The sequence below is a fragment of the Chelonia mydas genome, chromosome 4 (assembly GCF_015237465.2).
Source record: "Chelonia mydas isolate rCheMyd1 chromosome 4, rCheMyd1.pri.v2, whole genome shotgun sequence".
NCBI lineage: Eukaryota > Metazoa > Chordata > Testudines > Cheloniidae > Chelonia > Chelonia mydas.
The window spans coordinates 105,183,102-105,255,190 of NC_057852.1; the positions used below are offsets into that span (position 1 = coordinate 105,183,102).

Consider the following 72,089-nt stretch of genomic DNA (forward strand, 5'->3'; position numbering starts at 1 on the left):
TTTGTTGCCCAGTCACCCAGTTTTGAGAGATCCTTTTGTAGCTCTTCGCAGTCTGCCAGGGATTTAACTATCTTGAGTAGTTTTGTATCATCTGCAAATTTTGCCACCTCTCACTTTATCCCTTTTTCCAGATCATTTATGAATATGTTAAATAGGACTGGGCCCAGTACAGACCCCTGGAGGACACCACTATTTACCTCTCTCCATTCTGAAAACTGACCATTTATTCCTACCCTTTGTTTCCTATCTTTTAACCAGTTACCAGTCCATGAGAGAACCTTCCCTCTTATCCCATGAATGCTTATTTTGCTTAAGAGCCTTTGGTGAGGGACCTAGTCAAAGGCTTTCTGAAAATCTAAATACACTACATCCACTGGATCTCCCTTGTCCACATGCTGGTTGACCCCCTTAAAGAATTCTAGTAGATTAGTGAGGCATGATTTCCTTTTACAAAAACTACGTTGACTATTCTCCAATAAATTATGTTCATCTATGTGTCTGACAGTTTTGTTCTTTACTATAGTTTCAATCAGTTTGCCCAGTACTGAAGTCAGGCTTACCAGCCTGTAATTGCGGGGGTCTCCTCTGGAGCTCTTTTTAAAAATTGGCTTCACAATAGCTATCCTCCAGTCATTTGGTACAGAAGCTGATTTAAATGATAGGTTACAGATGACAGTTAGTAGTCCTGCAATTTCACATTTGAGTACCTTCAGAACTCTTGGGTGAACTGGGGTATCCTACATTGCAGGAGACACCATAGTCATGAGGGACAGCTTTGGGACCTGATCTGGGTCCTGCTCAGTCTCTTCCATCCCACTCTGTATAAATAAAAGTGCCATTGAACTTGGGTCTTTTACATCCTGGGTGAGTGCCCAAACCACCAACCTACAGAGTCATTAACATTCTTTTTCTTTGGATTACTTACTATTTACTATCACTCATAGTAATTCAGGCTACAGTGGTGTTCGAGAATCTCCCAGATATGAGAGAAACATACAGGAGGTGATTGCAGGACCATTTGGACTCTTTTTTCCTTTATGCTGAATATAACCAACACCAAAGCTTAGTGGTGTCAAAGAAGAATGCTGTACTTAACATGACAGTTGTGTATACAGTTCAAGTGTGACTTTAAGCAAGCCCTCAGCAGGGCTGGGAACGCAGGAGCAGTACAGATGATGTTACGTCCTTTCAAAGCATAGAATCATAGGACTGGAAGGGACCTCAAAAGGTCATCTAGTTCAGTCCCCTGCACTCATGTCAGGAGTGAGTATTATCTAGACCATCCCTGACAGGTGTTTGTCTAACCTGCTCTTAAAAATCTCCAATGATGGAGATTCCACAATCTCCCTAGACAATTCACTCCAGTACTTAACCACCCTGACAGAGAGTTTTTCCTAATGTCCAACCTAAACTGCCCTTGCTGCAATTTAAGCCCAATTTAAGCCCAAATTGCTTCTTGCCCTCTCCTCAAAGGTCAAGGAGAACAATTTTTCTCCCTCCTCCTTGTAACAACCTTTTATGTACTTGAAAACTGTTATGTCCCCTCTCAGTCTTCTCTTATCCAGACTAAACAAACCTAATTTTTTCAATCTTCCCTGATAGGTCATGTTTTCTAGATCTTTAATCATTTGTGTTGCTCTTCTCTGAACTTTCTTCTATTTCTTGACACAATACTTCAGTTGAGGCCTTATCAGTACGGAGTAGAGCAGAAGAATTACTTCTTGTGTCTTGCTTACAACACTCCAGCTAATACATCCCAGAATTATGTTAGCTTTTTTTAAAAATTTTTTTGAACAGTCTTACACTCTTGACTCATATTTAGCTTGTGATCCACTGTCACCCGCAGATCCCTTTCTGCTGTACTCATTCCTAAGCAGTCATTTCCTATCTTGTAGGTGTGCAACTGATTGTTCCTTCCTAAGTGGAGTACTTTGCATTTGTCCAGATTGAATTTCCTCCTATTTACTTCAGACCGTTTTTCCAGTTTGTCCAGATCATTTTCAGTTTTAATCCTATCCTCCAAAGCACTTGCAACCCCTCCTAACTTGGTATCATCCGCAAACTTTATAAGTGTACTCTCTATGCCATTATCTAAATCATTGATGAAGATATTGACCAGAACCAGACCCAGAACTGATCCCTATGGGACCCCACTTGATATTCTCTTCCAGCTTGATTTATACCACATCTACTGCTTCCCCCCATCCACAAGGCTTGTTACCCTGTAAGAATGTACTCTCCTTCAGAAGGGGCCAGATCTGCTAGATGGTAGGGATGGGGGGGTGCAAAAAGGCCATAGCTCCACCCTCAGTCCTCTCCCCTCCACCCCCACCCCGTACCTTTTCGAGAGGCTATTGACACTGGAAGTGCTAGCTTGAAGCTGGTTTTGCTTTCCTGGGGCACAAGACCCATAAGTGGATCCATCCACTGCACAGGGCTGGAAGTGAGACTGGCCCTTATGTCTTCTCACAACCCACAAGGAACCAAGCAAAATCTGACTTTTACTTGTCAAGAAAAGGTTGCAAAAATAAGCTGTTTGTTGTCACTAGTCAGTAGCTCATCAGCTGCAGAATTCTCAACCCTGTATTTTCTTCTGACTTAATGGAAGTGAAATAGCTTCTCCATTCTCTTTTGTAAAACAAACTCATATTTTTCTTGCACTGAAATATGCAAATCATCCAACAATTTGACTCGATTAGCAAAAGGAGTAAGAAGTTGCTGTAGATTCATTTCTGAATGGAAATAATAAATAGTTGTCTGCAGAGGGCAAAGGGTGTCTGTGTTCTGCAGAATCTAATTTGCTAAGCTTTGCAAGTTAAACCAAGGAGACTGAATATATGTGAGGTTTTTACCAGCTTTCTGTTCTCTGCTTTTCCATAAATGGATGCGGAAAAAGCTATTCAATTAAGATAAGGTACTGTATGTTGTTCAGAAATATATTATGTCCTTTTAAAGGTACATTTCTGTATTCTCATCTCCTTTTTGAAGTTTTCTTTGCCTTTCTTTGAAGGGATGGTGGGGGGTGAGAGGGGGAGAGAAGGCAAGACACTCTGGTTACCAGCTCTCATTCAGCTCAAAAAGATAATTTGTTATGCTAAAAGTGTTTTAAAAACATAATATATTAAAATATTTTGTGTATTTCTACTGACCCCTGGCTTCAACAATAGGACAAATATATCATTTTTCTACTGACAGTGTTAATCCTCTCTCTTTGCTTTGATAGCTAAATATACCACAACCATTTTGACTGAAGACAGAAAACAGAATACCTATTACAATATAGTAGCACTACTATATTAAATAATGCATGGTTCATGAATAAAGACAGACCTATCATTTGAATCACTCCTATTTCTGATATCCTAACCCCCTGTGTGCAAATAATTCATTAATATATAGAAGAAAATATATTTATGAAAATTCTGTATTTTGCCCACCTGCAACTCCCCTGCAAGTAAGGTATCACTGTGCGCCCCCACCCCCCATTATCATAGTATCTGACCACCACATACACATTAGTTAATTTGTCCTCATAACACCCTTTTGAGGGACAGAAGAATTATCTTCATTTTATAGGTGAGGAGCAGAAGTACAGATAGAAGTCACTAGCTCAAGGTGAGACATGAAGTCTGTGGTAGAGATGGGAATTAAACCCAGTTCTTGTGTGTCACAGTCTAGAGCAAGACTCCAACCACAAGAACTGCAAAAGCACAAGAAGTTTGAGCTCTTTGCAATCTACAGTAATTCAGTGGCAATCTACTGATAAACTATAGCTATGATATGCACCAAACTGCACCACCCCTGGTGCTTTCAGCGTTAAGGTCTGTGCAGTGAATAGTGGAGTGATTGCACCCTTGCCATCATAACCTTCTAGTCCCAGGGGAAAAAAAGATATTATTTCTCTGTTCAGGCAAAATCCAAGAAGGGGTTTAACAGGTAACATTACAGAGTGGGAGTGAAATGAATTGTGTTTGTGGGTTGAAGTGCCTTACTATGACAATATTTCAGGCATGGCCCAAGCCTGAAAAGCAGTCAGATATAACACAAGGTCCACCTTTTTTTGAAAGCTTTCCCTCAAGGATAAGTCAGATAAATGGGAAAAGAATACCGGGAGATTGTCCATCTCCAGTGCATCCCATCTGAGTCACTGCACTAGTTCCATGGAATTCATGGTTTTTAAACACAATCCCTGTAAGTAAGAGAACTAACATCAGTCAGTGCCACTAAATAGCAGAGTCTCACTATCCTATATGGACAACTTATGCTTTCATTTAATTGCCTACTTGCCACCTGGATATCACAGTGATAGCCAAATTAGAAAAAATCAGTGTGATTAGCTAAATTCCTTTGCTCTGAACTTTTATTCTCTCAATGTAATGGCCATTAAGGTCACATAAGGGAGTAAAATACATTCCATAAAAGAAGCTTCAAGGGGAGCTTGATTCTGCAAGGTGCTGTGCCCTTGACTTCGGGAGTTGTACACCACCTTGTAGAATCAAACTCCAAGAAAACTTTAAAGTTGTGCTGCACAAGTAAGCACTCAGACTCAGGAAATGCCAATGTTATTGAAAGGGGACTGTTGCCCCCTTACTAACATTCAGTGGGTTCTTTTGGTTGGCTAGCTCCCAGTACTAAAAAGGGAAGGATCTATGAGAAACCAGGACCCTGAGACTGATAGTCCCCAGGAACAATGGGGAGAGGTCAATCCTCCAGGTCAGCCTGAATGACAGGGTACACAGGCTAATCAGAGAGTCAAGAGGCCGGGGAGGTCCCGTCCTCCGAGTGAGCTGGATTTGCCTGGGTCAGGCAGAGTGGGGGCTGGGCTAAGGAGAAAGCAGGGGCCCAAGCTAAACTGGGAAGCAGAGCTGTGCCAGATCCAGAGGGACCAGAAAAGCAGCCCAGAGAAGCAGGTCAGTGCTGGGAGCAGAGTCACAGAAGCAGCCTGCAGAGCAGACCTGTCCTGGGAGCAGAGCTGTAGCAACCAGAGCCAGAGGGGCCAAAGAAGCAGCCCAGGGAGCTGGAGGCAGAGCAGCAGCAGCAGTGCTGAGACAGAGTGGTGGAGCTGGGGCTGGAGCAGTCCGGAGCTGGGTGTGGTGAGCAGCTGGGGAGAGCGAGGGGGACCCTGGGCAGAGGGCCCAGCACAGGGAGACACCTCAGCCAAGAGGCTCTGCAGGCCAGGCTTGGATCATAACCCCGGGCGACACTGGGAAGAAGGGTCTTACCACTTAGAGCCTGAGAGCGTGTGGCCACCACCAGAGCAAGTGTCCAACCCACAGCATCCCTGCAGCACAACCAGGGCCTGAGAAGAAGGCCTGGGACTTACAAGGAACAGATTGTGAACTGTCCTGACATTCCAGAGACACAGTTTGTGATGTTCCCTGCCACAGAGCGGGTTGATGTGTTTCCTTTAACCTTTCCCATTATTCCTTATTCTTTTTTTAAATTAATTGTTGATTAAATAACTTGCATTTGCTTTAACTTGTATGTAATGGTCAGTGGGTCAGAGAAGTGCCCAGTGCAGAGAGAGTACCCCGGAGTGGGGACACCCTAGCCCCTGTCCTAGGTGACTACAGCAGGGCTGGGGGTTGAGCCCCCCAGGAATCCTGGGCCCAGCCTTGTTGGGGTTACGAGGACTCTGCCAGACAGGAGAGTGGAAGGGGAGTCCTCAAGGGCAGGGAGGCCACTGGGTAAAGGAAGTGGGAGTGAGGACTCAGATCCTTTTGCTAGCCCACTTCACCGGGGTAGTGCAGAAGCCAGGAAAGTTCCCCACAGTAGCGGGACTATTCCCCCGCTTACATAATGGTTGCATGCACAAACTTAACTCTGTCCCTTGTGCAGGGGAGAACCAGCCATGGGAGAGGGAATAATCTAAAAGACTTTAGTACTGTTTTTCTCTGGGTCAGGTCTCATTTCTTTTCAGCTTTCCTTTTCCTTGCCTTCCCTACCCATGAGCTGTAGTAAGGCCCAGATCTTCAATATGGAGTCTAAATAGCTGGGCTAAGCCTGGACAGTGCCCTGAGAAGAAATGATAGGGAAAAAATCCTCCCCACTAGTCTATATGGCAGCTGTGTAACCAACCTAAGGCTGCAATAGCCACTGTGGTCATAACACACTCCCTGTGTAGGGAGTGCATCAATGCATTAACTCCTGTTCTGTCCTGTTTACATTAGTAACTTACACAGGGCCCATCACCATGATACCTGAATTGCTGGGCAGTAGTGGATCCTCAAGCCCACATTTTCCATCCCCCACTTCTTTTAACACAGGAAAAGGGCTCCAGCAGGGGTTATGCAGCTCCTGTACAATCCCCAAAATGCTGCTCCCAATTGCACATTGGTAGCACACCAGTTCTGCAGCTATGAAGCCCTCTGCACCCATGGAGGGTTCATCCATGAACAACTGGTACCAAAATGGGAGGCAACATCTACCCTGCTTACAATCAAAGGAGCAACACTCTTATACCAGGAGCTTTGCAAGAGTGTTAGCAGATTACAATCCCTCCTTGTGGATAGCATTTGATTATAAGCACTATTACTGGTAAAATGTATTTTGGACAGTAAACATTAAGCCAGAAGTGGATGAAAGATCACCTTACGCAGTGAACAACCAACACTAATTAAAAATCACCAGGTCCAGGGGCCACAGCCTCTAATTATTCAGTTTGTTTATGTGTAGTCTCTAAAGATTCAATGTCATGCAAAAAAAAACCACACACACTATTTGAGTAAATTGGCTCAACGGTTCATGTGGGCACCCTACAGATATATAGTTTACAACAGGTAATTTAAGCAATCTGCGTGGAAAAACTAATGAACAGAAACACATGGAACCTGTATAATTTTTAATCAGGTAGAGTAAGTCATTTTCCATGTTGCACAAACAGAAAAAGGTAATTTAAGAAACAATTAGATGGCACCCTGGGGTGAATAAAGCATGAAGCTAGAATGAATAATGGCCAATATAACCTTTTTTAGTTCCCATAATTGTGGGTACATTATACAAAGTTAAGTAAAAGGACACATATAAATTAGGCCTTTCAGTATGATTAGCTGCTACAAGCAAATGTGATCATGACAGAGCAGACATTTGGCTCAGGAAATAAAGGGGCTGCAGATGACTTAATGCATCCAATATTAAACAATATTTTCTCCAGGCTGCAGGTAGACTTTGTAAGTTGCATAACTTTTTAATTTCTACTTTGAGAAAATGTTCCTGCTCTCTGTGTTGTTCATCAGCCTTTGACACACAATAGCTGTCACTTAGGAAATAATCCTAGGCAATTTTCTACCAGATAATTCAACCTACCATGTTATCTTCTCCAGGGGAGTGAAATGGCAACATCACAGAAGCTTAAATGGTGGTTTTACCCAGTGGAAGATTATTTCAATTGTGAAGCATCCCTCTGTAAAAGGTTAGAAATCCTACAGATACTTTGCATTCTGTCAACACCACAATATGGTGATAAAAGTAAAGTTTAAAAAGCCTTTCGAATTATCAGATGGCACAAAAGATACTAGCATAAAGCTACCAAAGTCTGCTAACTTCTCCTCCTCTCAAAAGGAAGCTCAGAGGCTCAGTATTTGCTACTCTGTCTTGCATAGACTTATGACTATATGATTTTGCCATAAAGTTGAGTAGATTATATTTCATTCTTATCAAGTATTCAGAAAAATCTGTACTTCAGAGCCTATTAAAAGCTCACACACAAAAAAAAAAACCTTTTAGACATTTTTATTAAATTTTATTAAATCACTATTTTCAGACAATTGGTCTTATTTTCAATGAGATAATGTAACGCTTAATTAGGGTTTGTGCTTAATGAACAAGATCCACATCCCTAGGTGCATGCAGTGACCAGTCAGTTACACATATGGTTCAATCAATGACTTCTGTCAAAATAGCAAAGTTTATCAAAGTGAACAAGAGGGGAAAAAATACAGGAAAGTTGAAATGGTCAGGCAAATAAAACCATTAGAATCATCCATGGATTCAAATTCCCACGTTTAAATAAAAAAGTTTTTTGTGCTAAAACCTGGTGGAGTTGGATTGTCATCTTTTGAAACAATTAACTTGGCTGGCCCCTCTTAAAATAAACAAATATTTACAGTTCAGGAAGAGAATGCTTATTAAGATCCCCCTTATATGGATAGCACTACCTAAAAGAGAAAAGTTATTTACCGTAAATTCATCTTTAAGTAACCCAGTTCACCATTTTAATTTGCTTCTGTACTGTTTTGTACCAGTTTAATTCTGGTTACATTCTGATACACAATGACTAAGCAACACCATGTTGTTGTTTTTTTTCATAATATTGGAGGGGGCATTTTGTAAACAACACTGTTTATTCTTATTACAGTATTTCAAGTTTGATCTGGGTACTAGGGTTACCACCTTTGAAATGCAAAAAAAAACCAGCACGCCCTCCCAGCAGGCAACCCCATAACCCCAACCACAAGGCAACTGCACAATATTCCCCTGCCCCTCCCCCCAAAAAAAACCAGCCCGCGCACATATACAAGTGCATATACTGCCATCCAGCTCTGAAGGCAGAGTAGAAAGAAGCGACTGCCAGATGAGTGCCCAGCTCTGAAGGCAGCACTGCACCGGCAGCAGCCCAGAAGTAAGGGTGGCAATGTGAAAAGTGATAATTATCTATATCATTTTTCACAGCAGACTTAGCACCCCATTTCCACCCTTACTTCTGTGCTGCCACCCCGGGGCTGACAGCCAGAGCCCTGATGCCTCCTGGTGCAGGATTGAGGGAGGGAAGGAGAGCCTGAGCCCGGGTGGCAGGGGTCCAGCTGTCCCTTGTATCCCCACCTCTTGGGTGTGCATGGCACTTTTTCATGAGCCCCAATCACCCAGGGCTGACAAACAAAGCTTTTTTTAAAAAAAAAAAAAAAAAAGGGACACAGCTCGCCCCTTCCTTGACACTTTCCCACACCTCCATTGGGAGGCCCACTCCCTAGTTTGAGAACTGCTGATCTAGAGAGAGGACGCATATAGATAAGATTGACAATATTGCAAGTTTCCTCATTCTCGCCTGAATCAAACCCTCTCTCACACACAGACAGTTGCTTTATTTTTAACTGTTTTAATCTGTTATCACTTAAACTGTGGAAGTGGGAACACTGCAGCATTTTTAGCTGGACACAGAAACTTTTAACATTAGACACCCGAACATATTGTGATAATAATGCAAATCTTTAGACCCACATAAAAAACCACAGCAAATTAAATGATATTTCTGGCAACTGGCAAATCCATTAAAAAATGGCCAAGCTGGTCAAATATCAGCCAGTAGGTAACCCCACTGTATCCAAGTGTCTCACAACTTAATTAACTTCACCTTATAACACCTCTGAGAGACAATTATCCCTGTTTTAAAGTGGGAAACTGAGGTAGAAAGTAAATGATTTACCCAACATCACAAAGGAAATCAGAAGCAGAACCTGTTAGTAGATACAGATCTCCTGAGTCCAAGTTCAGCACCTTAACCACAGGGTGGACAGGTGGACAGTTTTCGACCAAAAAGTCCAGTAGAAAAGGGGACCTAATGATGTCCAGTCAGATCTACTGACCAGACACCCAAAGTCCGGTTACTGTGGGCAGGAGAAGTGGGGAGGTACCAAGTCATCACCTGTGCCAGCCCTATTCAGCCAGGGCCATCTCCTACCTGCATCGGGCAGCTGCAGCTCCAAGCCCTGGAGCTGCAGACAAGTCCCTCCCGACCCACGAGGAGAGGAGGAAAAGCAGTGAGCAACGGATGGAGGAGGAAAGAGGAGTTAATGGGAGGCCTCAGGGCGAAGGAACAGGGCCTTGGGAAAAGAGGCAGGCAGAGACAGGTCCTTGGGGAGAAGGAAGGGGAGATTCTGGCATGCCTGCTGGAGTGTTCGGTTTTTAAATGTTACAAAGTTGGCAGCCCTACTTAACCACAGGATAGTATTTTTTCCATAAAGTTGTCCATTTAAGTGAAAGCAATAATCCAAAAATAGGAGGGAAAAACCTGGCAAGCTGTTATCATGAGGAAAATGTTTTACAGAGTTCCCTTATTTCCCAATATGTCTAACCTCACCATGGGATTATTATCATGGCTGCCTTGGGGACTACATTTCCCAGCTGTCTCTGGTCTCTGATTCTGAAAAGACTTGCTGGAACCCCAGCAGTTTGCTTCATCCCTCACCATTGAGGGGAGAGATGAGTTCCTGCCCAGCATTCCAATGGAACTCTGGCATCATAGGCCAAATACAGCAGCAGTTACCACGAGCCCACTTCCTTCCTCTCGGTGACTCTAGCCTCTATCCCGCAGTTTTTAAAGGGGCAAATCAACAATAAGCAGGCTAGTCCTGGCCCAGAATAGTCAAAAGTTTTCAGATAGCCAATTGGGAGGAGGTCCCTATAATATAGTATATTGGCTATTTAGCCCACAACTTGAGGGGACTCACTCCTGAACTAAGCAGCCACCCTACTGCAAGAGGGCATAGAATGACTTGCCTACCACCACTGGAGCTGCATCTGTTTTGCTGCCAAGTAGATTTTCCCTCTTATTAAATAGCCTTTATTGAGGGCTATAGTTGAAGTTAGCATGGAATTTTTCACTCCTGGTCAGGTTTTTACAACCAAAATCCAAGCAATTTTAAAACTTACAGAGCCAAACTGATTTACACTGTATAAAAAAATCACTCCTACATCAACAGGAAGGAAGTAGGTCAGGGCAGAATTTGGTCTACTATGTTCCTTGGATTGGTCAAGCTTCCATAACCCTACCAGTGTAAAGTGGTTACACCTCACATCTGGCTGAATGACAGGAGCCATTAAATTAGCTTGAATAAAGATGAGCTAGAGCAGAGATGAGACTAATACAGATGTTTTTTCTGGCCCTTGCCTGGAGGCTGAAGTAGCTCATTTTTCACTGACAGGCTCATAAAATGGCTACATTCCAGAATGTTTAAACTGTTGATTATAAATCTGAATAGATTTGTTTTTACTCACACCAAGAATCATGCAGGACACAGAGGGGATACCATGATTTAAGAGGCCTGTATGGCTTAGAGAGACAAGGTGAGTGAGGTAATATCTTTATTGGAGCAATTTCTGTTCGTGAATAAGAAAGGCTTTTGAACTACCCAGAGCTCTTCTTCAGGTCTGAATGTATGGATTGAATTTACACAGTAGCTTATCAATGCCTAGTTCAGAAATTCATCTGAAAAAAATAAACACTGTCACAATTACCTGAAAACATCCATTTTTATTTACTCCTAGCTATTGGTACTCAAAACCGTAATCCATATTACAGCTCCATAGACCAGCTGGAAGAGTCAGAAACAGATTACAAACAAAGTTAAGGAAATCTTTCCAATCTGATGGCCCCTAACTTGTGTCAGGAGACTAGGCCATAGGTGACCATGCCTAGTAGTCTGAGCAGGAGTCAGGCCTAGTGGTCAGAGTCCAAATGCCAGAACCAAAGGTCAAGACAGAGTCAGAGCCAGGAATCAGAGTCAAGTGTCAGAACTGGATGACCTGCAGTCAGGGAAGGCAGGAACAAGGCCAGGAGAGGATGGGACAGGACTGGGACAAGGGCTGAATCTAGGCCGGAACAAGGTAATCACATGAAGGTGGAGAGTCCACTGACATGCATTGAGTCACTGCTGAACCTCTCGACCTGTGGGGCTTAAGAGGAGGGTCACCTGACTGCCTGAGCAAATCAGGTGGTTCTGCTGTGGCCCAGCTGAGCTCATTGGCCACCTGATGACTCGGCAGGCACAGCTGCAGGCCCTTATTTCTGACAACTTGTGCTTTTTTAACCACTTTATGATGAGTGCGGTGTAAACATTACTATAGCCGCTCCCCTGAGGTGTGGCTCAAGCCTCCTCCCTGGTGCTTGCTGCTTAGAGTGGCTTCTCCCCTCTCCTCACCTGGGTTGGATCCTGGGTTCTTTTTTGCAATGCCTGGTCCTTTCACCCACGGTGACTCCTCACTGTGCTCAAGACCCAAAGGGTGTTGTCCCATGGGAAAACTGAATAATGCTATCACTGCTGACAAGGAATATAAAACCTAATACACAAGAAACAATAAAGTACATCAACACAACCCCAGCAAAGAAATAACGCACCCAAAAATAACAATGTAACACAGGAGTTCTTTACTGGGAGCAGGAAATAGGATCTGGGGAACGAAAGAGATAAGGTTAACTGTTCAGTGCTAAAACATCAACAAATCAACCAATTCCCCACCCTCTCAATGCTCCCTAACCCCCCAGCTCCCTCCCTGATTGCCTTCTATGATGAGATAACTGGCTCTGTGGATATGGGGAAAGCGGTGGACGTGATATATCTTGACTTTAGCAAAGCTTTTGATACGGTTTCCCACAGTATTCTTGCCAGCAAGTGAAAAAAATATGGATTTGATGAATGGACTATAAGGTGGATAGAAAGCTGGCTATATCGCCAGGTAGTGATCAACAGCTCGATGTTTAGTTGGCAGCTGGCATCAAGCAGCGTGCCCCAGGGGTCAGTCCTGGGGCCGGTTTTATTCACCATCTTCATTAATGATCTGAACGATGGGATGGATTGCACCCTCAGAAAGTTTGCAGATGACACTAAACTGGGTGGAGAGGTAGATACGCCGGAGGGTAGGAATAGGGTCCAGAGTGACCTAGATAAATTGGAGGATTGGGCCAAAATAAATCTGATGAGGTTCAACAAGGACAAGTGCAGAGTCCTGCACTTAGGACAGAAGAATTCCATGCAGTGCTACAGACTGGGGACCGATTGGCTAAGCCACAGTTCTGCAGAAAAGGACCTGGGGTTTACAGTGGACAAGACGCTGGATATGAGTCAACAGTGTGCTCTTGTTGCCAAGAAGGCTAACGGCGTTAGCAGGAGCATTGCCAGCAGATCAAGGGAAGTGATTATTCTCCTCTATTCGGCACTGGTGCGGCCACATCTGGAGTACTGCATCCAGTTTTGCCCCCCCCCGCCACTACAGAAAAGATGTGGACAAATTGGAGAGCGTCATGCAGAGGGCAACAAAAATGATTAGGGGGCTGGGGCACGTGACTTATGAGGAGAGGCTGAGGGAACTGGACTTATTTAGTCTGCAGAAGAGAAGAGTGAGGGGGGATTTTTTTAGCAGCCTTCAACTACCTGAAGTGGGGGTTCCAAAAAGGCTGGAGCTAGGCTGTTCTCAGTGGTGGCAGATGACAGAACAAAGAGCAATGGTCTCAAGTTGCAGTGGTAAAGGTCTAGGATGGATATTAGGAAAAACTATTTCACTAGGAAGGTGGTGAAGCACTGGAAGGGAGGTGGTGGAATCTCCATCTGTGATAAATGAAGTCCAGTGTGATATATAAAGGTTGGGGGGTAGCTCCCTTTTATGGACACCCAGCCAGCCAGTAAGCTATAAAGTCCCTCTTGGTGGCTGTTCTCTGCTTGCTTTACCTGTAAAGGGTTAAAAAGTCTCCCTGGCTAGGTAAAAGAAAGGGAATGGGCACCTGACAAAAAGAGCCAATGGGAGAGCTAGAACTTTTTAAAACTGGGCGGGGGGGGAACTTCCCTTTGTCTGTTGTTGTTCTCCAGAGAGAGGGGACAGAGGAGGACAGGGCATATGTACCCAAATCATAATGGGAAGTACGTAACTATCCCCATTTTACAGATTGCTCAGCTCAGGCCCAGAAGTTAAGTGACTTGCCCAGAGTCAGGACTACAACCTAGTCCTTTAAGCACTAAATGATGCTGCCCCCAGAGGAGCGCTCAGTGTGACAGTTTATAAATAGCTCCTATGCATGGATCTGAAGAGATCAATTAATTTTTGTTTGATGTGTATGTGTTTCCACTTTGAAACTATGTCTTCCAAGTTATATCATCTCTTCACCTTCCAGACTTAAGTGGGGTAAGGGAGTGGCCCCCGGTATCCAACAAACTGTTGCCACAGAAAATAATATCAATGTAAATATTTTTGAAGCTTTCAGATTCTAAGGGACCATTGTGGTCATCTAGTCTAAATGTCTGTACAACACAGGAAAACCTACTGCCTGTGAAAGGACTTGAACCCTCTTCTATGGCCTGGTCTACACTATGAGTTTATTTTGGATATAGCAGCGTTAAATCGAATTAACCCTGCACCCGTCCACACAACGAAGCCATTTTTTTCGACATAAAGGGCTCTTAAAACCGATTTCTGTACTCCTCCCCAACGAGGGGAATAGTGCTGAAATCAACATCGCTGTTTCGAATTAGGGTTAGTGTGGACAAAATTTGAAGGTATTGGCCTCCGGGAGCTATCCCACAGTGCACCATTGTGACCGCTCTGGACAGCACTCTCAACTTGGATGCACTGGCCAGGTGTACAGGAAAAGCCCCGGGAACTTTTGAATCTCATTTCCTGTTTGGCCAGGCGAGCTCATCAGCACAGGTGACCATGCAGTCCCAGAATCGAAAAAGAGCTCTAGCATGGACCTTACAGGAGGTACTGGATCTGATTGCTGTATGGGGAGAGGAATCCATGCTATCAAAACTACGTTCCAAAAGACGAAATGCCAAAACATTTCAAAAAAATCTCCGAGGCCATGAGGGACAGAGGCTACAGCAGGGACGCAACACAGTGCCGTATGAAACTTAAGGAGCTCAGACAAGCGTACCAGAAAACCAAAGAATCAAACGGACACTCTGGGACAGAACCCCAGACATGCCGCTTCTACGCTGAGCTGCATGCAATTCTAGGGGGGGCCACCACCACTACCCCACCCCTGTCTGTGGACTCCGATGAAGGGGTACTCTCCGCCATGCCTGAGGATTTTGCGGATGGGGAAGATGAGGATGAGGAGGACGCGCTTGAGAAGAGCACACAGCACACCATTCTCCCCGACAGCCAGGATCTTTTTATCACCCTGACTGAAATACCCTCCCAACCCAACAAAGCCGGAGAAGGGGCCTCTGGTGAGTGTACCTTTTTAAACATAATACATGTTATAAAAGCAAGCGTTTTTTAATGATTAAGTAGCCCTGTGGACTTGGGATGATTCGTGGCCAGTACAGCTGCTGGAAAAGTCTGTTAACGTGTCTGGGGATGGAGCGGAAATCCTCCAGGGACATCTCCATGAAGCTCTCCTGAAGGTACTCTAAAAGCCTTTGCAGAATGTTTCTGGGGAGAGCAGCCTTATTCCGTCCTCCATGGTAGGACACTTTACCACGCCATGCTAGTAGCAAGTAATCTGGTATCGTTGCATGACAAAGCCTGGCAGCGTATGGTCCTGGTGTTTGCTGGCATTCACGCAACGTCCGTTCTTTATCTCTCTGTGTTATCCTCAAGAGAGTGATATCATTCATGGTAACCTGGTTGAAATAATTAATTAAGGGGACATTCAGAGGTGGCTGTTCCTACTGGGCTGTTTGCCTGTGGCTGAAAAGAAATCCTCCCTGCAGTTAGCCACGCAGTGGCGGGGGGCATTGGCGCTAAGCTGTTCGCGTTTGGCTAACATGGATCTTCCCTGATACCAGCCACGCGGTGCGGGGAGGGGTAGAGCGATCATCCCAGAGAATTGCATGTGGGGGGGTTAGTTTGGTTTCTGCTGCTGCACGTTAACAGGAAAACCACAGCAGTAAATGGCCAACTCAACGTGCTTTGCTTGGTATGGGAGAGGAGGGCGCTGCTGTTATGAAGGTTGCATAAGCCGAAAGACTATGGCTTACCATGGCCGCCTGCAAGCCGAATTCTGTTGCCTGGCACTGCGTGTGTAACACCAAAGCCACAGGCACTCAATATAAGATGCAAAATGCAACCTTGTACCAAAATCACATGTATTATGTAATGTGAATAGTGTTGTTCACTGTGAAAGAGTATAGCCATTGTTCTGTAAAATGTATCTTTTAAAATACTTCACTCCCTTTTTTTCCTCCAGCAGCTGCAAATGTTTCAAGCCTCCCTCCTCTGTCCCAAAGGCTATCTCAGATAAGGCGGCAAAAAAAACGCACGCGCAATGAAATGTTCTCTGAGCTCATGCAGTCGTCCGGCACTGACGGAGCTCAGCAGAATGTGTGGAGGGACACAATAGCAGAGTACAGGAAAGCGGCCGACGAACATGAGGAGAGGCGGCAGCAGGAAGATCAGAGGAGGCATGAGGCAACCTGGGGCTACTGCGGGATCAAACGGACATGCTCCGGCATCTGATGGAGGTTCAGGAACGGCAGCAGGATCACAGACTGCTGCTGCAGCCCCTGCTTAACCGCCCTCCGTCCTCCCCAAGTTCCATAGCCGCCCCACCCAGACGCCCAAGAACACGGGTGGGGGGAGGCTCCGGGCACCCAACCACTCCACCCCATGGACAGCCCAAGTAACAGAAGGCTGTCATTCAACAAGTTTTAAAGTGGCCTTTTCCTTCCCTCCTCCCTTTCTCCCACACCCCACCCGGGCTACCTTGTGAGTTATCTCCCTATGTTTATAATCAATTAATAAAGAATACATGTTTTTTAAATGATAGTGACTTTATTTCCTTTGCAAGCAAGCTGTGATCGAAGGCAGGAGGGTGGGTGGCTTACAGGGAATTTAGAGGCAACCAAGGAGGCGGGTTTTCATCAAGGAGAAACAAACCGCAGTGTCACACAGTACCCTGGCCAGTCATGAAACTGGTTTTCAAAGCTTCTCTGATGTGCAGCGCTTCCTGCTGTGCTCTTCTAACCGCCCTAGTGTCTGGCTGCATGTATTCAGAGGCCAGCGATTTGCATCAACCTCCCACCCCGCCATAAACGTCTCCCCCTTACTCTCACAGAGATTGTGGAGCACACAGCAAGCAGCAATAACAATGAGAATATTGGTTTCACTGAGGTCTGAGCAAGTCAGTAAACTGCGCCGGCGACCCTTTAAACATCCAAATGCACGCTCTACCACCATTCTGCACTTGCTCAACCTATAGTTGAACAGCTCCTGACTACTGTCCAGGGTGCCTGTGTACGGCTTCATGAGCCAGGGCATTAAGGGATAGGCTGGGTCCCCAAGGATAACTATAGGCATTTCAACATCCCCAACACTTATTTTCTGGTCTGGGAAGTAAATCCCTTCCTGCAGCCATTTAAACAGACCAGAGTTCCTGAAGATGCGAGCATCATTAACCTTTCCCGGCCATCCCACGTTGATGTTGGTGAAATGTCCCTTGTGATCCACCTGTGCTTGCAGCACCATTGAAAAGTATCCCTTGCGGTTTATGTACTGGCTACCCTGGTGGTCCGGACCCAAGATAGGGATATGGGTTCCATCTATCGTCCCACCAGAGTTAGGGAATCCCATTGCAGCAAAGCCATCTAGTATGACCTGCACATTTCCCAGAGTCACTACCCTTGATAGCAGCAGCTCAATGATTGCGTTGGCTACTTGCATCACAGCAACCCCCACAGTAGATTTGCCCACTCCAAATTGATTACCGACTGACCGGTAGCTGTCTGGCATTGCAAGCTTCCACAGGGCTATTGACACTCGCTTGTGAACTGTAAGGGCTGCTCTCATCCTGGTATTCTTGCACATCAGGGCAGGGGAAAGCAAGTCACAAAGTTCCATGAAAATGCCCTTACACATGCAAAAGTTTCGGAGCCACTGGGAATCATCCCAAACCTGCAACACTATGCGGTCCCACCACTCTGTGCTTGTTTCCCGGGCCCAGAATCGGCATTTCACAGCATGAGCCTGCGCCAGTAACACCATGATCTCCAAATTGCTGGGGACCGTGGTTTTAGAGAAATCTGTGTTCATGTCCTCATCACCGCGCTTCCGTCACCACCTCGCCTGGTTTTTCAGGTGCTGGTTCTGCATAAACTGCACGATAATGCGTGAGATGTTTACAATGGTCATAACTGCTGCAGTGAGCTGAACAGGCTCCATGCTTGCTGTGCTGTGGCATCTGCTCGGGCAATCCAGGGAAAAGGGCGCAAAATGATTGTCTGTTGTTGCTTTCATGGAGGGAGGGAGGGTTGACTGACGATATTTACCCATAACCACCCATGACAAATTTTTGGCCCCATCAGACATTGGGAGCTCAGCCCAGAATTCCAATGGGCAGCGGGGACTGCGGGAACTGTGGGATAGCTACCCACAATGCACCGCTCAGAATGTTGATACTTTCCACGGTACTGTGGATGCACACCGCCGAATTAATGTGCTTAGTGTGGACACATGCACTCGACTTTATACAGTCTGTTCCCAAAAATCGACTTCTGTAAAATCGGAGTACTTTCATAGTGTAGACATGGCCTATCAGACTAAGAGGCTGTGGTTCTACCAACTCACATACCTGTGATTTCACTGGGGAACTACACTGGGTATAGGACGAAAAACTGTGTATACTGCTCTTTTAAGAGGGGAAAGTGCCTGAGCATTTGATCTCATATCAGGATGATGATGGTCATATTGTGGAGTGCTGTAGACACGTAGATCAGATTCGGTGTATATCTTTAATTTCAATTATTATTTTCCTTTAATAACAGGAAACCACTTTCAAAGTAAAAAATCTTTTCACTAACTCAGTTTCTTTTCTTTTTATATTTGATCATTTTTGGATATTGTACTGACACACACACACCTTCCTCTGTACAATTTAAGGAGCTAGGTGTGAAAACAGTAGTTCCCATGAGACAATGTACCATAGTATATAGAAAGAATTCTAGGATTACTCCCCTCTTTCTCACATCTTATTGATAGGGAACCATGCAATAAAAATCCAACATGCATCTTTCAACAGCACTGTCTAATAGCGGATAGTTTATTTGGAGTGAAAACTGTGTCTTTAGTGGTACAAATATTTCTTATTTAGAAGATTCTTTTTTTCTGGGAAAATAAACAAAAGATCCTGAAAATCTTGCACTGAACAGAATATAACAATACATTGATATATTTGGGAGCAATAGAAAAATTTTAAGCAATGTCCTCTGTAAAATTAAACTCAAACTGCAGCACAAATCAGTGCAACCCTTCTCTCAAGGTACAGCCCTCTGGGCCAATAGCTATCTAATCTATCTATATTGTTATTTCTAAGGTGCCTATCACATTGGTATCAAAGCACTAAATTTTACTAAGAATCTAAATTCCTAATGCAATGCCTTTCAAACACCCCGCAAAAACTGATCTGAATATTCACCTACTGTGACCAACACGAGACTGTTTACTCAAAAGGGTACAAGTTAAAGAATGTAAATAAAGGTCGTATTCAGTATGTGGATATACAGTAGAGCTCATACAGTCAAGGAGAGAGAGGAGTTACTTCTTTTTCATTACAGCCAGTAGAAAGATAATCAAAATAAATAAAAGTATAAGTATTTTTTCTTATAATGGCATCAAGATCTTATTCTGCTTGTGGGTCCTCAGGGTGGAATACATCCAGGTTTCTGCCCACCTGTTGTCAATTTATCATAAGCAAAATCTTTGTTCCGTCAGGGATCTAAAAGTGAAAATCTGCCCTCTAAATTTCACTCTTACAGAGTACACAAAACACATATTTTGTGCCCAGTCCTTATCATTGAACTTTTAAACGCTGAAGAAGTATCTTTTAAAAAAAAATCAGGACTGGAGAATAGTCTAGGAAATATGCTTTCAAAAAGGAACTGTTTTTCAGGATAACGCTTTTAACCAAGAGCTTCCCCAAAGTGATGAGAACTGTAACCTCCCAACTGCTACAATGCAAAATGTCTTTGATGGTATCACAGAGCCCATCTCTAAATTATGCCTGGCTACAAAATAATCTAGGGTTGCCAATCTCTATCTGATCCAAAATTCCCATGAGCCAAAAATTTTGGATTTGGGGAGTTTGCAGTCAGCCATGCACCAAAGCTGCTGTATGATGGGCCAGAGAACAAACTGGTCTCCAGCCAGTCCCAGGGAAAAATAGCAAAACAAGCATGGTGGGCACTATAGGAAGTGTACAAATATATGGGAAGTCAATAAGGATTAACAAGAGTTTTGCTCACTCTTTCTCAAGAATCCACAGATAATTTCTACAACACTGAGACATGATAAAACAATTTAGAATGGTCAGTACTTGAAAAGAAAAATAAATGTTTATGTCAAACTAAGCACTATCATTACTCACCGTTAGGGGCTAACCTCAGCCTTCTAACAAACACACACCAAAATTATAGCTATTCCACAGCTCAAGCATAGCAATGTGTATGCGTTTTCAAGGCAGGAGTAATAGTTCACAAGTGGTTTTATAAAACAGACACAATATATTAATTAATACAGAGAAGTCAGCTACATATATGCACCAAGCATTATAGCTTTAATAGTAGTTTGATAGTATTTTTCAATTACTCAGAGCTGTGTTCTGTTTAAGGAAATTAGAATGACTCCAGTGATATGCTTCAGTGACAAGATGTATGGTCAGCAAAAAAACCTTTTAAAAAGAAATAAAAATGTGTATAATCAGCATAGAAACGAAAATCCATCCATTATCCACTGATTCTATCACCAAAAGGGACTATAAATAGCATCTAATAGAAGTCCAAGAACAGTGCCCTCTGGCACAGCATTTCTGAATCAGTGAAAACAGTGGAGTTAGGACCAGAAACCAGCTGAACTCTATATGTGAGATTAGAATCAAACTAACTTAATACTTAAACAGAATGTCTGGCACCAGATCTTAAGTGAAATAACAGGATAGAATGATAAATGATATCATAGAAATGACTAATACGTTTAAAACAAATAGAAAAGTAAGACAGTCATTGCATTAGCTGCTTTTAGTAGTATATCACTGGCAGACCTTCTAAAGGTTCAGACCATACTGTAGCAGTGATTTGGTTTGAATCGTGACTAATATTTCCTAGCCACACAATGTGCTGTAAGAACTATATGCTATGAAGGAACCACATTTCCCAAAACTTTTGGCAAATAACAGCAGCTTGCTTATTATGTGAGCCTGAAATTTAATTGGTTACATTTCAGGTAAAATTAAAGTTTTTTTAGAAGACTAAATGTTTTTACTGTTTCTTATTTTTCAGAAATAAAGTGATTAACAAAATTCAGTCAGACAATAATTTACATATCCTGTTATAAAATATTCATTTTGAAATATTAGTATAGTAGTAGTAGCAGAGCCACACATACATGCCTCAGCTGAAATTAAGGCTCTGCTGTACTAAACACTGTAAAAATCATATAGCATCTGACCCTAAGAGCTAACAAAATAAGGGAGACTTGTAAGAGACTCCATGAAGTCCACTCAGGACTTTACTATTGCTGTTGATTTTACATGGAAGGTATTCTGATAATAAGGTGATGGGTAGCAGTCTAAATAAGTAAGCTAGACAAAGGCTAGAAGGGGAAACAGATGTACAAAGGTAAAGTGACTTGCCCAACGTCACACAGCAAGTTAATGATCAATTCAGTAAGAGAACCAGGATCTCCCAATTTCCAGTGCAATTCCCTAGTCTCTAGACTAGTCTGCTCAGGATCACTGATAGCTACTAGAATGGGAATGACTATGCAAATGAGATTAAGAAGGTTATTATGAAAATGACTAAGTCAAAGCCTGTGTTAGGCCTCTAGATGTTTCCAGAAGCTCGTGCAGACTTAGAGTAAACTGAGCGCTCAGACAATTAATAAACACTGTTGTGCCATCTCTCATGATAAACCTGATTCCTGTGTAAGAGCACGAAAGCTTATGCTCAAATAAATGTGTTAGTCTCTAAGGTGCCACAAGTACTCAAGTACTCCTGTTCTTTTTGCAGATACAGACTAACACGGCTGCTACTCTGAAACCTGATTCCTGTATGATTATTAAACCATTCCTTCCCTACTTTGGTTGATGGCTACTTAGAGCTTGAGCCTGCAATGGTTACTCAAATATACATAAACCCATGGAAGTTTGGACTTATTAAGGGTTGCAGGACTATCTCTTATGGAAATGTCCTATAGAAATTAAGAGAGATGAAGCCAAAAAGACTCTACAGAAAAAATTATGGAATGAGATATAATATATAATTATATAATGATATATAATATAATAGCTTTTTTGATCCATTCTGTAGAAATCTGTAGTGGGGATATAATTATCTGTTCAAATCTATAGGATGTTTCCAAAAAACCTGTAGGAAGGTTATCACTTTCCATTAAATACTATAGGATGTTCTGTAAGGGATCCCCCAGAGCACCCACACAAGAACCTGGCAAAGTGTTGGCACTAGGATTCTCTGAGCGAAGAGGAGAGATGGTTAGCGCATTCCACAGCAGGTACTAGCCTCTTCTCCCCCAACCTGTCTGCTAACATCTGGAAGCAGGCACTAGAGGAGTTTTTACCTCAGCAGTAACTAGGACTCTATAAACTCCACACTAGAATTGAAGGGGTTAAGGAGCAACTTTGCGCCCAGGCAACCCCACCCAGCCGCACCTGCACAGCATGCTCCAGATGGAGGTGGAGCTTCAGAGGGATCCAGACAGCTCAGAAGGGGCCTGACAAGGCGGGAAGAAGGATCTGCCCTGAAAGCTGCTGAAGAAGGTGTTTCAGAAACTTTCGCCTGGAGAGGAAGAGCCTGCCTGCTGAGCCCAGAGGGGCTGAAGGACCAATTGGTACCTTTTCTCTTTACTACTTCATAACAGACTGGAAAACTTTGACAAGACAGTGAGTGGTAGGAAGCGGCCCCAGGAGGCAGCCTTAAGGAACTTCTGGGTGCTGGACATTTGGTAGCCCTTACAGCACCCTGGGCCAGAGCCCATTGGAGTAGGAGGGCCCAGGCTCCTGTACCAATCCCTGTCATTAGGGAGGACGCAAAAACCTTCACCTTCTAGACTCTTCCCGGGAGGGAAGGAAGGGAAGGATAAATATCTTTTGAAGCCCCCTGCTAGGATCAGCTGAACCCCATATCTTTTTAGAAACCCCATCACACCAGTGAGAGATAAACTGAGTGGTATCCTGACGAGAGAGTCAAGTCAAACCCCAATAAAAGACAGACTGGAACCAGGCGTGAAGGTGGCCCAGGGGAAAGCATAGAGACACTACCAACAAGGGACTAACCACCTACCCACTGGGTAATACCACCAGCAAACATGGCCATTCACATGGACATCATGTAGTGCTCTCTCTCCTCCTGCACTTCTGAAAGCAATGTGCCCTTCATAGTCAGCATGCCTCATAGCACCTCTGCTTGGCTGTTACAGCTCTAAAATGCTTCTAGAGGAGCAAGAGGAAAATTTGACCTGTGGGGCTTCAGTCCATGCAACTGCTAGTCTCTTTCAAATTACCCAAATACTAACAAACGCAGTTTCTTCTCTCTTTCCTTCAAGCTAAGGCTTTGATTCCTGTGCACTGCTTGAGACCAGTTTCTCATAGGAAACATAGTTTGGCACAGCAGTGCAGTAAAAAAGGCATCATGATAGATTCTCCATGATGTAAATTAGAGTGTTGCAGTCCAATCACATCCCCATCAAGGTCCTCAAATGAAACCTCCTACTGAGATAGGGGCTATTGGATTTCCATCTGTGTATATCTTGATGTCGGTGGCTATTGTTTAAGTAACATTGGTTTGTGTTACTATTTTTTTATTCAATACATGTTGTTGCCTGGTTAAAAGGAAAGAAAATTGCAGTATTAAAAGAGTAGTATTTTCACAGAGTCATGTGATGTAAACTGCTAATTCAAAACCCAAAATATTGTTAAAGTGTCTTTATTTAATAGCAGGCGATTGCAAGCTGTAATTTTCAAGCTGTAGTTGCAGATGGCAATGTTTTTCTCTTTTCAGCAGTATAGTACAGTATTTACTGCAGAGATCTGCAGACAATGAAATACCAACTGCGAAAGAAATGCTCATGAGTAATACAAACTATTAGGTTCCCACAGGCGTCCAGCTTGCGAGCTACCTGCCGTAATTCACAGAATGTAAATACTCAGTGAGATATTAAAAACAGGTATCCAGTCACAGAGAATGGCTCTCTTAGACATTTTTAGCACTTTTGATTACCAAGTATGCTCCCAGTCCAAAACAACAGCATTTGTTTTCTTTCTTTATTTTTAAACCTTTTGGATTCATTTCCCAATTCACATCTGGAAGCCCTGGTCTGCATTTTAAAATTGACAGGAACACTAACTGGAAAAATTGTGTATGATCGGTCACATCTAGCATGCTACTTTTCATACATGACTAAATGCCAAGCCTGTAGATTATCTTCAGTTTGTTAAACCAAATTTCTCTCTGGCTTTTATTTCATCTTGTTAAACAACTCATTAATGTTTATTTTGCAGAAAAAAACCAATTAGTTAACATTGTCTATTTAACAGCATTATATAAAACATTTAAATACTGTATTCTGTAGTGCCATCTAGGGGATTTAAAACAGAGAGTAAAGTGCTGATCGGATAAAGAAACAATAAACATTAAGAAATCAGTTATGAGTCCCAGGGCAATTTCCTATACATGTCCTATAGTGTTTGGGATAATATTTTGTATTACAGTAGGGATATTTGAACAAGGTCACAGATGGTGGTGTATCTGTAGAATGCATAAATAGGAAAAGATGTATTGTGCTATGCTCGTGCTTTATGGGGCAATACTTCACAAATGCAACCTTGAAAAAACAGTTTTCCCAGTAAAATCAATGTCAGGCACTAAAACTGGATTTAGAAAAAAAATTCCAACCTCAGTTCAGTTACCATGAAATGTACAGGATGTGTGTACACTAAAGGCATGATTAGACAGGTTCTTTGATAAAATTACAGCAAACTGGAAATAATCCCAAAGAGATACTGACACTTATTTCAAATCTCAGCACTATTCAAATTTTTTAGTTAAAGCTTCCTGAACTAGATGCCATTACACAGTAATTTCCAATGCATCGTTGAGTAAATCAGCAGAATGAATGTATTTCATATTGTGTTGAGAGTTGACATGATTTATAATCTTTTTAATCATATTTGTATTCTGTGTTCTTATACAAACCAATTATAACATTTTCTTTCCTGGAGGCTCTCTGTGCCAGATACACAAGTTCACACATTAGCTGTTTCATTCTTCAAAAGGAGTGCAGAGAATCTAGAGCCAAAGCACTGCCATGTGCAGGTGTATGCACACACCCAGCACACACAACAATACACCTTCAAAACTCTGGAATCTTTCCATATAGTGCATAGTAAAAACTAGTTCATAAACATCACATATAAAGAGAGAGAAAGGGCAAGTCTGTGCCAGATCCCCAGCTGGTGTCAATCACTGGAGCTATGATAATTTACACCAGCTGAGGACCTGGCACATACTGACATCATCATTCAGTATGAATGATGATGGTGACGGCAGATTACTCTCTGTGAGTTACAAAGAGGCACGAGGCCCAGTTTCTCAGGGGGATGTCAAAATGGCACTTGGGTAGATCAAACAGTTACTTGGGTTCTTTTAAAAAAATTTTGCTTTTCAGAAATGCCTAAGTGATTTAAGAATACAAATCCAATTGATTTCGGTGATCTCACCCTAGATTTGCATAGGAGGTCTCTGCTTTTCATGCTTTTGTTCAAACTTTGGAAACCTTGTCAGACACTAGCCCGGTTTGTAACCTTTCTCAATCTCCATGACAGCTCTTTTATGGTGAGATAACCAAAATGATATAGTACTCCATGGGTCTGATCCTGAGTCCCTTTTTCAGGCATAACTTTCATTGACACCATCGCAGGATCAGGTCCCATCTGAAGTTACATCTTTGTCTCATATAATATAATTACAAAGTCCTCTCTATCATACAACTAAATATTACCCTTATACTGTATAAATCCTGCCAACTGCACTGTGATGTGGCTGCCAGTCCTAAGCCCAGATAAATTGAGAGCAAGGCTAACTACCTAGCCTTGTTAAACAACCCACTGGTTAAAGCAGGGGTGGCCAACCTGTGGCTCCGGAGCCACATGCGGCTCTTCAGAAGTTAGTATGCGGCTCCTTGTATAGGCACCGACTCCGGGGCTGGAGCTACAGGCGCCAACTTTCCAATGTGTCGGGGGGTGCTCACTGCTCAGCCCCTGGCTCTGACACAGGCCCTGCCCCCACTCCACCTCTTCCCGCCCCCTCCCCTGAGCCTGCCGTGCCCTCACTCCTCCCCACTCCCTCCCAGAGCCTCCTGCATGCCTCAAAACTGCTTATTGGGAGGTGCGGGGACGGAGGGGGAGGTACTGATCGGTGGGGCTGCCAGTGGGTGGGAGGCCCTGGGAGCTGGTGGGGGAGCTGATGGGGGGGCTGCTGACGCATTACTGTGGCTCTTTGGCAATGTATATTGGTAAATTCTGGCTCCTTCTCAGGTTCAGGTCGGCCACCCCGGGTTAAAGAAACAGAAGCAGGCTCCTGTTCAGAGAGAACTGCTGAGCTCTCTCACTGCATGAAGGCTCTCGGTGAAAGCCAATCTCTGGAAGGCAGGACCCCAAAAAGTGTGATGCTGGCAATAAGAAAACACTTCAAAGGTGGTTATTGGAACATGAGAACAATTTCAAATAGATCAGGAGGGAAATGGAAAATTATAGACTCAAAATCTTGGGCATCAGGGAGAGCAGACTGTCAGGTGCACATAAGAAGCACTTCAAGAAGGAGAAGAAACATCTCCTTTGTTCAGATCACAGTGACAAAATATACTCCGAGGGAGTAGCACTCATTATGACAGATTCTGAGGAAAAATCATTCATCAACTGGAAATTAATCAGTCAACGCATCATACACCCCAGATTCCAAACCAGATTCTTAAAGAAGTCAATGATACAGTGTATGCTCTGACAGAGGAATATAGTGATGAGGATAAAGATGAGTTCTACAATTACCTCCAAAGTGTGGTTGACAGCATACCAGAACATGACTTACTCCTTGTGATGGGCAAAATTAACACTAAAGTAGGGTATGACAACCAAGGAATGGAAAGAGCAATGGAGAAACATAGGTTCGGAATCATCCATCAAAATGGTGAAAGACTCATTGAATTGTATTTGGTGTCCAATCGAGTTCTTGCAAACACAGTGTTCCCTCACAAAGGCACAAAGACAAAGAAACATGGGATTTGCCAGATGGCAAAATGAAAAAACAGATTGATTAGATCTGGATTAGCTCAAGATTCAGGTCATCTTTCCCAGATGTAAAGGCATAGCATATCAAGCAACAGACGTTAGCTGTGACCACAATCTTTGCATTGCCAAACCGAAATTAAAACTGAGAAAGACCAATTTTAATCAGAAAATGGTAAAGAAAATCAGCAATACAAAACTGAAATCCAAAGAGTACTGTGAGAAATCCCACCTTGAATTAAAGAACAATTTTGAAGGACTGCCAGAGGCAGGGGAAGGTGAGACACAGACTAGACCTGAGGAAAAATGGGCAATGCTCAGAGACAATGTAATTCAGGCTGCAGCAGTCAGAGTTGGATATCAGCATAGACAGAGCAATAAATGGAAAAGCCAAGAGACAAGGCATCTCACTGAGGAAAGAAAAGTGCTGAAAGGAAAACTCCTGAAAGCTAAGACCAAGGATTGGAAAAAAGCAAAGGATGAGTACAAGAAATCAGACAAAGCAGTGGAAAGCAATGCAAGGAAAGATAAATGGAGATCTGCTGAAGGCCTAGCAGCTGATGCTGCTTGTGTGATAGGAAATCACAGGGCCATTTACCAAGCGACTGTGCAGAAATTTCAAAACACGAAATGGGCCGATAAAAAGCAAAGATGGGAAAATGCTTACAACAGGAAAACAGATGAGCAGAGCATTTCAAAGACATCCTCAACAGCTCCAGTCCCACTTCAGAACCAGATTTTGATTAAACAGGCAAACCTGATCAGTTTTATATAACATAGGTCCAATAGAGATGTCAGAAATAGCAGCTGCAATCAAGAAGCTGAAAAATAACAAAGCTGCCGGGGATGATCAACATACAGCTGAAATGCTAAAAGCACTCGATACCATCACCCTAAGGAAACTGACAGTGCTGTTCAATGAAGTTTGGTAAAAAGAGACATCCCTCCCCACTAATGGAGGGTCCCCATAAGAGAGGCAAGGTGGGAAATGCCGAGTTTGTGAGTCCCACCAGGGAATAGGAATGAGAAAGGCACTGAGCTGCTGGGTGGTGTCAGGAGAGCAGTAGCTTTGCACATGCCCAGGAGAAGACATTTAGGCACCTTGAGGTCTTTACCAGTGGAAACTTTGACACCTAGGGACTTCATGTGCCTACAGGGTTAGGTAGCAGCTGTGAGGTGGTTTTGTGAATGCCAATAGTGCCTATATGTTGGACTTGGGCACCTAAAGCCACCTACATCCTCCTTGAGAATCTGGCCCCTGTGTGTTTAACACTCTTCCCACCCCTCATATGTTATGTTTCATGGCATACCAACAGAGAAGTTTAACAAATACAAAATACTCTTGCTGAAAGTGTGGCCATGTAAAACTACTTTATTTCTTCAAATTCAGAAGGATAACATACAAGAACAAAAACAGAGAGAGAGAAAAAGCAGGTTGCTCCCCCAGGCACAACTCACCCCACTTTACTCTAGACTGGCTGGCTGGCTGCAAACAGACTACTGCCCACTTCCCTACAGAGCCCCTTGAAACCAGGACCAGGAAAAAAATATTAAAATTTAAAGTGACAGCTTACAATTGTAACACAGTTTTAAATACAATGCATACAATAATCAGATGGTGTCAGAACTATTGGTAAAGTGTGAAAAGGACTCATGGATTCTTCTGTTGTCCTTCCTGGCAACATCATGCCTCGGTCTCCGCAGGAAGATGTGATGTGGACTCCTACTTCTGCTTGAAGTCTCCCTGAGTCAGGAGCAGGAGGGTCAGCATCACCTTCTGTAACCTTCTACAGGTCTTGCTGGGAGCTCCGGCTGCTCTCCCCCAGGATTCCTGTAAATCAGGGAACATAAGGGCAGCAGTTTAGTTAGAACAAAGGGATGACAATGAGGAGTCCTGAGTGCTAGTCCCAGTTCTGTCATTTTTAGTGTGGGCTATTAGACGAGACATTTAACTACTCTACATCTCAGTTTCCCCATCTGCAAAAGGAGGATACCAACACCCACCTTTGTGAAGTGCACTGAGCATCCCACTTGGTGATAATAATATAACCGCCCAAAAGAAACAAAAGTTTGAAGCAAAGCATGAAAACCCGACTCAGTCATGGTCACTTTTATCTCCTATTGTTTACTTTCTCAAAGAACACTAACAGGCTGGGGAAGTGTGGCTTTCCCTCATGAAAGTTCTGCTGGTTTGACCCTATCAGGCTTTACTGTAACTGTCATACCAATTCCATCCTTAATTAGGCTCTTAATTAGTTTCCCTGGAACCAAGGTGAGTCTCACTGCTCTGTAATTCCCCTGATCTCCCATGACTTCTTTTTAAATATAGCTGGCATGTTATATGAACACTTTATTATCTTTAAGGATAATTGCTGTTTTAAAGACTATATTGCACTTCCTTGTCAATATCAATACTGTTTCAAACTTTATTTAACTCAAAGTTTTCAAACCTATCCAGACCTGGTGCACTTGGGAAATCTCAAACATACTGACTGGGTTTATGTTCTTGTATTGTACCCTTCATAGTGATTTGCCTATTGAGAAATAACAGAGAATGCCTAATGCCAATAACTGGGGCTAATCAAATCCGGCCCTGCCTTTTCCCACTCCTGTCCCATTGACTAGGTAAATAAATATCCTCTGGCCAAATGAAGAAAAAGCCAGAGTGAACAAATGCTTCTTGTACCACATCCTAAAAATGACAAGATATGGGCTGGATGAAAGAGCAGGAGGGAGTGATGGGCAAAATGAAGGTCCCTCTATTGAGAATGTCTTGTTTTATGACACCTGGACTTCAACCCTGGAAACAGACATTAAAAATTTTCAACAGTGGCTTGTCCCTATACACATGCCCTACACAAATAAAGGAAATCACCCCTGCATGAGCCAACTCTCACGGGATCACAGAACTTAGACACTGAAAAAGTCTCATTCAGTCACTTAGACCGAGATGCTTTGGTGTTGCTCCATTCAGCATTGAAATGCCTAACCCCCTGGATAGCCTGCTGTCTAGAGAAGTCTGCAGCTCTGAGTTAGCTACCCAGGCTCCCCATACAATGCATGGGGAGAGTTAGACACTTTAAAAAGATCTTAGAAGCCACCTAAGCTAGTCAGGAATGAAACATCGAGGAGAGGGTTGAGGAGAGGAAAGGGGCTTAATTACCTAAATGCCTGAACTGGTATGCAGGGCTGCCAGGTCAGATAGGCACCTGCTTCTCTTCGAGATCCTCAGCCATGAAACCAGTCCTGGAGTTAGGCACCTAAACCAAGTCAGCTGCTTAGGTAGCTGTGCTGAGGTATCCACCCCACACAAGGCCTGAGTAGGCAAAAAGGGCCAATTAATCCCATCCCAGACTGCACCTGGAAGATAGGGTCTCATTGATGATGAAGCCCAGGTAGGCAGGGCCAGGCTGAGCTAGTATAAAAACAGGAAGTTGTGAGCAAGAGGGTTCTGCAGAAAGGAACTCCGCAGTGACTCCCTAGAAAGGAGGGGTGTTAGCAAGAGACAAGGAGAAGTCCTGCGTGGAAATGAGCCTGGAGATCCTGCACTGGAATACAGACTCTGGCAAGAACCCAAGAGGGATGAAATAGTCACAGGGAGCAGAGGAAGTTCTAGTGGTAACCCAGATGGGAACCAGCGTTTGAGAAGAAAGGAGCACAAGGAAACAATAAGAGGATCTGGGATTGCTTAGGCTGTAGTTGCTACTCATAGGGTCGGTCCCTGGACTGGAACCCAGAGTAGTGGGCAGTCCTGAGTTCCTCTACTGGCCATTGGGTCAGAAAACTGCCTGAAACAGTTGATCCAGTGGATTTTGTTACCCCAGAACAGGATCGCTAAAGTGACATTGCCAGAAAGCTAAGTCACAAAGAGGGAGTAAAACTGAGTCCAGAGACAGGGTAAAAGAGAGACACCATGGGTCAAGCAACCAAAGGAGGGGGTGAATCAGGCCAGACAAGAGGCAATCTCCAGATAAGCCACGAGGAGGCACCCCAGTAGCGAGTAGAAAACCCTGTGACTAGGGTAGAACTACTTTCTACTTGCACAAAACTGAACATCTTTGCCCTACCCCCCCGCCCTGCCCCTCCTCTGAGGCCCCGCCCCTGCCCCCACTCACTCCATCCCCTTTTCCTCTGTCACTCACTCTCTCCACCCTCACTCACTTGCTCTTTTTCACTGGGCGGGGGCAGGGGTTCTAGATGGGGTGCGGGCTCTGGCTGGGGATGCGGGCTCTAGGGTGGGGCCAGAAATGAGGAGTTCATGGAGCAGGCCCTCAAGGAAACCATTTTGAAGCACTTGGAGGAGAGGAAGGTGATCAGGAACAGTCAACATGGATTCACCAAGGGCAAGTCATGCCTGACCAACCTAATTGCCTTCTATGATGAGATAACTGGCTCTGTGGATATGGGGAACACAGTGGACATGATATATCTTGACTTTAGCAAAGCTTTTGATACGGTCTTCCACAGTATTCTTCCCAGCAAGTTAAAAAAGTATGGACTGGATGAATGGACTATAAGGTGGATAGAAAGCTGGCTAGATTGTCGGGCTCAATAGGTAGTGATCAACTGCTCAATGTCTAGTAGGCAGCTGGTATCAAGCGGAGTGAGCCAGGGGTCGGTCCTGGGGCTGGTTTTGTTCAACATCTTTATTAATCGTCTGGATGATGGGATGGATTGCACCCTCAGCAAGTTCACAGATGACACTAAGCTAGGGGGAAGAGGTAGATATGCTGGAGGGTAGGAATAGGGTCCAGAGTGACCTAGACTAATTGGAGGATTGGGCCAAAATAAATCTGATGAGGTTCAACAAGGACAAGTGCAGAGTCCTGCACTTAGAATGGAAGAATCCCATGCACTGCTACAGGCTGGGGACCGAATGGCTAAGCAGCAGTTCTGCAGAAAAGGACCTGGGGATTACAGTGGATGAGAAGCTGGATATGAGTCAGCAGTGTGCCAACAGCATATTGGGCTGGGTTAGTAGGAGCACTTCCAGCAGATCGAGGGAAGTGATTCTTCCCCTCTATTCAGCACTGGTGAGGCCACATCTGAACTACTGCGTCCAGTTTTGGGCTCCCCACTACAGAAAGGATGTGGAAAAATTGGAGGGAATGCAGCGGAGGGCAATGAAAATGAGCAGGGAGCTGGGGCACATGACTTATGAGGAGAGGCTGAGGAAACTGGGCTTATATAGTCTGCAGAAGAGAAGAGTAAGGGGGAATTTGATAGAGCCTTCAACTACCTGAAGGGGGGTTCCAAAGAGGATGGAGCTAGGCTGTTCTCAGTGGTGGCAGATGACAGAATCAAGGAGCAATGGTCTCAAGTTGCAGTGGGGAGGTCTAGTTTGGATATTAGGAAACACTATTTCACTAGGAGGGTGGTGAAGCACTGGAATGGGTTACCTATGGAGGTGGTGGAATCTCCATCCTTAGAGGTTTTTAAAGCCCGGCTTGACAAAGCCCTGGCTGGGATGATTTAGTTGGGGTTGGTCCTGCTTTAAGCAGGGGATTGGACTAGAAGACGTGCTGAGGTCTCTTCCAACCCTAATCTTCTATGATTCTATGAGGGAAGGGGCTCCAGGCTGAGGCAGTGGGTTGGGATGCGGGAAGGGGTGAGGGCTCTGGCTAGGGCGAGGGATGAGGGATTTGGGGTGCAGAAGGGAGATCCGGGCTGGGGAGTGGAGCCGAGGGGTTCAGAGTATGGGAGGGAGCTCCAGAATGAGGCAGGGGATTGGGGTGTGGGAGGGGGTAGGGGATCGGGCTGGGGTTGTGGGTTCGGGGTGGGGCCAGAAATGAGGAGTTCAGGATGAGAGAGGGGGCTCCGGGCTGGGGCAGGGGGTTGGGTGCAGAGGGGGTGAGGGCTCTGGTGTGGGGACAGGGATAAAGGATTTGGGGTGTAGCAGGGGGGCTCTGGGCTGGGGCTGATGGATTCAGAGTGTGGGAGGGGGCTCTGGGGGTTTGTGAGGGCTCTGGTTGGGGGGGTGAGGGCTCTGGCTGGGGGTGCGGACTCTGGGATGGGGATGAGGGTTTTGGGGAGCAAGGGGGTGCTCTGGGCTGGGATTGAGGGGTTTGGAGGGTGGGAGGGGAAATCAGGGCTGGGGCTGGGGGGTGAGGTCTCCGGCTCGGTGTGCGGGCTCTGGGATGGGGCTGTGGATGACAGTTTCAGAGTGCAGGAGGGTGCTCCAGGCTGGGATTGAGGGAGTCAGCAGGCAGGAGAGGGTTCAGGGCTGGGGCAAGGGGTTGGGGCACAGGCTCTGGGCAGTACTTACCTCAGGCAGCTCTCAGAAGCAGCAGCAGTCCCCCTCTGGCTCCTATGCGGAGGTTCAGCTAGGTGGCTCTATGCGCTGCCCCGTGCACAAGTGCCACCCCTACATCTCCCATTGGCCGCAGTTCACAGCCAACAGGAGCTGCAGAGCCAGTGCTTGGGGCGGGCGCAGCATGCAGAGCCCCCTGGCTGCCCCTACATGTAGGAGTCGGAGGGGGGACACGCCGCTGCTTCCGGGAGCCGCAGGGAGCCTGCCTTAGCCCCACTGCACCACTGACTGGGCATTTCAGTAAAAAACCGGACACCTGGCAATCCTACCTGTGACACTAGCCCATATCCTAGCAGCCAAACCTACCTTTTTCTCCTACTCACACTCAAAACCTCTGTTATGTTTTCCCTGTTTCCATGTGCCCCCTGATGTCCTGTGTGGGAGCTGTACTGCGCCCCCACTCACCTATCAGTGGCCTGCATCCACTCTTCCTGCTGTGGGGTCTGAGCTGTCTGACAGGTGTCAGGTCTTAGATGTACTCAGAGCATACCTACAGGATCCAGCTCTGTGGGTGAGATAGACATTCTGCTAGAATCCCACTTCAGGGCTGGTGGGGCTCCAAACTGCTTGTTTGCTGTGTTTGCCTGGGATTTTCTAAGGACCAAAAGGGAATCAGCCACCCAGGGGTTTTGGTTTTAAGCTAGTACTGGATGTGATCTTGTCTATCATTGTGAAGGATGTCATTTTGAGTGGCTGCTCCACCCTGCCACTGTGACTTCACACGCACCATGCAAGTGAGATCACACTGGCAGGGACAGGCACTGAAAGCACCAGAATGTCTGTTGTTCGTGGCCACCCCAACCTAGTGGGATTTTCAAAAATGCCTAGAGGTTAGATCCACAAAGGGATTTATGCACTTAACTGCCACTTTTAGGTACCTAAATACGAAATTTAGATCCCCAAAACCTCTGCTTAGCTGCCACCTAATCTGTAGGTGTCTAAAATCCCCTGTTGCTTACTTTTCCACTGATAAGGTCCCTCAGGCACCTAAAAATCTGCCAGTGGGCATGAATGCAGAGGCGTCAGTGCCAATGCTGAGGCACTTAAGCCCCAGCAGATTCCCCCTCGCTCCCCCAGACTTGATCAGATAGGCATGCTCAGAGGCCACCTAATAGATCAGGCCCTGTACAAAAAAGCAGGAGTGGCACCTATACCCCTTATAATGTTTAAAGTTGGGAACTCTTATCTTCCCTCTGCCTGACTCAGAAAGTAATTCAAACCAGTGCCTCCTACCTCCTAGGAGAGTGCCCTAACCACAGGCCTCTGCGGTATTCTGCTGTGGGGCTCTGTCTCTCCCGTTGAAGCTGTTCCTCTTTGTATAAAATACTTAGTCATTGGAGCAGGCACTGGAACTTGAGTCCCTGGTGATTCCTGTGACTACTGGGCTATAAAGTCAATCCGTTGGACACAATGAATATTTAATTATTTACAGAGTGTGGAATGACTTCAACTGGAAAGAGAGAGATAAATTCCTTGAGGGGCAGGGTGTAGGACCCACTCTTCTCCTCAGCATTCCCTACAGGCTAGCTGAGACAGCTCCCTGCTCAGCACGAGAGTTGGTGCTTTTGAAAAATCTCACTAGGTACCTATCTGCATCTTTAGGTTCCTAAATACTGTTAGAAATCTGGCCCTAACTGCTCTTTTGAAAATCCCAGCTTAGATTTAGTTATGAATGAAAAGAACGAACTATGTGAATTTTAAGCTAAGAAAAAAAATAAGCCATGTGAAGTATCAGCAAATTAACTACAAATATGGGCTTAACATTCTTTAAGAGATAGGACACATCAGGAAGCTTATAAACCAAGATAACAATTATTACCAATATAATTCTTCCAACCTGATTTTGATGGCCTTATTTTAAATCATTTAATGTTTTTGATCAGACCACAGTATTTTTCCTCATGCCTTTCACCAACTAACATAAGAAATACAATTGTTCCTCAATTTTATAAGGTTTGCATTTCATCCTAACGTTAGAGAATTAATCATGAGGGAAACTAAAGTGCAGTGATTAGAATGGATCACATTAAATAAGAAATAACTGAATATAATATATATATATATATTTAAACAAAGATAAGCTATCGAGACTTCATGTGAAGCTGTTACTAGCCAACTAATTTATTTCTATCAAACTGAATGAGTAACCCCTTTAATAATATTCATAAAGCCCTAACTGAGAAGCATGCAGTGCAAATGTAAAAATAATATTTTGTAGTTACACAGCATTTTTCATCAAAGGCTCCCAAAGTACTTTCACAAACATTTAATTGCATAAAACCTCAGAACCCCTCTGTGATATTTATTATAAATATTCAATGACAGGTAAAGAGAGGTTAAAATGTCTTTTCTAGGCAAGCCACCGATAGAACCCAAGTGCCCTTGTTCCTAGTACTGTGGTTTAACATAGGCAACTCCTTCTCTGAACAGAGAATGGCAACTCTTCTGGAGTCAGTGGGCTGTCTGATTTCTCTCTCTATGGGGGTCTGATCCAAAACCCAGTAGCACCAATGCAAAAAATTCCACTGACTTCAATGAGCTTTAATTCACACCATTTCTACTCTACTGCTAGATCTGTTTTTTTAAGCCAAGAAAGATGATGGCAGATTTGTGTAACACACTTTGTTTTCTCTGCTCCATAAGTAGGCAAACAGCCAATTTACACAAATAACAACCAGCATGTGTATATATTGATTTGATACTGTCATGTTTTGGGGTGCAATCCAGATGGTGGTTATCACTGTGTGTCCTGTTACCCTGGGTGCCTTAAAATACTCTGTGTCTGGACACTCCCAGCCAGCATACAAGCATGCACTGAATGTCTGTGAAACGCAGCCCTGGTTCAATACCTCTGATGCCAGCAGCCTGCTTGTTACACCACAGCTACAGTCTGGTCTCCACCAGGCTTGGATACAACTAGCCAAGTGACCCCAACGCAACCCCAGTCCTGAATTTCCCCAGGACCATCTGCCCTGAAGTGTCTGGTCCTTTCCTGGAACACTCAGAAATAATAAGGTTTGTTTGCTCCTTTAAAGAGACAATACCCAGGAGCTTGCCACATTAACTGGACTTAACAATTACTTCAATTAAAACATTACTGGGTTGGTTTAAATGAAAGTAAAACAAGTTTATTGACAAGAAGACATAGGTTAAGTGATGACAAGTAAAAAATAAAGATAGAGATGGCTACAAGCAAATAAAAGTGAAAATATGAGTCGAAGTCTACATTTTAATCTAGAAAGGCACAGTCTTTGTTTAAGATGGTTTTAATCACCAATTACTCTTAGTTCAGCATGGCTGATTGTCTCTGTCAGGACCTTCCACAGAAGTATGAGATCCTGGTTTTCCTTGTTGTCTTAGGTGAAAGATAACTTTGGCATTCACTGCCCTTCTCTTTAAAGTGCAGTAAACCCTTGAAAAGCCTCTTTCTTAAAGTACACTGACCCTACTGCAAGAAGCAGGCTTCCTAGGACTGCAGTCTCCACTCCTCATTGATAGTTGACTCATTATTTTCTCCCCTTGTTAGCTTGATGGTTTTGTTTACCTTTTACGTAAATGTACCTTCATTATCTCTGTCAGACAACCATGCTGGTTAGACAAGCAAATGCACAATTCTTTATGACCCAGATATGCTGACTTCCCAACCACATTGAGAGCTTTGATAGTTCCGTTTACCACATATGAAAATTACAATTCCATTGTCACTGATCACCCTGTTTCATTTGTATTCAAGACCTAGGCAGACCCGTTTCTACTTTGTTCATATATAGACTTGAAAATATAATATCAGAGGACATCCATAACTCCACATGTAGCATTGTCACCTATACTCCACAATGATATTACTGACTAATGTGTTAGTTTTCAAATGAAATCTCACAAGGTACAGTTTTATACAAATACCATTGCAATAGTGTGTGGATACAGGGGTGCTTACAGGCAGCACATTTACCTCCAACCTACTTTAGAAATATGCATCCCCAAACTCACGTCCACAGTCCTAAAATTCCATACCATTGTTAATAATCTTTTGCAATCAGAAATACTTCTGGTGACACTCATTATGTAAGCCTCTCTCTCCAATTTACAGTGGCATCAGCTAGGCAGAATTAAGACAAAAGCTGCATTTCTCTAAAGATATCTCTACAGAATTGACTGTCTTATTTCTTACCTTCAGTTCATATATTTTTCTCTTGCGGCAAAAAACTACTTACAAATTTATGGTACAGCAACAGCCTCAACTAATGTTTTCATCTCTTAATACACTGCATAGCAACACTAATGAGACAATTTGAAACACAGCTGTAAAAGTGCTACTGTGGATGAAACATATTGAATGAGAATTGGTGCAAAGACTCTTGTGTTCAGCAGATAGCTTGGGACACTTGGAGCTAGATCCACAAAGGAATTTAGGTGCCCAACTGCCACTTTAGGCACATAAATCTAAAATTTGGGTCTTCAAAACCCCCACTTAGCTGCTGCCTAAACCTGTAGATGTGTAAGTTTCCGTGAGTAACTACGTCCCTGAATTTCTGACAGAGACCATGTGTAAAGCTGCTTAAGTCCTGATACGGCCCAGCAGCTTGGCACCTAAGCCCCAGCAGGATCCTCAAACTGGGCATTCCCCTGCCCATTCTTGCCTGCTGGTCCTGATCTGATAGGCGTTCTCAGAGGCTGTTTACCAGATCAGGCCCAACACAAAACAAAGCAGGAGAGGAAGAACCCTCCCTTATACCAGTGCTTGGAGCACTCACAATGGATGTGGGAGATCCCAGTTTAAATCCCCAGTCTGCCTGTTTTGGCACAGGGGTATGAATACAGATTTCCTGCCACCCAGGTGTGTACCCTGTTCTTGTTCTCTTTCTGCCCCAATGGATATTTAAGTATTTCAGATGAGTGTCAGGCACTTTCAACACAAGGCCTGGGTTCCCCAGGCAGGGTTGGGATTTGAACTCAGGTTTAACAGGACCCCAGTGAGTGATCTAACCCCTGAACTATTGCCTGTATGGCAGTTACTGCCTCCATTTTTTGTGAGAAAGGGCTGACCTGACTTAGGCACCTAACTGCAGGACAGGGTTGAAGTCTGTGGATCCCAAGCAGAGGTAGGCACCTCCCTCCAGCCCATGTTTAGATGCTTAACATACTAGCTTGCTTAGGCAACTGCCTGTTCTGCTGTATTTTGTGAATCCCATTCGTAGGTACCTAGCTGTCCCCATGGGTAGGAAGCCTGGGTGCCTAACTTGGAATTGTGGATTCCAGAAGGTGGCAGAGTGCCTAAATGTGAGGTGTTGTGCTGCTAAGCCTGTGTTCTATTTGTGGATCTAGCCCATGCTTTTCTCATTACAATGTAAGTCAGATAGGCAGAGTGGCCATTATTACTGTAGGTCAAGGGACTAGAGAAACTATCAATGAATTAAAGAGACCAGGCATGTGGTATGCAGAAAAGTTGTTTGCTTAGCTGACCAGTGCTTAAATGGAACAATGCTTATGTTTTCTTCCCACAAGAATAGGTATATCTGGACTCCCTTTCTAATCAGCTAATCAAGCTACACATTTAACTCTTTATATCTCCTTATATGTCAGTCCCTATAGTGCCCAATCATTTTTGTTCTTCTTCTCCATAATTCCTTCACTTACTCAATATCTCTGGTATATGGCACGCAACTGACCACAATGGGCTGACCCGTGGATCCAGCCAAGTCACTCTTGGCACAGGAGGGAAACATGACTGTAAGCTTTGGAGCAAATGGGAGCTGGTTAAACTGGCCATAACTTAGAGCAGCCTAAAAGATGTTCTAACTCACAGTGGTCCTAGTGCCCCATAGGACCTGTTCCACTGGAGCAGGATGTCTGGAATACAGAACACCTTTCCACCTCTAGCCTGTCCCCTACGCTAAGATGTACTGTGTGTACCAAAATGGCAAATCTTATTGTGTTATTTGTTTATTCTAACACTTTATTAAACAAAATAAATTAATTGGGCTAAAGTCTGTAGTCCCATAATTGTAGAGAATGCTCTAGTGAACTGTAGTCAGAGAATTTTGCCCACTGAGCGGTGGTCTTCACTATGGGGAGATCAACGCTGCTGCAATCGACGCAGTAGGGATTGATTTAGCGAGTCTAGTGAAGGCCCGAGAAAAGTAAGGGAAGTCGATCGGAGAACGTCTCCCACCAACGCAACGCAGTGAAGACACCAGGGTAAGTCGACCTAAGCTAAGTCGACTCCAGCTATGTTATTCAAGTAGCTGAAGTAGCATAACATAGGTTGACTTACCCCACGAGTGAAAACAAGTCCTGAGCCTCCCATGTTTGTCGCTAGAGCTGGAGGAGAGTTTTTTGGCCCAAACTTTTTTTTAAAAAAAAGTGTTTTGTTGACTTGTTTCGGTAAAACTAAATTCTGTTGTGACACTTTTGAAATGAAATTTTTTTGACACTTCGTCAAAAATTTAGAAAAAAAACTGGTTTTAGTTCGAGCTGAAAAGTGAACTAAAAATATCTTTTGTTCATATACCTCTACTTGTACGTTTTTGTCTTTTCTGTTGTTTCTATTTTTTTTATTCTCTGTGATATTTTTTCCCCTGCAGCCCTATGTCTTTTTCCATATCTATTTGCCCTGAGTCAAATTTCCCCTTCTCTCTCAATTTTCATTATTCTTTTTGCCCTTCCTCCCTTTCTTTGCCTGTGTTGGTCACTCTCATTTCTCCAAATTCTTTCATTCACTTCTTCCTTATCTTAGTCATCCTCCATTTCTCTCTCATTCTCTTGTCTTCTCAATGTGCTTCTTTAACTCCATTCCTTTCCCCTCCATTGTGTCCTTCGTATTCAATTCATTTACTTCACCCTCTGCCATACTCTCTCAAGGGCTGTGGGCAGCCAGACCTAGTGGTCAGAGCCAGAGTTCAAACTCGGGAGTTGAGAGTCAGCTAAGTCAGGATACTGCGAGATCAGAAGCAGGAGACAAACTGGAGATCATAATCTCAAATCAGATGTGAAAACCTCAGATCAGATGCCAGGAACTCAAGCCAGGGAAACAGGAAGTACAAGGCACACAGTCCAGAACAGGGAGCCCAGTTGTTCAGTCAGCTTCCTATTCCTGTTGCTGGATTTAGTAGGGACTGTAGGCCTATTGGCTTCTCTGGGACTTCACCAATAGGATGTCAGGGGCGCAGCCTCAAACTGAGGCTGGGCTTCCTGGGTCAGCAGTTGTCAGCAGGCTGCCAAGTTGAGGATTGAAGTATCGCTGCTGCTGTGGACCTGGATTCAAGGCCCCTGGGTCATGACATCCTCACTGGTCACTCATTCATTTTTCACCCTCTGCCCTGCCATCTTTTGTCCTCACAGTCACCATATCCCACAGCCCTGATGACTTTCTGCAGTGAATGAAGGCAGAATAGGTGGGTCCCTCATGGAGCAAGAGAACCACTATAAGTGTGCTTCTTTGCCCTGTCCCAACCTAGGGGCAAGATGTACAGATCCATGGATCTAGCCTAATTCTGCCCCTGCTTGTGACACACAAACACAGTCTCTGTAAGTCTTATCGTAGGTGCTGAGATATTACAGTGAAGGGCGGCAGATAAATTGTACATTCAGGTTTCAAATCTGTTTGACTAGTTTGGTCCAGAATCATGCATCATGTTAATTGCCTGACCATGAAATGAGACGTGGCTTTGTTTTCATAGGAAATAAGACTCCCCTTTGCTCTTGTCTGCAAAGGTAACAATGCTCTTAACAAGGGTGCAACACAGGTGGCATGAAAAAGAATCACACAGCTCATTACGTTTACCTTGAAGTTAAGGCATGTCAATAGTATCCCAAAATAGGTGGGTCCTGTTTCTAGGGTCACTTTTCCAGTCAAATAATAAGAGCTAGTGGTGCAAGTGGTGTTCTCATCCATCCTCCCCGTGGAAGGAAAAGGCCTGGGTACAGACCGTCGAATCGTGGAAGTCAACAAATGGCTACGCAGGTGGTGTCGGAGAGAAGGCTTTGGATTCTTTGACTATGGGATGGTGTTCCAAGAAGGAGGAGTGCTAGGCAGAGACAGGCTCCACCTAACGAAGAGAGGGAAGAGCATCTTCACAAGCAGCCTGGCGAACCTAGTGAGGAGGGCTTTAAACTAGGTTCACCGGAGGAAGGAGACCAAAACCCTGCGGTAAGTGGGGAAGTGGGATACCAGGAGGAAGCACGAGCAGGAGAGCGCGAGAGGGGAGGGCTCCTGCCTCATACTAAGAAAGCAGGACAAACAGCAAGTTATCTCAAGTGCCTATACACAAATGCAAGAAGCCTGGGAAACAAGCAGGGAGAACTGGAAATCCTGGCAGTCAAGGAATTATGATGTGATTGGAATAACAGAGACTTGGTGGGATAACTTACATGACTGGAGTACTGTCATGGATGGATATAAACTGTTCAGGAAGGACAGGCAGGGCAGAAAAGGGGGGGAGTTACATTGTATGTAAGGGAGCAGTATGACTGCTCAGAGCTCCAGTATGAAACTGCAGAAAAACCTGAAAGTCTCTGGATTAAGTTTAGAAGTGTGAGCAACAAGGGTGATGTCATGGTGGGAGTCTGCTATAGATCACCGGACCAGGGGAATGAGGTGGACGAGGCTTTCTTCCAGCAAGTAACGGAAATTACTAGATCGCAGGCCCTGGTTCTCATGGGAGACTTCAATCACCCTGATATCTGCTGGGAGAGCAATACAGCGGTGCACAGACATTCCAGGAAGTTTTTGGAAAGTGTAGGGGACAATTTCCTGGTGCAAGTGCTGGAGGAACCAACTAGGGGAAGAGCTCTTCTTGACCTGCTGCTCACAAACCGGGAAGAATTAGTAGGGGAAGCAAAAGTGGATGGGAACCTGGGAGGCAGTGACCATGAGATGGTCGAGTTCAGGATCCTGACACAGGGAAGAAAGGAGAGCAGCAGAATACGGACGCTGGACTTCAGAAAAGCAGACTTTGACTCCCTCAGGGAACTGATGGGCAGGATCCCCTGGGAGAACAACATGAGGGGGAAAGGAGTCCAGGAGAGTTGGCTGTATTTTAAAGAATCCTTACTGAGGTTACAGGGACAAACCATCCCGATGTGTAGAAAGAATAGTAAATATGGCAGGCGACCGGCTTGGCGTAACAGTGAAATCCTTGCTGATCTTAAACACAAAAAAGAAGCTTACAAGAAGTGGTAGATTGGACAAATGACCAGGGAAGAGTATAAAGATATTGCTTAGGCATGTAGGAGTGAAATCAGGAAGGCCAAATCACACCTGGAGTTGCAGCTAGCAAGAGACGTTAAGAGTAACAAGAAGGGTTTCTTCAGGTATGTTAGCAACAAGAAGAAAGTCAAGGAAAGTGTGGGCCCCTTACTGAATGAGGGAGGCAACCTACTGACAGAGGATGTGGAAAAAGCTAACGTACTCAGTGCTTTTTTTGCCTCTGTCTTCACGAACAAGGTCAGCTCCCAGACTACTGCACTGGGCAGCAGAGCATGGGGAGGAGGTGACCAACCCTCTGTGAAGAAAGAAGTGGTTCGGAACTATTTAGAAAAGCTGGATGAGCCCAAGTCCATGGGACCGGATGCGCTGCATCCGAGAGTGCTAAAGGAGTTGGCGGATGTGATTGCAGAGCCATTGGCCATTATCTTTGAAAACTCATGGCGATCGAGGGAAGTCCCGGACCACTGGAAAAAGGCTAATGTAATGCCCATCTTTTAAAAAGGGAAGAAGGAGGATCCTGGGAACTACAGGCCAGTCAGCCTCACCTCAGTCCCTGGAAAAATCATGGAGCAGGTCCTCAAGGAATCAATTCTGAAGCACTTAGAGGAGAGGAAAGTGATCAGGAACAGTCAGCATGGATTCACTAAGGGCAAGTCATGCCTGACTAATCTAATTTCCTTCTATGATGAGATAACTGGCTCTGTGGATGAAGGGAAAGTAGTGGATGTGTTATTCCTTGACTTTAGCAAAGCTTTTGACACGGTCTGCAACAGTATTCTTGCCAGCAAGTTAAAGAAGTATGGGCTGGATGAATGGACTATAAGGTGGATAGAAAGTTGGCTAGATTGTCGGGCTCAACGGGTAGTGATCAATGGCTCCATGTCTAGTTGGCAGCCAGTATCAAGCGGAGTGCCCCCAAGGGTCAGTCCTGGGGCCAGTTTTGTTCAATATCTTCATTAATGATCTGGAGGATGGTGTAGATTGCACCCTCAGCAAGTTTGCAGATGACACTAAACTGGGAGGAGAGGTAGATACGCTGGAGGGTAGGGATAGGATACAGAGGGACCTAGACAAATTAGAGGATTGGGCCAAAAAAAATCTGATGAGGTTCAACAAGGACAAGTGCAGAGTCCTGCACTGAGGACGGAAGAATCCCATGCACCACTACAGACTAGGGACCGAATGGCTAGGCAGCAGTTCTGCAGAAAAGAACCTAGGGGTTACAGTGGATGAGAAGCTGGATATGAGTCACCAGTGTGCCATTGTTGCCAAGAAGGTCAATGGCATTTGGGGATGTATAAGTAGGGGCATTGCCAGCAGACTGAGGGATGTGATCATTCCCCTCTATTCGACATTGGTGAGGCCTCATCTGGAGTACTGTGTCCAGTTTTGGGCCCCACACTACAAGAAGGATGTGGAAAAATTGGAAAACCTCCAGCGGAGGGCAACAAAAATTATTAGGGGACTGGAACGCATGACTTATGAGGAGAGGCTGAGGGAACTGGGATTGTTTAGTCTGCGGAAGAGAAGAATGAGGGGGGATTTGATAGCTGTTTTCAACTACCTGAAAGGGGGTTCCAAAGAGGATGGATCTAGACTGTTCTCAGGGGTAGCAGATGATAGAATGAGGAGTAATGGTCTCAAGTTGCAGTGGGGGAGGTTTAGGTTGGATCTTAGGAAAAACTTTTTCACTAGGAGGATGGTGAAACACTGGAATGCTTTACCTAGGGAGTTGGTAGAATCTCCTTCCTTAGAAGTTTTTAAGGTCAGGCTTGACAAAGCCCTGGCTGGGATGATTTAGTTGGGGATTGGTCCTGCTTTGAGCAGGGGAGTTGGACTAGATAACCTCCTGCGGTCCCTTCCAACCTTGATATTCTATGATTCTATGAGCTAAGGAGTGAATTAATCAACTTAGGGAGTTCACTGCGTGTCTGACACCCATGAAGATTACTTACCTAATGCTTCATCTATGATAGGTAAATTCCATTATGATTCTTTTGCACCACTGAGGAGAGCTGCAGCAATGGCCCTTAGGGAAGATAAAAAATGAAAAGCAGAAGTGTCATACACATTCTAGAGCAGCCATTAGTTTAGATTTCTAAAAACTGAACTTCTAAGTACTTTGATTGTATTATTGATGTTTCTATAAACCTGAAAGGGAAACTAATTATGGGGTCAATTCTGCCAAAGTGGTCAACACTTCACAGGATCAGAACCCTGAATATATTGTGGTAAAATATGTAATGCTAGAGGTGCTACATAGAGTTTATGAACTGAATGAGTTAAGGGTCTGTGTGTTCCATGAAATATCTGCACATACGCCAAAAAATCTTTTAGCAGTTCACAGCTCTAGTGGGTTCATCAATTTGCACACACTGTAGGCATATTGCAGACTAATTACAGCTATTTAATTATTTGTTATATAATGCTGTAGATATACATGGCTCTATAAGGACAGCTATGGCAAAAAGTTTCAAAGATCTTACCATCTAAAGGCAAAAATCAATACAGTACAGAACATCATAAAGTAGACCACAGAGAAGAGTGTGATCTGTGTAGCATACTGCAAACAATGAGCTGGAGGATGCAGACAGGCAGGAGAGAAGAAAACAAATGTGAGCAAAATTGTAGAAGTAAAGGAAAACTGAAAGGGGAAAAGAAAAAAGTTGGAGAGGTGTGACAGGTTTCAATTGGTCCACCGAGCCGCTGGGGGGCGGCGGGGAGCTACTGCCTCACTGGCAGGCTTGATCGCACCTTTCTGTCACTAGGGAATTAGCAGAGGGAGGTGTGCCGGCAAGAGTCAGTGGCACGCCCCTCAGGCAGGGGGAGCACTGGCAAGAGTCAGTGGCGTTGTCGGGATTCTGCTACCCGAGGCGGGTTGGCCGGGGTAGGGGAACGCAGGCCCACCCAACTCCACTGCGTTCCAGCCCAGGGCCCTGACAGTGGCGGGAGGAGAGGGTCCCGCCGCTGGGTCAGCGGGGAGCCATCCGCAACACGCTGACCAAATAGACCCACCGCACTGTGCAGTTCTGCCCCTGGGCTACTTCCTACCCAGTCTCTCGAGCGGGTCCTTCTGGTCCCTCCAACTCGTCAGGGTATTGAGGTGCTGGCAGCTCCAGCTCCCCCTCCGCGTCAGACTCACGCTGGCTTGGGTTACTGCCTGGCTCCTCCAGTTCCTCCGGGTACTCGGCAGCTGGCAGTCCTGGTAGCCCCAGTCCTTCCTCCAGGTCAGGTTTCTCCTGGTCCAGGGCCTCCCCTGGCTCGGCAGCAGGGTCTGGAGGGAACAGCCAACAGGCTGTGTCTGTCTCCCTCCCCCGTGCTGCTCCGACTGGGCTAATGACCCCACCATTTGTACTTCCTGTTCCACCCCTCCCCTTCCGGGGATTGGAATAAGCTTGGTCTGGCCCCCCCAACTCAGGCTGAGAGAGTGGCTCTTTACCCTCTGGTTCGGAGGGAAGCCATCCTGGCTCCCTACAAGGGGGTAAGAAACAAATGTGTGTTTACTATATGAGTGGGGTTATGCATAATTAGATCCCGAAGCAAAGTGTCAGTGACTAGTGTACTTCATTATATTTCTGCTTCTTCCTCCTATTTTGTAATAATCCAGTTGTCACAAAAAAACAACAGACATACACTGAGAGTTAGCCCATGTATGATACCAAATTTTAGAGAAAATAGTTATAGACTAATAATATAATTTGCTTTTATACACTGTCTCAGGTCAAATGTGGATCTTAAAATCCTTATCTGAAAACTGTTATGTGGTGGAGAATGTGCTCTGGATTCCTAAGGCCAAATTCTGCATTCTGTTACTCATTGTTTCTGAGATACAAAGGTATGAGGGGAACCAACCACAACAATTTATATGATTATTTATTTTGCATTGCCAGATCAAAAGCCAGCAAACAAAAATTATTTGTTAGAGCCACCTGAATAATCCTTTGTGGCTGAACAACCCTGCAACTGTAGCACTTTCTTCTGTGTGTGAGCTATCTGCAAATGCTTTGATTTTGATCTTTGATATTTTTAATTGTGCAATATCTTGTGTTATCAAATTTCATTCTATTTGTAGTGTGTGATTGGTCGTCTAGGTCACATGGTATTGTTTCTGTTCTCTGACTGGAGCTTTTCAACCAGGAGAGAATTGAACTTTGAACAATGAATAACAAATACATTGTTCCTATATGAATGCCGCTGTTCTACTCTAAATACAAATATTCATACCAAAAAAGCCATTCCTCAAATATTTGTGCAAACAAAAACCTGTTAGTGGAAATGTTCATCAATAACTATTTAAGAGGGACATGGATATGGTCAAACCAAACATTGCTTGAAATTCAAACACTTGGAGTTCATGAACACCTTCTTGGGAGTATTTGAGGCACTCTCAATATGTTCTATTTTCAGAGATTGCATCACATAATGCGTAGCAATAGTTCACAAATGAAGGGAGGTCCCAACCCTGTAAAACTGAACTCAACTGGAGTTTGCTATTGTCTTCAATGGGAGGAGGGTCAGATTCCAAATGAAGTAAGCCATGTTGGCGTGTGATTAATCTTGGTGACAGCACTGACAAATATATTTGTCCTCAGTCAAGATATACCACATCTACTGCTTCCCCCTATCCACAAGGCTTGTTACCCTGTCAAAGAAAGCTATCAGGTTGATTTGACATGATTTGTTTTTGACAAATCCATGCTGACTGTTACTTATCACCTTATTATCTTCTAGATGGAGCAAATAATTAAGCAATCGATTTGCAAACATTATCTTTCCAGGTATCGAAGTTAAACTGACTGGTCTATAATTCCCCGGGTTGTCTTATTTCCCTTTTTATAGATGGACACTATATGTGCTCTTTTCTGGTCTTCTGGAATCTCTCCCATCTTCCATGACTTCTCAAAGATAATCGCTAATGACTCAGCTATCTCCTCAGTCAGCTCCTTGAGTATTCTAGGATGCATTTCATCAGGCCCTGGTGACTCAAAAACATCTAATTTGTCCAAGTAATTTTTAACTTGTTCTTTCCCTATTTTAGCCTCTTCTGTTCTTACTTCATTGTCACTGGCATTCACTATGTTAGACATCCAATCACCACCAACCTTCTTGGTGAAAATTGAAACAAAGAAGTCTGCCATTTCCACATTTTCTGTTATTATTTCCCCTCCCCCTCATTGAGTAATGGGCCTACCCTGTCTTCCTCTTGCTTCTAATGTATTTGTAGAATGTTTTCTTGTTACCCTTTATGTCTCTGGCTAGTTTGATCTCATTTTGTGCCTTGGCCTTTCTAATTTTGTCCCCACATACTTATGTTATATGTTTATATTCATCCTTTGTAATTTGACCTAGTTTCCACCTTTTCTAGGACTCTTTTTTGATTTTTAGATCATTGAAGATCTCCTGGTTAAGCCAGGGTGGTCTCTTGCCATAATTCCTTTCTTTCCTATGCAGTGGGATAGTTTCCTCTTGTGTCCTTAATAATGTCTCTTTGAAAAACTGCCAGCTATCTTCTATTGTTTTTCCCCTTAGACTTGCTTCCCATGGGATCTTACCTACCAACTCCCTGAGTTTGTTAAAGTCTGCCTTCTTGAAATCCATTGTCTTTATTTTGCTGTTCTCCCTCCTACCATTCCCTAGAATCATGAACGCTATCGTTTCATTATCACTTTCACCCAAGCTGCCTTCCACTTTCAAATTCTCAACCAGTTCCTCCCTATTTGTCAAAATCAAATCTAGAACAGCCTCTCCCCTGGTAGCTTTCTCCACCTTCTGAAATAAAAAATTGTCTCCAATACATTACAAGAACTTGTTAAATAATCTGTGCCCTGCTGTGTTATTTTCCCAACAGATGTCTGGGTAGTTGAATCCCCCATCACCACCAAGTCCTGTGCTTTGGATGATTTTGTTAGCTGTTTAAAACAAGCGTCATCCACCTCTTCTTCCTGGTTAGGTGGTCTATAGTAGACCCTACCATGACATCACCCTTGTATTTTTACCCCTTTTATCCCTACCCAGAGACTTTCAACAAGTCTGTCTCCTATTTCCATCTCAATCTCAGTCCAAGCGTATACATTTTTAATATATAAAGCAACAACTCCTCCCTTTTTTCCCCTGATGGTCCTTCCTGAGCATAATCACAGATTGCCTTAACACATTTTGGCTTCTCTTCAATCAGCTCTCTGGATTGTTCCTAGCTGTACCTGCCCCTCCTTTTCCTTCCATACATCAAACATGTCTCCCAAGTCATCTCCTTAACTCTTTCTACAATTCTTTCCCCTGCAGAGAGCTTCTGTGCACCAGCTCTCTCCAAACCCCTGTCATCCTGCTCTGACCCACTCTAGCTTCAGACAAGTTTCATGCTTGACCCCCACAGCAATGCACTCCTTGCGAACCCACGCACTCCTGCTGGTTCTCAGCATAAGTCAGATCAAGAGGCAGTGGAACATAGACAAAGCATGAAGGGACCCCATGCCAGCAATCAGTAAGGGTGTCCAGCAGAAGAAAGGCAGAGGTAGATCAAGACTCATTCCAGGCAAGTATCAATCTACATTGTGTGACAAAGTTCCTCCTCTGCCTTGGTGCCTCCTGCACTTTTTGGCAGATTTGCTCACCTCAGAGGTTCATGGCAGCCCTCAGTTTGGCCGCTTCTGCTAGAGGCTCAAATCTGCCATTCACTGAGCTAACCTCATCACTGGCCGGCTGGGAAATGGAGAACAATCTCCGCAGTCTCTGTTGTCCCACCTAGTGGGTCGGGGACAGGCCAGAGCCCTTTCCAATTTAGACTTTCCATTCTGGTGTTTCTCACAGACCAGGTGAACTCCTCCTGTGTCCGATCAGGAGTTGGCGGGATGCGGGAACCTGGGCCCACCCTCTACACCGAGTTCCAGCCCAGGGCCCTGTGGATAGCAGCTCTCTACAATGTTCCCTGTATCAGCTGCGTGACAGCTACAACTCCCAGGGCTACTGCCCCATGGGCTTCCCCCAGCACCTTCTTTATCCTCACTGCAGGATCTTCCTCCTGAAGCCTGATCACACTTGAACTCTTCAGTCCTCCAGTAGCACGCCTTTTCACTCCCTGCTCCTTGCACACACCCCTACTGATGGGAGGTCCTTTTTAAACCAGGTGTTCAGATTAGCCTGCCTACCATAATTGTTTCTAGAAAGTTCTTAATTGGCTCCAGGTGTCTTGATTAGCTTGCCTGTCTTAATTGGTTCTAGCAGGTTCCTGATTGCTCTAGGGCAGCCCCTGCTCTGGTCACCCAGGGAACAGACAACTGTTTACCAAGTGGACAGTATATTTGCCTTCTACCAGACTCCTGTACAGAAGTCACCAAAGTCGGAGACCTCCTGGACTATGACCGGGGAGACTGGCTGGATCCCCTGACGCTCGCTCAGCGCATGGGGCTCTCCAGACCTCGTACTGCCCTGCGCGTACTTCAGGAGGTGAGGGCCGCTTTTCCGCCCGCTGCTTGGGTTTACCTCGACCAGGTCCTGCGAGAGGGCGCGCCCCACCCACCCTCCACCCCAGGCCCTCCGGACCTTTTCATCGGGCCCCTGCCCCGTGGACCCGACTGACCCCCTCGCCCCTTCACCGTGAGCCAGCTGCGCGAGCTGCAGCCGGTCCGGTTCCAGACTGCGCCAAAACAACATCTCTACACGCTCGTGCTCCACACCCTTCATGTCCTCACCCTCGCGTCCCGCCCTGACACAAAGTGGCGGGACCTCTTGCCACCTCTAGAGGGTGAGGAGCCCCGGTGGGCCAGCCTCTATTCCACCTTAGTCCCGAGGCCCGCCGGGGATATCAGTTGGCTGCTCCTTCACGGAGCCGTGTACTTGGCGCGGTTCACCCCAATCCTGGACACCTGCCCCTTTTGCGGCGTGAGGGAAACCCTGGCACACGTCTATCTGGAGTGCGCCAGGTTGCAGCCCCTATTCCGGCTCCTCACGAATATTTTGTTAAGGTTTTGGTTGCACTTTTCTCCTCACCTTCTTATCTATGCACTCCCTGTCCGTGGCCCCACTAAGTCGCGGGACCTCCTGGTCAACCTCCTCCTGGCCCTAGCTAAAGTGGCCATCTATAAAACCAGGGTGAGGAGGTTGGCCGATGGAGTCTCCTGCGACTGCGGGGCCTACTTCTGATCCTCTGTCCGTTTACACCTCTGGGCAGAGTTCCTCTGGGCGGCATCCACTGACTCCCTTGACGCCTTTGAGGAGCGGTGGGCGCTGTCCGGGGTTCTCTGCTCGGTGTCCCCGTCCGGTTTCCTTCGTTTGACCCTTTGACCGCACTCCCGTCCCTGTTGTTCATTAGTTGTCCCCCGTAATTATTTGGTTTCCCAGGTCCTGTGGATCTCCCCCTTAGGCTGGGGGGGGATCCTTTAGCCGTGGGCGAGCTTCGCCCGCCCACTTCCTGGATCCCAATAAGGACCAGACTCCTGTACCCCACTGGTCTGGGTCTGTCACAATTGCTACTCCACAGCTAACCCCCCTTCTCTGATCCCTTAGATCGTGCCCCTCACCTGTCCTTTAAAAATAACCTTTTTTAAAGAAAAAGCTGGTTTCTTGGGTTGAGCATCTGGAAAGCAGACAGTCTCCCAGCAAAGATTTGCCAGTGCAAAACTAACAAAGGTAATAAGAAAATGAAAAGTAATGCACATTGGAAAACGTAATCCCAACTATACATATAAAATGATGGGGTCTAAGTTAGCTGTTACCACTCAAGTAAGACATCTTGGAGTCATCGTGTATAGTTCTCTGACAACATCAACTCAACGTGCAGCCGCAGTCAAAAAAGCTAACAGAATGTTGGGGATCATTAGAGAAAGAATAGATAATAAGACGAAAATATCATATTGCCTCTATATAAATCTATGGTCTCCCCACATCTTGAATACTGCACATAGATCTGGTCTCCCCATCTCAAAAAAAGATATATTTGAATTGGAAAAGGTACAGAAAAGGGCAACAAAAATTATTAGGGGTATGGAACAGCTTCTATGTGAGGAGAGATTAATAAGACTGGGACTTTTCAGCTTGGAAAAGGGATGACTAAGGGGGGAACATGATAGAGGCCTATAAAATCATGACTGGTGTAGAGAAAGTAAATAAGGAAATGTTATTTACTCCTCATAACAAACAAGAACTAGGTGTCACCAAATGAAATTAATAGGCAGCAGCAAACAAAAGGAAGTATTTCTTCACACAACATACAGTCAACCTGTGGAACTCTTTGCCAGAGAATGTTGTGAAGGCAAAGACTATAACAGAGTTCAAAAAAGAAGTAGATAAGTTCATGGAGGATAGGTCTATCAATGGCTATTAGCCAGGATGGGCAGGGATGCAAAACCATGATCTGAAGTGTCCCTAGCCTCTGTTTGCCAGAAGCTGGGAATGGGCAACAGGAGGTGGATCACTTGATGATTCTGCTCATTCCCTCTGAAGTACCTGGCATGGCTCGCTGCCAGAAGACAGAATACTGAACTAAATGGACCATTGGTCTGACCCAGTATGGCCATTCTTTTGTTCTTATGTAAGAAAGGGATTGCATTTTTAACCTTCCTAATAATGAAGAGTAAGAAATTCAAATTAAAAAATTACATTAACTGATAAGGCATCTCCTTTTAAAACCTACAGATTAGCATACACAAAACCAACGAAAAAAACCACTTCCCAATATTCCCCTAGGATGGAGAAATGTTAGAAATATTGATTTTTGGATTTGTCCAAAATAGTCTCTTTTTTTTTAGTTTTACTCAGAAATAGTAGAGAAAAAGCACACAAAACAAAAAAGGAAAGCAAGCTGTCTTTATTTTATAGTCCCCAAGCAGAGACTGCAATTTGCTTGGATTGGAAACCACAGTAAGTGTAGTTAAAAGATGTATGTCTTAGTTTTTAATAAGGTCCACTTTATTTGTCAATGCACAGATTCCTGCAGGATGTGAGAGAGAAACACCATAATTTGCTCTCTGGAAACTGCAAACATGGCTCTAGGTGCATATTAATACAGTTCAGTCTTGTCAATGAGGTAATTATTTGCTCCCCAGAGAGCTCATCTCACAGCTAGCCCTTCAGAGTTTTTCATTCATGTGGTGCAAGGTAAGAATTCTAGTCCACAGGCATACTGTGCTAACATAAAGTCTCACAAAGCAGACATTGGTCCTTCTTCTTATAGGGCCCTATTCAGCAAGGTACCTAATCATGTGTGTAACACTAAGCATTTTACAAGTCTGATGGAAATTATTCAGTTCATTCCCCCTGTGCAAACTCACGGACTACAAAAGGGCTGCCCAGGTCAGTAAAAGGAGAATCTGTGCCTAGAGTTTAGGTCAAGTGGAGAGGAAGGCCATATGAATTCTCTTGCTGTATCTTACTCACTGTGGGCCTGATCCAGCTCCCATAAAGGTCAGTGGCAAGGTTCTCATTGACTATGTTACTGGTTTAAAACTCTGGGCTGATAATATGGTGCTGTAACATTGAGCACTTGCTGTTGCATCTCATCTTGTTGTGTACATACAATTAAATGGAACTTCAACTATTACTCTATGCTTTTATACTACTACAAGATCAAATCAGGCCCTTAATGTAATTTGTCATGTTTTAAATCCTTGGTTGTTTAGGAAAGTGTGCATTATATTTTCCATACAAAGCTGATTTAACTTTTAATTAAAGGAATTTGGGTCAGTGATTATTAGTTGTACTATAACAGTGCCTACCTACAGGGCCCCATTGAGACCTGGGCCCTATTGTACTTACACATAGTAAGAAACTATTCCTATCCTGAAGTGCTTGCAATCTAAATAAACAAGAAAAGGGTTGGGAAAAGAAAGTATTATCAATTTTACAAATGTGAGGCACTAAGAGATTGTGGCTTGCTCAATTTCACACAAGGTGGCTGTATCCCAACCAGAAACTAAAACAGATCGCCAGAGTCCTAAGCTAGTGCTTAAAAAAAGTAGTTTACAAATACATGTAAAAACCACAAGACCATCTTTCCTTACCCTCAAACCTTCTTCTTCCTCCTCCTGGGCCTCACATTCCTGTTCTCACAGCTAGCCAGTAGTATCCATAGCTGGAGACCTGGATGTCATACGGGTTTAACTGAACAAAGGACTTGATTAGAATAAGGAGAAGCATTCTTTCTCTAACATTATTCTGTCTTTTCCTTGCTACTTCACCACATAGAATTTATGCCTAGAACCTTCCCCAGCCCTTCCTATCATCAGTTTCAAGAAATAATACACACATCCTCATCTCTTCCCTCCTTTTTCCTGAGTAAACAATCTCTCACAGGAATTAAAATTTAATAACCATTGTATGCAGCGTCGTTGTAGCTGTGTTGGACCCAGGATACTAGAGACACAAGATGGGCGAGCTAATATCTTTTATTGGTCCAACTTCTGTTGTCTCTCTCACCAATAGGAGTTGCTCCAATAAAAGATACTACCTCACCCACTTTCTCTCTCTATTTAACAACCCAATATTTATTTGGACAACTCACCAGTTTCACTGTCCCTCTGCCTTGAGGTTAATTCACTTGGATTATCAAACCCAAAAGGTATAGACTCCTCTTCAATAGGGTTAGGACTTTTCCCAACATGATCCTCTCTGTTCATTAGCTGTGATGTGAGCACCATTCCTACTAAAGCCATGCAGAAATACAGTATATTGTTGATCAGTGGCAACCATGGAGGAGAACAGTCATGTCAAGTGACAGCAATTGGTGTTGTCCAATATTTTTCTTCCCTGAGTTTCCTAAAGACTGGTCTCCAAGTTTAAACTTGGGTAAATTTCAAGCTTTTACAGTTTGCTGGTTAAAGAATAAAGTCACACGTACACTTATTTCAGTCACAGTTTTCTGCTTGCTTATGGAGAGAGGGATACAGGTGGGCAGTCACCTTGAATATGAATATCCAAACAAACAACTGCACAAGAGTACTTTCCCTGCATGAGAAAAATGCTGCATCTACGGTATCACAATTCTCCATGGTTTCATGCCAATTAAAAGTGAAATAGTTATTACACAAGGCTTGGGTTAGAGGATTTTTCAACTTACTGAAGTGTTATTCACCACCTACATTATTAAAATGAGAAGGAAATAGTATGTATTAATAAACACCTCTTTGGAGGCTTGCTTTTAATATCTCATAAATATGTTACATTCTTGTCACTTGGAAGGTTTAATCATCTACTCTCACTTTGTATTCCACAACTGTAACTTTTTTGTGCTGGCATTTCCTCTTCTAGGCAGAGGCTGCAGCAGTAGTTATGGAAATTAGCTCTGTGTCCCCACCAGTACACATTTTAAAATAGCATTATCACTACAGCTTTGTGGCATATCAGTTACTGCCAGTGTTTGAATATGTTCCTGTAAACAATCCCTTGTTAATCTTCTGAATGCAGAATCTATAAAATCCTGTAGCAAAAAGGGAATATGAAAAAATTTCTGTGATCACAATTCCCTGAAGATATATATTTCTGGAGGACTTTAAACAATCCCCTATACCTATTGAAGCTAACTATGCTGGGTCTCCTGGAATACAACTTTTCATGTTTATTATTGCTGTATATGTACTTTACCTAGTTACCATTTTTTTTTATCATCAGTTTCTATTTTCTAGTCTCACATATCAGTGTGTGGCAATTTAGAAGTAACTAGCTACATAAACAGCTCCTGTGCAGAATGGCTTCTGAACAAAAAGATGAACCTGTTTTCCCCACATGCTGTGTAAATTTAGAACTGTTGCTTGTTTGTCTCCATTAGCAAACCCAGAAGAATGCCCCAAAAGCATTTGCTGCCTGAGCCGATAGAAGGCAAAACTCTGCCATTGACAGGGACTTCAGTGGTGAAGGATCAAGCCCTTAGTAACCAACTGAGAAATCCCTTTTCCAGGTAACCCATTTGAAATATTATTGTAAATATTTCTCAGACGTATTCCAATTGTTCTATTGATGGTAGAATAAAACATAGTAATTAGTGATATTTGCAGAGCACCATAAAATACCGTATTTCTCAGAAAAAGAAACAAAGGGCTTGTCTACATAAACAATTAGATCGTGGTAAGCTGGGTTGTGAATCTACCCACAAGCCTGATGAGGTCTAAGACCACGTCTACACTGCAAATTTATGTTGATGCAACTTACATCAGCCTAAGCTTCCGCAGTTAGTACATTGCTTGTGCATGTACATACTTGGCTCCTTGTGAGCAATGCCCGTACTCACCAGGCATGCTTGTATTGATGCACAGAGTAGGGCACCATGTCTAGGTATCCCCTTGTACAACTTGCCACCAATCAGCATGCTGTCTTTTGGGAAGTTTTGGCAATTCACGATGGAGCCAAAATGAATCACGTGGGGTGACTGGGAATATGAGTCAACTTCCCAGTTTGCAACTGTCTCCATCCCTTCATGTTATCTGTATCCCATTAATTTTCACAACTTATTTTCAAAATCCCAACAACCTATGCCACCTTCCTCGCTGTCCACCATCTCTGGCAGAAGCACGGAGTCTGCACATCTCTGCACTATTGCCATGAGCACTGAAAGCAGAGGGTACCCTATTCTGTAGTATTTGCAGAGCCATAAGAAGCAGAAAATCAGTGGGGAACATGATGATTTCTTGGAGAACAGATTGCTGTGGGACATAGTGAGAACCAATTCAAGGTTGTTGGTGGAGTTCATGGGCAGCTGCAAAGGGTGGAGCACTGCTTCTAGGCCCAAGAACTGAACACTGACTGGTGCGATCACATTGTAATGCGGGTTTGGGATGATGAGCAGGGGCTGCAGAACTTTCAGATGTGCAAGGCCACATTCCTGAATCAATGTGCAGAGCTCCCCCCAGCCCTCCAACACAGGGATATCAAAATGAGAGGTGTACTGACAGTGAAGAAGCGAGTGGCAATTGCACTGTGGAAATTTGCAATGCCAGATTGCTACCTGTTAGTCAGAAATAAATTTGGAGTTGGGAAATCCACCATGGGGTCCATTAATTGCTATGCAGGCAGGGCTGGATTTCTAATTAGGCACAATAGGCACTCACATAGGGTGCCAGCATCCTGGGGGCACCTGACCTCTCTAAAACTGTGTGTAACACAAAGGTCAGTTGTAGGCAAGGTGGGGCGCAAGGTGTAAATCCGGCCCTGTTTGCAGGACTGTGACTCTCAACAATGTGCAGGACATAGTGGAAGGATTTGCAGCAATAGGGTTCCCAAACTGTAGTGAAGCGATAGATGGCACGCATATCCTTATTTTGGCATCAGACCACCTTGCCACAGAATACGTTAACAGAAGCTCTACTTTTCTATGGTTATACAAGCACTGATGGATTACTGGGGATGCTTCACTGACATCAAAGTGGGTGGTTAGGGAAGGTGCATGACGCTCACATCTTTAAGAACACAGGACTTTTCAGAAAGCTGCAAGCAGCGACTTTCTTTCCCTCTTGATGGATTACCATTGGGAATGTTAAAATGCCAGTAGTGATCCTGGACAACCCAGCCTTCTTGTTGCTCCCCTGGCCATACACCAATCATCTCGATAGCCCCAAGGAATGGATTCAACTCCTGGCTCAGCAGGTGCAGAATGACAGTTGAATGTGCCTTTGGTAGATTGAAGGGTCACTGGCATTGTTTACTCACAAGATTGGAACTCAGTGAAAAAAAATCCCAATGATTACAGCTGTCTGCTGTGTCTTGCATAATATCTGTGATGAAAAGGGGAAAAAGTGGAGCGGCTTTCTGAACTACCAGACACAAGGGCTATTAGAAAAGCTCAAAGCGAAGCTATATGGCTTGGGGAGGCTTTGAAAGACCATTTTAACAGGGAGTCACAGTAAAGTGTTTTGTTGTAATGTGCTCTACCTGGCCCTGCTCTTCTGTGGCCTCTGAGGAATGGCGTGGTGATTGCTGTGCACAGTGTCAACACATCTATTTGTGGCTTAGCCTATCAGTTGTGTCACATTGTCAGTAACAAGAAATAGGTCACTTTCAGACCAGCTAAGCACTTGGTAGCAGATGTTGCAAACTAATAAAGATGAGTTATGTTTTAAATGATAGAAATTTATTTTGCAAAAGAACTTGCTTGGGGGAAAGAAGCCATGATATTTTAAAATAAATATATTTAAAACTTTAATAAATTAAGAGAACCAAACTTATGAAAAGGAAAGAACATTCATGTCCATTTCAGCTCCACATACACCAGCTGTGGCTTTCATGTGAAGCTGTGATTGTCTTTAGTGTCCTCCTGGGATGGAATGTAAAAATAGTACAGCAACCCCTGATGCCATGTGGAATGCTGGGGGTGAGGGGGTAGAGAGAGGTTCCGATATTGAAGGTGCTGCAGAGGGAGGCAAGCCTGGAATTGTTGAACCTGTAGGTCCACCAGAATCTGCAGCATCCGTTTGCTGCCTGAGAAGACCCATTATGTCCTGGTGCATCTCCCTTCCCTTTACCTGCTGGGACTCCTGGACCTTACTCCTCTCCACTCTTTCCTTCTCTAGGAGGTCTGCAATTTTCTGTCTGCTCTCACGCTCTGATACAGCACTGGCTTGTCATTCCTAGTCCTCTTCTTTCTCCTTCTCATCTGACTCAGGTGTTCTGCAGGTGTGGAGCAGGATGGTAGCCGCAGTTTTAGCAGCTACAGACAAAATAAACAGAAGTCTATTCACTATGGAAAGTGAAACTTAAGATGCAGAACTCACTCCCCTTGCTCCCCTAAAGGTTTAAGGACTATATTATCACATCTGCTTGGGATTGCTAGGGCACGGCCCTAATCATGGTGAGTATGGCCTGCAGGGGGTTAGGGAAATGAGGAGGGAATTGCTCGGTTGCATGAATCTAGTTGTATAGGGCAATGGCACTGAATATTGGCACTGTTTTCCATGGATGGTGGTGATTTTAGCTGAAATCTCACTCCTGAGGGCAACAAAGGCAGAGAGAGCACAGTTGCTGCTGGCATCCTGAAGCTGCTCAGGTCCACATGCTGCTAGCCTGAGTACTGCAATGGTGCCTGCTGAAGTTATCGCTGAGTGCCATAGCAGTGTCCTACCACAGAGGAAGAAATAAGGCAGCCCTCCCTAGAAACTTTCAGCAGAAGATTGCAGAGTACCTCTGAAATTTTCATTGAGATCTCTCAGGAGCAGACAAGGGACATCCCTGTGTACATAAACAAACTGCTCCACATGCCCCTCCCAACTTTACAGGGGAGTGCAAAGCAGATAGGAATTCTACCTCTTGGTTGTAGCACTACCCCTTCTAGCATGAGTAAATTAATGAAGAGTCAGAAGCTGTGCCCTGCTATTTTGGGGGTGCCATCCCTGTAATGACAAATGCATTGCATAACTCACCCATGGTTCCTTCCCCTTCATCGGGCTCACCCATGCTCAACGGCAGGGACTGGCTGGACTGTGGTGGAGTCAGAAATAGTCCTGGCTCTCTGTGCAGCTGGATCCCCAGTTGCCTGTTCCCCATCCTCCTCCTCTTCACTATTCATGGCAGGTGTTTGTGACTCAGGCTCCTCAAAGGTATACACGGTGGGGTGGGGGTGGCAGTCGGGTCTCTGCCAAGTACGGCATACAGCTCATTGTAAAAGTGGCAAGTCTGTGGTTCAGCACCCGATTGATTGTTTGCCTCCCTGCCCTTCTGCTATGCCTGCTGCAGCTTCTTGGCTTTCATGATGCTGGTCCCTGTAGTACCTCTTCTCCTGCATCCCTTGAGCAATTTGCTCATCAATGCTGATGTGTCTACAGCTGGCTCAGAGCTATACCTGCACAGCCTCTTCTCCCCACAGGCTCAGGAGATCCAATATCTCCTGTCTGCTCCAGACAGGAGCGCATCTGGAGAGTGTAGCCAGCATGGTCAGCTGGCCAGTTGCACTCAACAATGGAGACCTGCTAGGTGTACTTGCCAAGCTGGGCAATCAGAAAAAGGCATTTCAAAAATTTGTGGGCTTTAAAGGGGAAGGGGGGCTTCTGGTTAACATGACCCTGGGGCAGTGGAGGTCATAATGATGACCAGAGTAGTCAGCGTGGGGCATTGTGAGACAGCTGCTGAAGGACTGTTAAAGTTGGCATAAGTAATGCAGTGTCTAAACTCATGCTGCATCAATCTCAGTACATCAACAATGGTTCAATACTGCTTGGGGAGGTGATGTTACGATGTCGGTGTACTTACATCAGTAGGAGACAAATTTAAGTGTAGACACATGCATGACTAGGTCAGTGCAAGGGGGCATACGTCGACATAGTGTTGCAGAATAGACCAGTTCTAACTGCCCGTGTGCACCCTTCTATCATGAGTTAACAGTCTGTTAGAGCACTTTGATCGAGTCCACTTTGGAACAGTCTTTGGCTAGCTCAAAGTGCATTAACAGTTCATTAATGTCAGCAGGATGCACACAGTTAGACTGGCACAGGGTCGAGTCACACCCCAGCTTGCTATGCTCAAATGGTTCACATAGATAAGCCTAAACTTCATCTAGTGTTTTACCCAGGCTACCTAAAAGCCATGGGCTCCATCCTGCAAACATTACTCATGGACTGTGTTATCTATAGTAGAAACTACCACACATTTTATTCTATATCTAGGTTCTTCTCCTGTGCTCATCACTATAGTATTTGAGTGCCTTCCAGCAGTATATCAAGTGACGTGAATAACGTCTGTCATGTATTGTTTTCTCATCCTCTTGCTGGAGCTAAAAATATGCATAGTGGAATGGTTTCTTTGGGTAGGATTTATTTTTATTATATGCATTGGTGTTCTACATTTACTTTAGATAAGGTAAAGTCAAAGAAATACACCTGCAATTGGAGTGGGAGGTTTGTGGTAGTTCTTAGTTCCTGTGGGAGTTCATTCCACAGTCTGCACTGAAGAGCTTCACCCTTAATATAGAAAGCCTTGTTGTGCCAGAGGAGCAAAGTTGTTGACCATGGTCTTTTTCCTGGCGCTTTAGGCAATCTTTGAGATTTGCTGGCCCAAGCCATATAGAGTCTCGAAGATAAGGACAAAGACCCTGAGCTTGCTTCAGTATTCTATGGGAAGCCAGTATAGGAAGCGGAGGTCAGATTGGATGTGCTTATGGTAGCCTGTGTTGCTGAACGTTCTGTACTAGCTGGCGTTTCCTAGCTGCAGAAGATTTCATGTCCAGATATATCACATTGCTGTAGTCCTGCCAAGAGTGACGAAGGCACGAATAACTAAGATCATTCCATCACCCACCAAGATGGGCCAGAGTCTTGTTGAGATCTTGTCGAAATGGAGATGGCAGAAAGCATTATTCATAAATGCTACTATGTGAACATGTAACATCAGCAAGTAATCTAGCTCCTGCCACAAAACAATGGCCAGCAGGGAGTAGATGCATAGTTATCTTTTCAACCCTCATCCAAAGAAGCCTTCACCATCTGAAAGGAAGGTGCAGCACGTGTACACTCCTTGAGAGGCAATCTGTCCCCCAGCTTCCCCTGGGGCCGTATGGTTTGTCCCAGCAAAGGACTGTGTGCCTAAATAGCAGTTAGTTAAACAGCTAAATAATATATTACTATAGGCTAAAAAAAAATCAAGTCAAGGCTGAGCCATTTTCCCCTCACACTCAAAGTTCAAATGTTCCTGTGCAAATGTACTCTTTTTGTTAAACAATGTCAGCATATTTCATTCTGTAGACTTTTTGGAGTGTGGCCTCTTATAGTTAGCTCATTAGTGAACAGCTCATTTAATCAATAAGTTGCCGACTGTGAGACTAAGAGTTTCTTATCCACAGCTTTGCATGTTCCACTGTTCTCAGAAATATTGATGAAACAGCATCCTGCTTTACTTAAAACAGCATCTCTCTTTTTGCTCTGTTTTAGCTTGTGTATCACAATAATTGGAATTTTCTTGACATTGCAACTACCCCATCTATGCCTAACGTATTTTTTCCACTCAGCCAGTGTATTTTCAGGTTTGCCTATCAGCTACATTTAGTTATTCAAGAGACATTCTTCTTCTTTTTTTCCCCAAAAACGTACCAAGTTTTGAGGTGTTTTGCACTTCCATAGGATTCATTATGAGATATCTTATAGTATGTATAAAGTATAACTATGGACTAGATCCCCTCAGAGGTGCTTTTAGACACATTTGCACCTTCCAGATTCTGAGTTGCCCAGGAGCCACTCTGGCTCCAGCACAGTGCTGGGGCTGTTCTAACTCATGGCAGCTTTAAAGAGCTGTCAATAAGCTGCTCTGCCCTCCATCACTGACTACACCACCAGCAGCAACTGAGATGGGGGAGGCACAGCCACTTACATGCCAATCTTACCCTGTCTCTGTGTTTGGCGAATTCCTCAGGGGCCATTTCTGCAAGAGTAAAAAGGCCATAACCGGACCTGGGGTCTGGTTCTATACATTTCTGTATGTGTTTGATGAGTGTCTGAATTTTGCACACCTAGAAGATGGCATTAAACCAAATTTTAATGTAGGTTTATTTTGAATAAAATGTATGCTGCTTTAAATTCCTTACTTTTACCCCCCAACCCCCCCCCCCCCCCCCGCCTTCTTTTTTTTTTTGGTAAGCTGGTAGCCAGTTTTTTTTTAGTTATTTCCTTTATACATTTGAACTTCAAGATCCACAGGAAAGGAGCTTTGCTATTGTTTAACTCCCTAAGGTCTGCAATGGGGCAGAAGAACATACAGAGGAGTATGAGAGAGAAGACAACAGGAATATGGAAGTGGGGGAAGTCAAAGAAAGGGATATGTGGGGGACTGAGAGCTAGGGAGCCACTGACAGCTAATTCAGGTTACATGGAAAACTTTGTGCCCTCCTACACATTCACATGTCTTAAAGGGAAGTTGCAACGCACCCAGCATGAACTGTTGTTAAAGACTTTGTGTGCGCTGCAATTAGAGCATAGCCTTGCACCATTTATACCTCTCTACCAAAAGCTGACGCTCTGCAGCACCTAAGCTTTCACTGCTTAAGGTGAACAACTTTCTGGTGCTGTCTAGCTGAAAAGTTCTATATTATGGAAATTCAGTTCTGTCTTTATCTTTCAAAACACTCTTGGAAACTCCACTTTAAGAAAGTATATTAGGAGAATGGTAAGATGCATATATATTCATTCCAAGGCCAAGAAATAACAGCGTTAAATTTGCATGCATAACCTTAACTCCGGCCCCTTCCCATATGTATTACAACATGGTTTTACATGATTGCTTACTATTTACCAAATACAGTATAATACCATACAAATTTTGTTACAACCTTAGATACAAATGCATAGCATTTTCATCTGTGAAAGTCACTTATATGAAAAAATGTACATTATACATGGTCTACAGCTAGTGCCAGTAGAAACAACAAGGAGTCTGGTGGCACCTTAAAGACTAACAGATTTATTTGGGCATAAGCTTTCATGGGTAAAAAACCCACTTCTTCAGACGCATGGAGTGAAAATTACAGATAGAGGCATAAATATACTGGCACATGAAGAGAAATATGTGCCAGTATATTTATGCCGGTAGGTGGTATGGTAATACAGAACAATTAATAATAATCATATTAAAAGTATTACAGACTAGATAGACCTATGGTTTGATTCAGTATGGCAATGTCATGTTGCTAGTTTAGTGAAACTTGCATGAACCTGACAGATGCACAAAGTACAACAGAGTGGGTTGTATTTACTTTTCTGTAAGTGCAATGCAGTTACACCAAGGATGATTTTGGCCCAGAATATCCCACAGTTCTGATTCAGTGACTGCCATGAAAAAAGCTGGACACTCTAAAAGGTGCCAGGGAGATTGTTTTCCAAGAGTGAAATCCTGGCCGCATTGAAGTCAATGATAATTTTGCTATTGTTATCAATGGAGCCAGGATTTCACTGCAAGTGTTTAAAATTATAAAGAAAAAAAAGACATATATATAAGAAAAGAAAGAGGTGAACTTTCAGAGTTTTGTAAAAGATTTTTTTTTCCCTACCGAGATGTCTTGGTGATGCAAATCACTGCTGTCGCACCTTTTCTCTTGTGTGATTAATTAGGCCATCCTGATACTCTTCTGACATGCACACATTGAAAACCTCCAAGCAAATGCAGGGAGGTTTTTAAAATGTCATTTTGCATCCAGATTGAGGGATTGTGCAGGATTTTTGAGAAGGAGGCTTGGCAGATCCATCATTCTTTAATTCATAGTTTTCACTACTAAGAAAGTGCTGTGAAGGATAGAGGGAAAATCACTCTATAAACTGTGAATCAGGGTGGCATCTTTATGAGTGAAAACCTGCTATTTTCCCTTATACACACAAAAGAAAAGGCCGATTGAAGTTATCCCTGTATACTCCCTTTGCTACTTGCAAAGACATTAAACAGTTATAAGATAGCAGTGAGGTCAGCAGTCTCGTATTTTCAAGTTCTTTCCTGCCTGTGCTCAAATACTTACCCTAGTCAATAAACCAAAATGTAAAGAACAAACTGCAGCTTGAATGATTTTTGATGTCAGAGCTGATTAAAACTCAGTATGAGCTCACAGGACATGAACATTCCTTACTGGTAGAACAGGTGTTCATCTTCATGTTTTAATACAAAAGCCAATGGAAAGAGACAAATGGGTTACAACAGATCACTGCATGAATTAGAAAGGATCAGTAGGAGTTTTGAAGCCATCACACAGGACATGAGTAATGTCCCTCACCAAAAAGTTAGAAACTGGTTCCACAAAACTGAGCCAAACTGTGGCATTTACAGCATGTAGATTTGTTTTAATTCTTCATCTGCGTATGCACCTCTTTGATGTTTTCTAACATTTCTTTAGATGTTTTTCCCCAGTGAATTTTTTTTTCCCACCCAAGTCTCTTTTTTAAATTTGTTTGGGCACCCAGGTTTGCTATTTTGAGACTTCCCTTCAAACCTGCACACTGTAAATATTTGTTTTGCTCTTTTTCCTAATGTAATCGCAGATAAGAGCTCTTCCGCCCCACACTTGCCTCTTAACACAAACCCTTTTCCCTGCACCATCAGCTTGTGTGATCCTGAAGCAGCTTGTTCCTTTAAAAAATAGGTTACTAAAGATTAGAATGCTTAATGTAAAATGACCCACTTATTGTGCCAAAAGTACATTAAGATGTTCAAATTGTGAGGAAAATATCTATCTATATCATTTAAAATACATTTGGAGGAGTCCTCATTGGGAGGTATTGTGTGCTGCAGTAACACTCCATGTAATAATAATGTGATAATTTTTCCCACATTTTAGGAAGTGCATTTCTCACACCTTTCATTAAGCAAATTACTACAGCATGATACTTACCACTCCAGAATATAAGCCTTCTTCCCTTCCTTTGTGTTCTCAATTTATCATTTCAGGCCCTATATTCAACTTCTTTTTGTTCCTTTTCCTCTTAAGAACTGCCCTACTGAGTCAGACCAATGGTCCATCTAGCCCAGTATCCTGTCTCCAACAGTGGCCAGTAGCAGAGCTTCAGGGGGAGTGTACAGAATAGGGGAGTAGGAGTGATCCACTCCTTTCTTCCCCTTCTGGCTTCTGGCAGTCAGAAGTTTATGGTTGCCTGAAGCAAGGTGTTGGATCCCTGGCCATCTTGGCTAATAGCCATTGATGGACCTATCCTCCGTGCACTTTTCTAGTTCTTTTTTCAAGCCATTTATATTCTTGGCCATCACAACATCCCATAGCAATGAGTTCCATAGGGTAATTGTGCCAGCCCCTCCCCCTCTCTCTTTCTAGTGTGTTTTTACATTTACTTTTCCTGCTCTTCTTTTTGCATCCACCGATCCTTTCTTTGACTTTGTTTGCAAATTGCTCTTTTGTAGCATTAGCTGTCCTTAATTCATAGTAAGTCACTAGAAAGAATGAGGGAGTTACTTGCTGACAGGCAGATCACAGTAAAGGAGTGGAGGATGCATCACTAAATGCAGTGGGGTGCCCTTTAAGAATATATAATAAAATACCTATCCCTCCATCATATAGCTCAATGCTAGAAATTTCTCTCTGTAAGCCTGGAATAAAGCAATTCTCTTTTCTTGCCCCTCAGATTCATTTTGGACATACTAGGTCATATTCTACTGACAGTTACCAACTCCATTAACTTCAGTGGAGTTACTCTGCATTTATTACGCTGTAACAGAGAACAGAATCTGGCCAGTTGGATTTGTGCAGTCACCTATCATTGTGAGAAGGGGCCCCGCACAAACAGTTTGAAGATGTGAGCTATTTGCCGTCAAGACCACAGTAGAACCTGTAAACAACACTGCAGAAAAATGAAGAAGAATGAAGCGGTGGCTGGATCACCATTATAGTAATATTTTTGTCTTTTCCAGAGTAGTTATGGCATCTTAGATTTATTCTGAAGGTACAATTTGGTCTAAGTCTTTCTCTCATATCACATCCAGCAGCTCCTGAAGAAGTCAGTGGAGACTATAGAGAGACTTGACAACAGAGGAGGAATACTGGGAATTGATAATATGAGATTATTTAGGTAATGAAAGGAAGCAAATTTGGAGAGGTGCTGGAGAAAGGGAGAGATGGAATTACTGTATGGCCAATTAAGTCATGAAGGGAATAGGAATGATTACATATATTATGCAAGTCATGATGCCAAGTGGAAATCTTGTTAATAATGAGTGAAGACTGGAGTATATAGAGTACTGGGAAGGGATTATTTCAGTGTATTATTAGACATTGTTAGAAGGTTCTTGTCTGATACTGGGGCATCGCAGTAAATGCATAAATTGATAAGATGGCATTTTCTTCTAGTATTTTATTGCATTTAAAAATATGTCTTTAAATTCAAAGTTATCAGGAGATGGAAGTTGAATAAATACAGGAAATTTACTTGAAATTTGCATAAATATACACATTTCATGCTTATAATCAAGATAATTGAGCAGAAATGTTCAACTAACCCATTGTAATTCTATACAGCATTCCAGTAACTATTCAGAAAGTCAATCTTAGAAAACTAGTCTAGATATATTTTATTCAAGCACTTGAACGGAATACAAAAATTACTACCTGAGCCTGCAATACATTTCATATTAACTGAGAGTGAATGGCTTGACTCAGATAAAAAGTAAACCAAGCTTTAGCCCAGAAAGTGAGAAAACACATACTTGCAATAGTGTTATGGGATCAGAAATTTATTTTTCAGTATTGCATGCCTGTTCACTCTTTGCTTCAAGCCAAGCCTATAAGCAAAAGTGCTGAAGAAAGCCTACTGTCTTAGGGGCCAGATGGCTTTTTCTTTGACTTCAACAGTGCTCCAAGCAAGTGCAGCATTCCTCCTGTGCACCATTAATTGCAGGATCAGGACCCTCATCCTGCAAGTGACTGCAGTGTGGCCCTATGAAGACACAAGGGCATGCCTGTGTAGAGGCAGTTACAGACCTGGTGTCTGCTTTTAGACATGACACAACTAAGTAGGTAATAAAATGGTAGAGAAGGAACAATGGAGGAAGATGGGAGGACAGCAGCAGGATTACATGATTAGGGAAAAACTCAGTTTCCAAGTCGTCAATGGAAAGAATCCCACTGACTCAAACGGAGCTGGATCAGGTCTGTCCCAGGGTGACACTGGCCCTTCAAGAGTGAGCAGAGCCAGTGCACCTGTGATTCATCAGCTCACTCCAGTTGGGTTTGGGTAGGGGCACCTGGGCTATATCTGAGGTGCCTGAGGACAGAGAGTGAGCCAGTCAGGAAAAGGGGCATGTGAGAGCTGCCTGGGAGAATGGTACTGGAAGAGATCTCTAGGGAAAGCAGCAGTAAGCAGAAAGCTCTTCACAGGCTGGAAAGAGGGAAGAATCATCAGGAAGCCAGTGGAGTGGCTGGCTGGCTGACTTACATGAGCCAGTGCCGGGAGGACGAAAAGGTTGGAAGGCTAGGAGCCAGCAGAAGGGCTAGCCTGCTGACCTTCCTGAGCCAGAGAAGGCTGGAGAGGGCTGAAGTCTTAGAGCAGGGAAGGGAGATGCCTACTGACTATCAGAACCAGAGAGCTTAAGCTGGAAGGCCAGAGAAGACTGAAAGCATGAAGGGAGTGAGGCATGGTGAGGGACACTGGAGCTTTACTGCACAGCTGGGGCATGGTGAGAGATTCCCAGGCTGTATTTGATGCATACTTCCCAACATTTCCAGTGGCTAAACCAGGCCAGGTCCTGCCCCCGGGGATGGGAGATCCTGGAGGGAAGGTGTTGCAGAGAGAGCTGGCTCTTCTCTCACCCAGCAGTGGCAGCTCCTTGCCTTTGGAGTAGGCTGGACTTAGCTCCCCCTCCAGGCAGTTCAACCTGGCACATGGGGTCACAGCGTCACTGAAGTTTGGCGTGGCCTCCAAGACGTAGGAAGGTGCCCAAGGCAGGGGTCACCCTGTGATAAGGTACTTTGCACTAAAGTGTGTGGGGGGTGGGGTGGGGGGGCATGTGATGTACATTTTTTAAAAGTCATCAGTTTTTAAAGGTCAGAAAGTTAAGATGAACAAATTTCAGAATGGAAGTAGATCTTGAGATGGGATTAACCATAAAAAATATATCTACGGAATGTAGTCATGAATATTTATAGAAAAGTGTTTCATAGACATGGATGCCTAATAAAAGCAGGTTACAAAAGCAAACGATGTAGTGCTTCAATGCAAAATACTTCCATATATTTTAAAATAAATAGTAAATGTTATTATATTAGATGAAGAGAGAGCATAGAGAATCTATACTTAACATAATGAAAGGGATGGCTAATCTTTCAACAACAAACTGCCTTCCTCATGGACAAAAATAGCCATTCCCCTTAGGAGGGGAGAAAACTAATTTATACTAAAATTTCTGGTCATTAACAGGAAATAAAGCACCACACAGTCATTAAAACCAACCCATGTCAATCATGCAAATAATGATGTCAAAGTCAGATTCAGGACTCACATAATTTGTCAGACCACTCTGTTTATTAGCAAAGCGCTTTGCCAATGCACCAGCTTTGTTAGCCCCTCTCTGAGGCTCAAGCTAACTTATTTATACAAATAAGCCAAAGCCAATTTAACATAAGAGACAAAAGGAAGCAGAAACTGACAAATATACATACATATCTTATTTGCATACTAATGTTTACCAATCTCCTAGCTCACTAGGAGCTCTAAGTTAATTAGTTTGAGGACCCATTGTCTCACACTCCTTAATGTTTCTCTTCCTGACAACTATATTTCAACAAACCCTTCAAGTAGCATTTCTTTAATGAATTATAATTTCAATATAATTCATTCTACTTTCACAATTACTACAAATAGAGCAACTTCCAAAAGCATCAATAAGAAGCTACGGGGTTTAAAAAAAAAGACCCCCTAGAGCAGAAGCGGGCAAACTTTTTGGCCGGAGGGCCACATCAGGTTTCTTAAATTGTATGGAGGGCCAGTTAGGGGAGGCTGTGTCTCCCCAAACAGCCAGACGTGGCCCAACCCCCGCCTCCTATCCAACCCCCCTTGCTTCTCGCTCCCTGACGGCTCCCCCGGGACTCCTGCCCCATCCAACCCCCCCGTTCCCTGACCCCTGACAGCCACCCCGGGACTCCTGCCCCATCCACCACCCCCTGTTCCCCACCCTCTGACCACCCCAACCCCTATCCACACCCCCACCCCTGACCACCATTCCGAACTCCCCTGCCCTCTATCCAACCCCCCCTCCCCCCTTACCGTGCTGCCTGGAGCACCGGTGGCTGGCGGTGCTACAGCTGCACCACCCAGAGCACCGGGTCAGGCCGCAGCTCTGCAACTGCGCAGCCTGCCCACCCAGAACATTGTGCCAGCGGCGCAGTGAGCTGAGGCTGGGGAGGAGGGCAAACAGTGGGGGAGGGGCAGGGGACTAGCCTCCCGGACCAGGAGCTCAGGGGCCGGGCAGGAGGCTCCCGTGGGCTGGATGTGGCCTGCGGGCTGTAGTTTGCCCACCTCTGCCCTAGAGAGACAATTTTTGAATAAAGTACACAATCAATTACCTTAAAACACAATTATTGATCATCAAGATTAATTAGATAAAAATTGCAAGTGATAAATAGTAACTGAGAGCTCTAAATTGAACAGCAAAATTAATCAATGGGAGGAAGAGTAGGGGAGACATAAAAACAAAGAATCAGATTTTCTAAAAAAGTCACAGCAACCAAAAGCGCCCAATTCGTCACCTAAGCCCTGATCTACACTACGGGGTTAGGTCGAATTTAGCCGTGTTAGGTTGATTTTAAAATGAATGCGTCTACACAACCAACCCCGTTCCGTCAACCTAAAGGGCTTTTAAAATTGACTTCTGTACTCCTTCCCGGTGAGGGGAGAAGCACTAAAATCAACCTTGCTGGGTTGAATTGGGGGTAGTGCAGACACAATTCGACGGTATTGGCCTCCAGGAGCTATCCCAGAGTGTTTCAATGTGACCGTTCTGGACACCACTTTGAACTCCGATGCATTAGCCAGGTACACAGGAAAAGCCCTGGGAAATTTTGAATTTCATTTCCTGTTTGGTCAGCGTGACGAGCTGAGCAGCACAGGTGACCATGCAGTCTCCCCAGAATCACAAACGAGCTCCATCATGGACCGAAAGGGAGACACTGGATCTGGTTGCTGTCTAGGGAGAAGAATCTGTGCTGGCCGAACTCCGATCAAAAAGAAGAAATGCTAATATATATGCAAAAATCTCACAGGGCATGGTGGAGAGAGGCTAAAACAGTGACACACAGCAGAGCCGCGTGAAAGTTAAGGAGCTCAGGCAAGCCTACCAAAAGACAAAAGAGGCAAACGGTCGCTCCTTGTCAGAGCCCCATACATGCCACTTCTATGATCAGCTGCATGGCATTCTAGGGGGGGACCCTACCACTACCCCACCACTGTCCGTGGACACCTGCAAGGGGGGAGTCTCACACAAGAGGGAGGAGGATTTTGTGGATGAGGAAGAGGAGGAGGAGGAGAATGCACAACAGGCAAGCGGTGAATCCATTCTCCCCGGCAGCCAGGAGGACCTTTTTATCACCCTGGAGCCAATACCTTCCCAAGGCAGAATCCCCGATCCTGAAGCCGCAGAAGGCAGCTCTGGTGAGTGTACATTTGTAACTACAGTACAGGGTTTAAAAGCAATAGTGTTTAATGTTTGATTTGTCCTGAAGACTTGGGATGATTCGTGGCCAGTACAGCTGCTGGAGAAGTCTGTTAATGTGTCTGGGGATGGAGCGGGAATCCTCCAGGGACATAGAATCATAGAATATCAGGGTTGGAAGGGACCTCAGGAGGTCATCTAGTCCAACCCCCTGCTCAAAGCAGGACCAATCCCCAGTTTTTGCCCCAGTTCCCTAAATGGCCCCCTCAAGGATTGAACTCACAACCCTGGGTTTAGCAGGCCAATGCTCAAACCACTGAGCTATCCCTCCCCCCACATCTCCATGAAGCTCTCCTGGAGGTCCTCTGAAAGCTTTTGCAGAAGGTTTCTGGGGAGGGCTGACTTATTTCATCCTCCACAGTAGGACACTTTACTACGCCAAGCCAGTAGCAAGTGGTCTGGAATCATTGCAGCACAAAGCATGGCAGCGAATGGTCCTGGGTTTTTGTTGCATTCAAATAACATTCGGTCCATATCTTTCTGTGTTAGCCTCAGGAGAGTGATATCATTCATGGTCACCTGGTTGAAATAGGGGAATTTTTGTAAGGTAACAGTAAAAGGACCCTGTTAATGCTGGGTTGTTTGCGCTTGGCTAAAAGGGATCGTCCTGGAGAATAGCCACGCAGTGGGGGGAGGGGTGAAGGGATCATCCCAGAGAATAGCCACGTGGTGGGGTGGAGGGAGGTGTGTGCTGCACATCCAGTCAAAAACTGCAGCCCCTCCTTTTAAATGTGAAACCCAACCGGCATTGCTTGCTATGGGAAAGGATGGCGCTGCAGTTTGAAACCATTCCCACATGTTATGAAGGCATAAGAAGCCAACCCCACATACCAAAAGGCTTCCCATGGCTGCCTGGAAACCAAATTCTGTTGCCCAGCCGTTTGTGATGTGTCACCATACCAGCAGGCACTCAATATAAAAGGCAAAATGCGACCTTGTACCTAAAGCACATGAGCTGTCTGCTGTGAATTGCTTGATTCACTATGAAAAAGTCTCCCTTTTGTTCTCAGAAATGTATCATCTTAAATTTTACTCTCCCTTTTTATCTCCCCCCAGGTGCATATGTTTCTATGCTCCCCCTATCATCCCCATCCCTGAGGTTATTGCGGATCAGAAGGTGAATAAAATGCACTCACAATGACATGTTTTCTGAGCTCATGCAGTCCTCCTGCACTGATAGGGCACAGCTTAATGCATGGAGGCATTCAGTGGCAGAGGCCAGGAAAGCATTAAGTGAGCGCAAAGAGCAGAGGCAGGAGGCGATGCTGAGGCTAATGGGAGAGCAAACGGACATGATGAAGTGTCTGTTGGAGCTGCAGGAAAGCCAACAAGAGCACAGATCCTCACTGCCCTCCTCCCCAAGTTCCATATCCTCCTCACCCAGACGCCCAAGAACACGGGGTGAGGGAGGCTCCGGGCACCCAGCCACTCCACTCCAGAGGATGGCCCAAGCAACAGAAGGCTGTCATTCAAACAGTTTTGATTTG

General features: G+C 44.3%; 1 long non-coding RNA gene across 1 annotated transcript; it reads right to left on the reverse strand.

The window, feature by feature from the left end:
* Positions 1–28,332: 28,332 nt before the first annotated feature.
* Positions 28,333–53,821, reverse strand: LOC119566137. Its single transcript, XR_005225212.2, has 3 exons — positions 53,508–53,821; positions 44,469–44,542; positions 28,333–28,826 (listed from the first exon to the last, which is right to left on the reverse strand). It is a non-coding gene; the product is annotated as an uncharacterized LOC119566137 (long non-coding RNA).
* Between the last annotated feature and the right edge of the window lie 18,268 nt (positions 53,822–72,089).